Here is a 69,604-nt window from a genome sequence, read left to right as displayed (position 1 = left end):
GGGGGGGGCATGGCCTTGATGGAGGACCTCCTCTCACTCATGCTGGCCCCCATCCATCAGTGGGGCCAGCAAAGAGGGGGGCAGTCCATTGCATGTGCCTTGAGCAACATGTCTAGTAGTCCCGTCCAGCTCAAGGTCTGGAGCATAAATCAGGGAGGAAAACTGGACCTGTGGGAGCAAGCATGAGCTGTCCCCTTTGCTAAGCAGGGTCCACCCTGGGTTGCCTTTGAATGGGAGACTCCAGGTGTGAGCACCGGGAGAGATTCCCCTGAGGGGACGCGGCCCCTTTGGGAAGAGCATCTGCGTGCTTGTTTGCAGAAGGTCCCAAGTTCCCTCCTTGGCAGCATCTCCAAGAGAGGGCTGAGAGAGATTCCTGCCTGCCTGCAGCCTTGGAGGAGAAGCCGCTGCCAGTCTGTGAAGACAATCCTGTAGAGCTAGGCAGAGCAAGGGCCTGACACGGCAGAAGGCAGCTTCCGCTGTTCCTGTGACTGTCTGTGTCAGAAAACTAAGATGGTTTGCTGAAGCCCAGAGGTGGGCACACAGACAGAAAGCCTAGTCGGGAGCTGAAGCAGCAGCCCCCGTGAGACCTTTGGCTCTGGAGGGAAGATCCATGCTGACGGTGACCCGGGCAGGGGTGAACCGCTCCTGTGGTCCAGGCTCTGCGATGTTGGGCTTCCAGGCTGGGAGTGACGGCCGGTTTGGGTGGCGCACTCGGACCCCCCTTGAGAATCTCGCGCAGCTGTTTATCATGCTTGCAGGCTTTCCCAGAGCCTGAGTTCTTACACTGCTGCCTCGAGCACTTGGTCTTTGACCGGCATTGCGTTGATGGCTCCGTTCGGCCATTTTACCAGCAATGTGCTTGATGACCTCGATATTGGGATGGCAGCTGCCGAGCTGATCCTGGATGACCTCCTTGCCCCAGATAGCCAGAAGATCCAAGGTCTCTTCAACGCTCCAGGCCTGGCCCCGGAAAGGCTTTTGAATCTTCCTGGGCATTTCCAGCACTACGAGGGGATCGAAATGTGGTCAGGTGCAAGAGCAATGCTGTGGGGAAAGCCAAAGAGAAGAAATATTGTGAAAGCAGAGGGTGCTTGAGGAGCCAAAGGTTCTCCTACGAACATAGCAACAACCCTGCTGGATCAGGCGCAAGGCCAATTTAGCCCAGCCTCCTCCTACCAGGGGCCTCTGAGAAGCCCACAGGCAAGAGAAGAGAAGCCCACAGGCCATGCCTTCTCTCCTGCCATGTTGCTCCCCTGCAAGGAGTATTCAGAGGCACCTTGCCTGCCTCTGAGGCTGGAGGTGGCCCACAGCCACCAGACTAGTAGCCCTTGATAGAGCTGTCCTCTGTGAATTGGTCTAAGCCACTCTTAAAGCCACCCAAGCTAGTGGTCCTCACCACATCCAGTGGCACAGAATTCCACAGGTTGATTCTGCAGTGCGTGAAAAGGTCCTTCCTAAATTTCCCCACCTTCCATTTCATGGCATGATCCCTGGTTCTAGTGTTGTGAGAGAGGGAGAACAGTCTCTCTATCCACTCTCTTCACATCTTACGGTAAATGACTCACCTGCTAATATTGCCAGACCCGCCCAGCTTTTTCTAAGACTCTCCGCTTCTGGGATTTCATGCACATTGCCTGGAATTACCGCAATGTCACTTCTCCGCCCTTTTTAGCAGTCTTGAAAACATTGACCCAGAGGCGGAGGGGTGGGGGTATTAATCACGTTTTCCTTGGAATCCCCCTCAGCAGAGAGATTGCTCTGATCTCACTTTGGGAGCACACCGCTCCTGCAAGGTAGGCTGCCACCCACTGAAGGCTGTTGCTGGTGTCCATCTTAGACTGTGAGCCCTTTGGGGACAGGGACCCATTTTAATCATGTATTTATATTGATGCAAACCACTTGGGGGACTTTTCTTGAGAAGCGGGGTATCAATATTTGTCGTATTCCTATTTCCTGACGCTGTACAGCTACAGTCCGCAGAACCCAGGTGATTCTAAGAATTGCAACTTTGCAGTGACCTTGGAAAGCCTCTCCCAAATAGTTCCACAAGGACCCTTTCCAAAACCAGACTGAAGATACTGCTGAATATACGGAATTTATCAAGAACAGAAAGCGTTGCACACAGAAGAAGAAACTGGGGGACAATCAGGGGGAAGGGGGAGCAAAGCAGGTCTTGACTAATTTTCTCTGGATCTAGGAGCCAGCCCAAAGATTTAGGAGCCAGCCCAAATGACCAGACTTAGTGATGGACATTGCGGAGGGGAGAGGAGCTTGGCTTCCCTTTCTGCCCTTTGCAAGCACCGGAACAGAAACAGGGCCTCCTGGGACAAATCACGGTTTTATTGAATGAGTCTCTCTCTGGATATCCTAAACGAGGCACCACGGTTAAATTTCTAGGCGCCCTGGATGCCTGGCGCCTGGGATTTGTCAAACCTTGCTCTAGAATTATTCCAGTCGGACTGAAGTCACTTCTAATTATAGGAAATGTGTTAAGAAGACTAAGAGCTGCACATTTAAATGCTTTTGTTGTTTTAATTTTGGCCTCGGCCCCCACAGGCCAAGTCACGGTTGGTTTCAGCCCACTGGGGCATTTGAGTTATGCACCCCTGGATTAAGACACTCCTACAAGTTTCCATGGCTGAGATGGACCCATTTGTAAAGAAAGACACGTTTCCCCCCACAAAATGCAGGACCTTCACCGTCCCTCCACAAGAGAGCTCTTCTTTCCCCACCATCTGCCTCTTCCAACCTCCTCTGCCATATTCTCCTGCCAATAATTCCAAAATTGGTGGTTTCTCCTTCCTCCCACCCCCCACCCCCCCCCCGCCACATCCCCAGGAATTTCCCAGGTCTTTAGATCAAGCCAAGCCACAAGAAATAAAGCCAAGACAGATGTTTCCAGCAACTGCTGTCACACTGCAGAGTGATGATCTTTAATAGAAGTATAATTATTAATAGCTACTGCATCATCTGCATGAGACCCCTGTATGCTCACCTACTGCATTCTTGCCTTCCACCTTCATTTTACAACGAGAAAACTCCATAGGATTTTTGCTTTTGCTCATTTGTGTGTGTGTGTGGCAAGCAGCACAGCCTGGAGGCAGCCCCCAGCCGCTCAACCCTGGGCCAGCAGGGATCGGCCTGAGTTTGCCCACCTCTCTCTGTCCAGCGCGCACAGTCCAAGAATGAGTTGGCAAAAGAGCTACTGGCTTTGCAGCGACATTTCCGGCTTCCACGGGATCGTGGCCACGGGCAACGCCCTCCATGCACAGGCAGGGATGGATCAGGCCGGGTAAAACGGATTCCCCCAACTGGACTTGCTCCGTACTCTGCACGATCTGGCCAGTGGCCAGCGTTCGATTGGGAGCCGGGAGTGTTTCGGGCGTAGCGCGCTCCTGCCTTATTCCTCTAGATCCCAGGCAAACATGAGAGTGAAAGTTCCACACGGAGGCGGCGATTGGCTGTTCTCGTTCACCACGTGACCAGGCCTCCGGAGCTGCGATTGGCTGAGAGCTGAGAGAGGGCGGAAGCCAAGGTGGTGGTGCGCGGAGCTTCTTTGAGCCAAGAGGTAAGTTTGTGTGGGAAAGGGTGGAGAGAAAGCGAGGAAAACAAGCGTGCATTTAAAAAAGAGGAGATACCCAGTGTTGATGCATGGGGGAAGGGTCAAGGAATTATTATTATTATTGTTAAATGTAAATGCATTAAAAATAATGCAAAGCAAAAAAACTGCATAGGAAGCTGCTCTCTACCGAGTCAGACCCTTGGTCCATCTAGCTCAGTGTTGTCCTCACAGACTGGCAGCAGCTTCTCCAAGGTTACAGTCGCTCTTAGCCCTGCCTGGGGGTGCCAAGTGAGCTCAAACCCCAGGGTCCACGAATGGGCCCCTTTGCTAAGCAGGGTCCACCCTGGTTTGTATTTGAATGGGAGACCACATGTGTGAGCACTGTCAGATGTTCCCCTTAGGAGATGGGGAATCCGCTCTGGGGAGAGCACCTGCCTGCCTGCCTGCCTGCCTGCTTGCATGCATGAAGGTTCCATCTGCAAGACAGGCTGAGAGACATTCCTGCCTGCAATCTTGGAGAAGCCGCTGCCAGTCTGGGTAGGCAATCCTGAGATAGATGGACCAAGGGTCTGACTCCGTATGTGGCAGCTTCCATGTCTCCAGCCAAGGGGGTTTCATTTTCAGAAGGTAGGTACACACTTCTCATGTCCCCTGTGTGTGATGTTCAGAGTACCAGCGTGGTGTAATGGTGAGAGTGCTGGACTAGGACCGGGGAGACCTGAGTTCAAATCCCCATTGTTCAAATCCCCATTCAGCCATGAGACTAGCTGGGTGACTCTAGGCCAGTCACTTCTCTCTCAGCCTAAGCTACTTCACAGGGTTGTGGGGAGGAGAAACTGAACTATGTACTCTGGGCTCCTTGGAGGAAGAGCAGAACAGAAGTGTTAAATAAAATGAATGCTGTTTCTTTCAGGCAACCAGGCCTTTCATTTCATTGTTGCACGGTGTGCATTTTGCACTCTCGTATTACAGGTACAGAAACGTCATTACAATATTGTTTTCCCAAATGGGGTCTCTTGATTCCCTCCTGCCATGATGGGTGTTTCCCTTCTACAGTGGAAGATACACTCAGAAAAAGTTTCCCCTGTTTGGCTTGGGTGTGGTCTGTTCACTTTCGGTTTCACTTTCTACCCCTCCCCTTCCTCCTGCTTTTATATCCAGACTCCTCCTCCTCCTCTCCCAGATCTACTCCATCCACCCCAATTCTCTCTGTATTCATTGATCCAGCACTGGTTTGTGTGTGCTGCATGCACACCACCTGCAGAGTAGGACTGATCCAGTCTCTTATCTCTCATTCCCATATACAGCTGCTAACATGTTCATCAAATATAACAAGCAGTTATGATTAATATTCCTGATCATCTCTTTGACCTAGGTGCTTTTTTTAATGATTAAAAAAGAATTAAAATCCAATTTAATTGATTAAAAACCTGGTTTTGAAGGGTTTAAAACAAACAAACAAACAAAAAACCCATCAGATTTTATCAACCCTGGGAACCCCTGGTTTTATGAATGCTGTGTTGTTTTGCATCTTTTAACATTTTTTTCCCCACTGCAAAAATTGGGGAAACTGATGTAGCGCTCTCTCTCTCTCCCTCCCTCCCGCCCCCAGAGGTTCTCCACACAGCAGGCTTTACCACAAGTTTTCTGCAAGGCCTTGCTGAAAACTCAAAGTTACCTCCAACACCCGACACAAAAAGCGAATCCCCCGCACCAGATATAAATCAGGTTACACCCTAGCGTGAGAATCAACGTCGGGGTAAAACTGGCCGATATATGAACACCCCCCCTCCGTCCCAGAGATGCGAGATAGAAGGCAAGCCCCATGTGGAAAACTTCCGGGTATTGGCCACGGCCATGTCCAGCATGGATTCTCTCTCTCGAGTCACCCCATTTTCAAGTCAAGCTGGAAAGAAGGAAAGAAGGTTTGGCTGCATTGCCATGGGGCGAACAACGGCTGGTGTGTGTGTGCGAGACCCGCCTGTGGGATCGGCCATGATGAGCGAAGTCTAGTCTGGCCTGGTATTGCCCCGACTGCGGTTGGGACTCTGACCAGGACGTGATCAGGTCATCTTCTCTCCGAGCCAGTTGGTGCAGGGGGCCCTCTCTGCTCCGGGGATGGGGAGCGCCTGGATTGCCCACTGGCCGCGGAGGGCTGGTTGCCGCTGACCCCTTGGGGGTTGAGGCTGGACTGCTGCTAGTTTGGGGTAAAATGACTGCCAGGGCCGAAGGGCTCACCATACAGGCACCTGTCCAGGAATCTTTTGCCGTTTGTTTGGACATTTATCTGGGGAGGGGTGGGCGTCCTGTGCGGTGGGGCAGGGGAGTGAGAAAGGGAAAGGGAGGGGAAGGGGAAGGAGAAAATGGAGTTGTTGCTGAATAGACTTTTAGGAATAGAAGAAGCTGCCCTATACCGAGTCAGACCCTGGGTCCATCTAGCTCAGGATTGTCTACCCAGACTGGCAGCGGCTTCTCTAAGATGGCCGGCAGGAGTCTCTCCCAGCCAGGGAGGGAACTTGGCACTTTCCTGCATACAAGCAGGAAGGGGCTCTTCCCAGAGTTCTGGCCCCATTCCCGAAGGGGAATCTCTTTCAGTGCTCACATGTAGTCTCCCATCCAAGTGTCAACCAAGGCAGACCCTGCTTAGCAAAGGGGACCACTCATGCTGGCTCCCACAAGACCAGCTCTCCTCCCCGTCATTAAATCTCCATCAGATTTCCTTGTCTGTGTGAGGGAAGTAGTTATGAAACACCACCTGATTGAAGCTAAGCAGGACTCTCTGTGCTCAGGGCCTGGATGGGATACTAATGCCTGCCACCTTTCGGGATGGAGCATTTGTTTTGCACGCAGAAGGTCCCAGGCGCAATCCCTGCGAAAGACCCCTGCTTGCAACCTTGGAGAAGCTGCTGCCAGCCAAGGCAGACAATCCTGAGCGCGATGGACCCAGGATCTGTCTGAGGCCGCCTCCTAATTCCAGAGCTGCAAAGGAGCTTTGAGCTCACCGAGACGTGCATTGTGTAAAAACCGGGATGGCCTTCCTTTGTGATTAGTAACCACGATCTCTCTTTCCTTTCCTTTCTTTCTTTTAACAGGTGAGGGTTTTCTGCAAACGTTGACGCGTGAAACCATACAACGACTCGGTAACCTAGAATGCTGAGCAGTCTTAGCGGTTTGCATGATTCCTCCTCGACGTCCCGTACCACTAACCCACCAGTGCTTAAAAAGCCTAGCCTCACTGTGGGCGCCCAAAGGTGTGTGCTATGCCTTATGTCTAGAAAAGCAGCTCAGAAGTGTCTCCTTTTGCTCTGGGGGAGTTACAAGGCACATTTATTTATGTATGTATTCGATTTCTAGACCGCCCTTCCAAAAATGGCTCAGGGCGCTTTGCACAGAGAAATAACAAATAAAGAAGATGGCTCCCTGTCCCCAAAGGGCTCACAATCTAAAAAGAAACATAAGACAGACACCAGCAACAGTCACTGGAGGGATGCTGTGCTGGGGGCGGGTAGGGCCAGTTGCTCTCCCCCTGCTAAATAAAAGAATCACCACATTAAAAGGTGCCTCTTCACCAAGTTAGCAGGGGTCTGCAAAGGAAATTCCTTTATGTACTTGCAAAGGGATATTTGCAAAGGAAATTCCTATTTTCCCAGGCTTTTAATTGAAATTTAAATCTTAATGTGTTTTTGATTGATTGATTGATTAAGTGCCGTCAAGTCGGTGTCGATTCTGAGCAACCACATAGAGAGAGTCTCTCCAGGATGATCAACTTGGCTTTTAAGGTCTCCTGGTGCTGCATTCATGGCTGTCCTCATCGAGTCCACCCACCTTGCTGCTGGTCGTCTTCTTCTTCTCTTAGATAAATAATATGTTTTAATAGATAAAATAGATAGCTAAGAATGTATTTTTCTCTATTGTGATTTTTATCTGCTTTGTGAATTTTAAGTGATATACTTTGTGTCCTGTTTTCATTTGTACACTACCTAGAGAATTCTATATTAGGCGGTATCGGAATTCAATCAATAGAGGGAAGATGCCTCCGAATCCCAGTTGCAGGGCAGCAGCCGCAGGAGGGAGGGCCTGCCCCTTCCAGCTCTTGCCTGTGGGCTTCCTCGAGGCCTCTGGTGGGCCACTGTGTGAATCAGGATGCTGGACTAGATGGGCCTCCTCCTTGGGCCTGATCCGGCAGCAGGGCTCTTCGGATGTCCATAAACTGCTTGCAGAGCTCCATGGAAGTGCTTGCACTGGGCCCAGGACAGGCTCCGGAGATCCCTCCACGCAATCACAGCATGCACCTGCAGTCGAACCCTCTGCAGACACATTGCTCCTTCAGCTGCGTCAGACTTCTTCGTTGGGAGGTCTGGGGGCCAGTGGCTGTCCCCATCAGCCCAAAGAGCGCTCCCCCTGGCGAATTGCCTGTTGGGCCTGTGTGATGCTTGGGTCAAAGCTAGGTTCTCTGTCAGAGGGAATCCCAGATGATGCTGACTACAGCTCCCAGAATCCCTAGCTGCAGTGGGCTTTGGCTGAGGATGCTGGGAGTTGTGGTCAACAGCGTCTGGGATTTTCCGTTAGAGGGGACCCTGCCTGACCCCATGCAGTGTTACGCTTTGCCCAGCGCCTGGGCTCCTTTAAGGGGAACGGAGCCCTCTTAAGCCCCTGCAACCTCTTGGGAGTGCTGGGAAAGGCCCCTGCCAACTGAGCCAAGAGGCACCTTTTAAGAGTGGCGATTCTCTTACATTTCGCAGGGGGAGAGCAACTGGCCCTCTACGACCCCAGCACAGCATCCCTCCAGTGGCTGTTGCTGGGGTCTGTCTTATATTCGCTTTTTAGATTGTGAGCCCTTTCGGGACAGGGGACCCTCTTGATTTATTTATACCTATGTAAACCGCTTTGGGAACTTGGTATATAAATATTCATCGTTGTATATAAATCTCTGTCGTCATCTTTCCCAGCGCTTTTCCCCTTAAGAGAGGGCTCCTTCTCTTAAACGGCCCTCCCAGCACCAAGAAAAAGCACCCCCGTCTGCTGGGACCAGTGGGAAATGGCTCCCCCGTTATTTTTCGTTGGAAAACGACGGAGATCGCGGAGGGATATTTTGAGAGCTTGGGAAATAGCTCACCAAGTTCTCTTTCCCTATTGCCTGCAAGGTGCAGGGGGGGGGGCAGGGGGAGAAACAGTCCCCACCTTTTTGAATGAATTGGGACATTTAGAAGATGGGAAAGGAAGTTTCCTTGAGACTGACCTGAGATTGACCTGAAATTGGCACCCTTTGGGCACAGAGGGAGGAGAGGTTTTCCAGCTAAGGAATGAAGTTCTTAAGTGCTGGTGATGGGGACCAAACAAACGTATGTCGAAATATTCGGAGCACAAGGATCGCGCTCTTGATCAAGCCGTTTTTAATACATTCTATACTTGGCAGTCCCTTGTTCCAGTGATGATGCGTTCATAGAACCCAAACAGCCGGGCAACGGGGGGGCGTTCGTACATCGCGCCCCTTTATTTTTTCTAAAAAAACGGAAGGCTGCAGAGATGTCGTGTCACTCCAAGAGAGCTTTGGCCTTTGGAAACACTCCCTCCAACCCCTCTGGGATTTGTCGGGGGTCATTTGGCGAGGGTGTGGTAGGGAAACCAACAGGGATGGTTGTGGCCGGCCCTCCAGGCCAGACGTCTCCAGTCTCCAGACGTTGGACTACAACTCCCATCATCCCTTTGGGCCACTGTGGCTGGGGATGACGGGAGTCCCAAACCAGCGGGATTCCGATGCCAGTTGTGCAGCCCCAACCTATGGGTCTCTCACTCGGCTGACCTCCCTCTGCTCCCAGCTGCTGGGGATAATCAGCCGCGTGAGCTAACGGGAGAATTCTTAGTGGTCGGCGCTTGGCTCCCTTTCGTGCAGGGAGTATGATGCCCATCCAGGGTCTCAGAGGTCAGGTATTCTGGCAACTGACTGCCACAAAGCACAACACTGTGTCTCTGTGGAGCAGAAGTTCCCCAATGTGGGGCTGGACTACAAGCCCCATCACGCCCCACTGCAGCCGCGGCGGCAGGGGGTGATGGGAGTCGTAGTCCCACAAGCCATGGGGACCCAAGCCGTGTGGCGCCAGTGAGTTTCCAGGCGTGTCCAGTTTGACCAGGTGCTGGAGTTCTGTGGCGTGGCCCGTGACGGGGCACCGCTGGCGACGCTTCACGTAGCCGTAGGCGCAGGGGTAGCAGAAGCCGAAGCCGGAGGCGGAGAGGGCGGTGTCCTTGGTGCGGATCTTGCGGCAGAGCCGGGGCAGGAGCGGGGAGCCAGCCCCGTGGCCCAGGCGGGTGGGGGGAGGCGGGGCGGGCAGGGCCGGCAGGGCCTGGATGCTCTCCTGGTTCTCCGCGGAGTACCGCCATTGCAGGAACTGGAGGAAGAAGACGCCCCCGGAGAGGCCGGTGGAGAGGGAGGAAGCCAGGCCGCCCAGGACCCGCTTGGCCGCTGACCACGCCCGTCCCGTCACGCTGCAGGAGGGAGGGAGAGACCGAGCCCAGCGCTGCGGTTGTGCTCACAACGACCCTGAGAGGTAGGCTAGGCCGAGAGAGAAGCCACTGGTTCAGAGTCGCTGAGTGAGTTTCTTGGCTGAGCCCCCCGGGGGGTTTGATTCCGGGTCACCCTGGTCCTGGCCCAATACCCCCTAACACTTTTTTAAAATTTTGGTGTAAACTGCCCCGAGCCATTTTTGGAAGGGGAGGAAATAAATCAAATAAATAACAGGGGTTCCCAGATGTTGACGACTACAACTCCCATAATCCCCAAGCCAAAGCCATAGACCCTGGGAGTTGTAGTCCACAACATCAGGGAATCCCCGTGAGAGGGAACACTGCTAACCACTAGTCCACACTGGCGCTCACATTTTCTCTGCTTTACTCATTTTGTGAGCTGACCCGGGGAAGTATTACAACGAAGGGGTGGGGTAGAAACATTTTAAATAAACAACGCAAAACGGGGTACATGTCTAATCCAAGGCACCCTGTCACCCTGGAATGTCTAAAAACAGATTTGCACCTCCCTGCCAAAACTATAGGGAGCAGAGATGGCCTGGTAGTAGCAAGTATGAATGGGCCCCTTTGCTAAGTAGGGTCCACCCTGGTTTACATTTGGATGGGAGACTACATGAGTGAGCGCGGGATGGAGCCGCTCTGGGAAGAGCATCTGCAGGTTCCAAGTTCCCTCCCTGGCAGCCTCTCCAAGATCAGACTGAAAGAGGCCAAAGCTGTGCAGACCTAGGAGAGTGCAAGGACAGTACACCAGTTAAGCAAGTTTAAGCGTCTCAGAGACACAGGAGGAAACGCCTCTCCCGCGATACAGACCTGAATGTCGCCCGACGACGAGAATAACGTTTTTTTTACTTCCGAATTGCCGGATCGCTCCGATGCAGATTTACACAGATCTGAGAACAGAAGCTCATTCATTTACGGTGCAATCTAAGCTGTGTGCCCTTGGAAGCAAGTTTCTGTCGGTTCAAAGAGCCACTTCGGTGCCAACGCAGAAGGCTGGAAGCCATGGCACATACACTTCAGATTGGGCAAGAGGCCCATCAAGACGCCTGCCCACACAAGGCAAGAGAAGCCACGTATGCTGCAAACCCGGATGCACATGTGCAACCAGCTCTCTTTCGGCTTATAAACTATGCCATGTGTGGTCACCAGGAGAGAATTCACCACTCGCCATAGGCGAGTCGCCATTGACAAACCGGTCTCTACTGATTTCAGTCGCATTTGATCAGATTAGATGCAAAAGAGGTGGGGTCAATCTAAAAACACACAGATCAGACACACCACCCACCAGTAAAACGGTACACAAGCCCAGCGAATGAACATGAATGAGAAAACACAATTAATCCAACAATCTACAAAGCAGGATTATTACACAGCGCCACAAAGGTCTGCACAGCGGTTTGGCCTGAAACTTTAGAATACGGATTCTCGAGCTGGGTCCCCCCGACGATGCTGAGGCGACTGTTGTAGCCGAGAGTTGGGAATTCAACAGCATCGAGGGACCCCCGCTCTAAGGAAAGAGAAATAATACAGTAAAAATGTAATGCAATAAAAGAAGAAGAAGAAAACCATCATTAACCATCTTTCTCTTTATTTCTGCAGACCCAGTGAGGATTCTGGGGCATTGAAGACCCCCCCCCGCCGTCTGCCGGAAAGGGACCCGATCAGAAGCCAGAAGGGGCCCAGCCCAGCCAAAAAGCTCCTTTTGAATGGCCAGCAGCTCAAGCTGGCTTTAACCTGAAACAGCACCCATGTTTTCAGTCTTGCAGCCGGCTGGTCCAGAAGTCTGCAAATTGCGTCTCCTGTCCAGCCTGCCCAGGTGCCCAGTGGGCCGACTGCGTTTCAAAAGCAAAGACCTTTGGAGCAGCAAGAAACGGGCTAATGTTAAAAATCCCCACAGTGTTGGGGGGGGGGGAGAGGCAGCAGTTCCTTCCTGGCAGCCTGGAGATTTTCTGCTGATTGCTTCGTCCTAACGAGAACTGGCTCCGGTATCACTTTCTGCAGCCCCAGGCCAGGAGCGGAGGTCTCACTCCCGAAGTTTCCAGGCGCTAAGAAGCAAGGAAGACCCTGTATTTCGTGTGAGCAATGGCTGAAGAGGCCGGGTCGCTTTAGCCCGGAGAAGAAAGGACGGAAAGGGGAGGCGAGAACAGTCTTCAAGCATCTGAAGGGCCGCCAAGGAGAAGGGCCATGCGCAGGACCCTTCCCTCGCTGTTGGGAGTCCCCCGCAAGGTAGACTGCCTTTAAACGAGCAGGTTCCATCGCCATGAACAGCTGTCGCCCAACCTAAGACGTGTTTTCGGTTGCTCCTGAGGCACGGAACCGATGAGTCGAAATGGCCAGGAAGTAGGTTTAGGATAGACATTTGGAAGCATTTCCAAACTGAAAAAGCCGTTGGCCTGTGGAACAGTCTGCCTCATGCAGTGGGGGCGGGGGGGGGCTGGAGGTTTTCAAACAGAGGCTGGATGGCCACCTGTTAGAGAGGCTGTAGCGGATTCCTGCCCTCAAAAGACGTTCAAGGTCCCTTGTTATTGTTATTATTATTGTTACATTTATATCCCGCTCTTCCTCCAAGGAGCCCAGAGCGGTGTCCTACATCCTTGAGTTTCTCTTTCACAACAATCCTGTGAAGTAGGTTAGGCTGAGAGAGAAGTGAGGAGTCACCCTTCCAATTCTCACACTCTGTGATGAGCATACAGAAGGTGGAATTCTCTGTGGAATTCTCTGCCACAAGATGGGGTGACAGTCAACAACCTGGATGGCTTTAAGAGGGGAGGAGAGGTCTATCAAGGGCTACTAGTCGGAGGGCAATAGGCCACCTCCAGCCTCCAAGGCAGGATGCCTCTGGATCCCAGTTGCAAGGGAGTCACAGCAGCAGGAGGGAGGGCCGGCCCCTTTCAACTCCTGCATCTGGTGGGCCACTGTGTGAAACAGGAGGCTGGACTAGATGGGCTTCCTTGGGGGGCCTGATCCAGCAGGGCTGCTCTTATGTCCTTTTGTCCTGGGTTCAAGGACCGCTCCAGGCGGGGTGGAGAAAGCCCCCTGCGTGAAATCCTGGCGCGCCACTGCCAATCAGTGTTGACAACGCTAAGCGAGGTGGACCAAGGGTCTGACTCAGTAGAAGGCAGCAGAAGGTTTGGACCAAATATACATCTATTCTTGCCTGGCATCTTCCCCTGGCTTCCCACTCCTGGTGGGAGGAGAGCTGGTCCTGTGGCAGCCAGCATGGCCTACCCCCTTTGCTAAGCAGGGTCTGCCCTGGTTGGCCTTGGGATGGGAGACTCCATGTGTGAGCCCTGCAAGATATTCCCCCTGGAGGGATGGGGAATCTGCTGTGGGAAGAGCCCCTGCCCGGTGGCACGCAGAAGGCTCCAAATTCCCATCATCCAGGTGAAGGAACCCAGCAGGGAACCCCTTGGGGTCAACCGTTTCGGGAACATTTGCGTTGAGAAGCAGGACGTTCATCTTTTAGCGATCGCCACTGAAGCCCCCCCCCCGCCCCCGAATTTTGCCAAGAACCCCGGAGTCCATGCCCAGCACGCTCAACTCCAAAGAAGGCCCAGCTCACAGGAACACCGGAAGCTGCCTCCTGCCGTGTCCGACCATTGGAGCCTCAAGCTCAATACTGCCAACCCTGACCGGCAGCAGCGCGCCAAGGTTTCAGGCGGGCGCCTGCTGCTTAACTCCCTGAATCCCAAATCGCTGGGCTTCCACTCACTTTGACCCACCCCAGCGGCCAGACACTCCTCGGTCACAGAGGCCACCTCCCTCCCGAAGGACCCAGGACGGTGGACCAACTTCCACAGTCCCCAAAGCAATCCCCAGGAGATCTCCGGACCGTCTATTTCCCCAGCTCCTCCTAAGAGAACAAGATCACCTGCATGCAGCCAGAGGTTAGCCCCGATGTGGCTGGACTACAACTCCCATCACCCCCACCCCCACCAGGCCACCACAGCAGGGATGATGGGCGTTGTAGTCTGACCGCGTCTGGGGACCCCTAGCACACCAAAGCCCCACTTGGCAGCCCACAGGCAGAGACACACCAGGTGACGCATTGGGCAGCGCTGACCATCGGGGTCAGCCTCGAGGTTCCCCCCCAGCACAGTCCTCTTCTTTCCCGCGAAAGGCAGCCTTGAGCGCAGTCTGTGGGGTCATCACGATTCAGCTCCCAGAGAGGAGCAGCAGGGTCAGGATTTTCACCTGCTGCCTTTTCCCCTTTTACTTTGGCGTTCGCATTTCCCCTTAAACCGGACTCAGAGAGGTTGACACACAACACCCGTTTTTAAAGACATCACAACTCCCCCCCCCCATTTTTATTTTTATTTTTAAGCTCACGAGGAGTCCCCACGGCCCGCTCCAGAACCCAGGAGTTCTGGCTCAACCTCTGGGTGCCGAGATCAGCAGAGACCCCAAACCCAGGCGGTACTCGCCCCTCCTCCCGCTCGAAGGGAACCCAGGAGTCCGGCGCTTACGCCCACTTTTGCCCTCACGGGAAGAACCCGGGAATCCTGGCTCCACACACACACACCCCCCCGAAAGGGAGGATGGCTCCAACCCCCCCCCCCCCCCCCGGCCACTGTCACTCCCCATAGGAACCGAGCAGGTCAGAGGCGCTCCTACCCCCAGACTGACACCCCCTACGGCCCCCCCCCAACGCTTCAAGAGCCAGCGCCTGCGCAGAAGGCAGCCAGGCCGGCAGAATGGCTCTGTGTTTGCTTTGGGCGCTGAGTGGGGTCGCTTTGCAGAGCGGGTTGTTTGGGCGAAATCGGGCCCTGCTGCTTGCAGAGTAGACCCCGCGTTTTGCATGCGCCATCCTGCCGCAGGGAGGCGCTCAATGCGCTACTTTTTGTATTTACACAGTGAACCATCCAAGGACATTTTAAAAGCAATTCTGACTCTCTTCCTTCCTGATTACCGACCGATAACAAATGTTGCATGCACAGTCCTGCCCTTTAAATTAGCCGAAGGCATGACTTTTTACGCTAGCATGTGCAAGGTGACATTTTGGGGAAATGTGGGTAATTTTTGGAATAGATTCTGTCATTTCTTCAAATTAGATAATTTGAAGAATGTTTCCCTTGATTACCTACAGATAACACATTTTGTAAGCACCTTAACAGGACATTCTGTTACGTGTATTTAATTAGCTGAGCTTTCCTAGAAGTGAAAGAACACACGAAATGACTTGGGCCTCACCGACTAGTTCTTCAATATTTATATTTTGTTTTTCTGTTTTGGAAGAAAGCAACCCAAGCTGGGCTCACAACACAAAACAAATACAGAAGAAAAACAGAAGAAACCAGGCCATTGTCAAAACAATATACCAAAAAAGAGCAGGGTTTTTGTTTTGTTTTGTTTTGAGCCAGGGGCAGTGATGGGCAAACTTGAAATAACTTCAATAAAGTAATAATGAATATAAATAAATGGCAGACTGCGCTCCTAGCAACAGCATCAGGGCCTGGGTGATAGGGAACCACAGCAATTTGCCAGGAACTGGCCCTCAGACCCAGTCCCCTGTCTCCGCTGGAGGCCAGGCCAGGCAATGGATACAAACAACCCCTGGAACTCACTGCCACAGGAAACAGCTGGCCAGCATGACCACATACAGGAGGGCAAGGAGTGTGTGTGCTTGTGTCTATTTGTTTTTGACAATTTCTACCCGGCGTTCGAATTCAGGTTTTAAAAACCCATTCAAATCGACACCTTCTGCAAAATTTGGGAAGGGCGAAACATTGTCAGCCGCAGTGGCCAATAGCCGGGGATGACGGGAGCCGTAGTCTGACCACAGCTGGGGGACCAAAGTTCCAGCTTCAGGCCCAGGCAGCGTCTCCAGGTAGGGCTGGCTGTGCTGGTCCAAGACCATAAGAACGATTGATTGACAGCTGGGAATTAAGACCCCTGCCTGAAATCTTGTCGATCTGCTGCCTGTCAGAGTAGATCATACCAAGCTCGGTTGTCTGACTCAGTATAAGGTGGCCGCCGCCTCTGTCCCACGTGACACGTTTTATACATTTCACAGCAGCCTGACACAACTGCTAAATTCTCGGACGGGCATTTGTGATGCCTGTGTGCCTAACCCCACAGCTCCTGCAATGGAACTCTTTTGCCCTGCGAAAAGGAGAGAGGCAGAGGGAGAGGGAAAGGTTGCCGTCTCCATGTCTGTCATCGCCAGTGAAACTCCCCTTTGCAACCTGGGAGGAGCTCAGCTCACCACCTGCTCATCAGCAGCTACTTGAGATCTGGGGTGTTGTAAACATCACCGGACACAGCCAGGAGTGTGGCTTGCCTCAAGCACAGCATGGAGGGAGTAATTCCACCCCCCAACCCCTCCAACCCCGTGGATCATCCCCAGCGTCTTGTGTTCAGGGGTATACTGCTGCTGAAGGTGGAGGTTCCATTTTAGCAGTCTAGATATTGTAGTGGTCTCGATGACGACAGCCACGAATGCACCACGGAGAGACCTTCAAGGCCAAGTTGAAGGCAGATCATCCTGGAGAGAATCTCTCTACGTGGTCACTAGATTGATGGCACTTAATCAGTGAGTCAGTCAATCAATCAATCAGATATTGGTGCTAACTCCCCTGCTAAATTGGCAAAGAGGCACCTTTTTAATGTGGTGATTCTCTTTCTTTAGCAGGGGGAGAGTAACTGGCCCTCTCCACCCCCAGCACAACACCTCTCCAGTGACTGTGGCTGGTGTCTCTCTTATGCTTCTTTTTAGATTGGGAGCCCTTCGGGGACAGGGATCCATCTTATTTATTTATTATTTCTCTGCGTAAACCGCTTTGGAAACTTTTGTTGAAAAAGCGGCATATACATATTTGTTGATTGATTGAAATTTTTAAATTTTAACGGGTGTTTTTATTGGGATTTTGATCTGTTTTTAAATTCATTTTAAATGTTTTGTTTTATATTTTAATCTGTACACCGCCCAGAGATTTCTACACTAGGCAGTACAAAAATGCAATTTTAAATTTTTTTTAAAAAAAATTAAACATTTCTTGTCCGGTGGTATACTGCTTCTGAATATGGAGGCTCCGCTTTAGCCACCATGGAACCACGAGTCGCGCCCCACAGACCAAAGTGGAGCATCCTGCCTCTCTCACGGTGGCCAAGCAGAAGGCGCCCACAAACAGAGGACATAGCCCTGCTCAGTTGTTGCTTCAGAAACTTTGAGCTGGGTATTAGAGCATACAGGAAGCTGCTGCCTGCTGAGTCAGACCATGGGCCCATCTAGCTCAGGGTTGACAACACTGACTGGCAGCGGCTCTCCAAGCTTTCCACCTGGAGATCCTGCCAGGATTGGAACCTGGGACCTTCTGCCTGCAAAGCAGATGCCCTGCCACTGAACTAAAGCCCCATCCCTTTTCTAGCAAAGGGCCTTGTTTCAGACCATGGGCTCATCCACCTCAGGGTCCCCTACACTGACCAGCGTCCTGACTCAGGATATGGCAGCTTCCTATCGAAAGCAGACCACTCTTCTGAGGATGGGGACGTAGCTCCGCAGAAGAGCATCTCCTTTGCACGCAGAAGGTCCCAGGTTCAATTCCTGGCAGCAACTCCAGGCAGAACCGGGAGAGACTCCTGCCTGAGGACTCAGAGAGCTGCTGCCGGTCAGTGCTGGCAACCCAGAGTTAGAGGGACCGATGCTCTGACTCGGGAAGGCAGCAGCTCCCCACATCCCTCCTGGCCGCATTCTGGAACGTCGCCTGCGGTGACGGCAAGGACCGAAGAGCGCCACTCGCCTGCTCGGGGAGAGGATCACCCCCCAGTTCTTCCCAGAAATCTCAACGGATCTTGTGGAGCAATCCAGAGGCGCGCAGGTGATGGAGCCCACCGCAGAAGCCGTGCCAGATGTGCGCCTGCCTGGTCTCTGGGGCCACGTCCCCCTCCCCTCCCCACGGCCAGCCAGGAGGTTCTCCCTCGGGGGGGGGGGTGTGACAATCCGGCCCTTGAAGGCTAACTCTGCCTTTGGGTTTCTTCGGGAGTCCGCCCCATGGCCAGTGGCAGCGGTGGAAAGGGGCGGAGAGATGCTGCAGAAGTCCGGTCTCGGAGATGTGGGGGGAAGAGAGAGAGAGAGAGAGAGAGAGAGAGAGAGAGAGAGAGAGAGAGCGCATGCAGGCGCGTAACAAGGATCGGGCAAGGGGAGACAGTTGTCTGGGGGCCCCACTGCCTGGAGGGGCCCCCCAGGGGCACCTCATGTGACTCCCCATTGCCCCCTGCCCAGCCCCAAGGCCCCTCAGCCACTCGCCCTGTTCGCCGTCTCTCCTGCTTGTTCTCCTGGCCGGCAATCGAGGGAGCAGACACGCTGCCAAGAGCTCCTTTTCTCCCGCCTCTCAGCTGATCGGCGGGTGGGCGGGGCTTCCAGGGAGGTCTGGTGTAGGCCTCTGTGAAGCCTGAACTCGAGTAGGGCCCAAGCCAGCCAGGAAGGAGGAGGCAGCCAGAGTGGCCACCACTGCTCTCTGCAGCAGAAGACCCCCTGCTGCCAGGTCGAGTGTGAACTCCTTTTTGTGGTTACCTTCCCCACCCCCCCACCCGGATATATAGGGATCTGCTTGCCATAGGGCTTTGATATGGGGGGTGGGAGGGACTGAGAAGTCTCTGAATATTTATTTTTAAACAGCTTGGAAAATTTGCTGGCTTTAAAAAACTATCTAAAAAGTCCTATAAGTGGCTTGTTTCATGGCAGAAAATTACAAAAACTTCTGGAAGAAACAGTATTATATTTATTTTATTCATTCATTTATAAATGCACTTATGTTCAAGTTGTTTTGCAACCCAGAAGGTCTGAGTGAGAACTGTGAAGCATGCCTTCTGCTTTTATTTTATTTTATTTTTCTTGTGTGTGAACTGCTCCCCAATAACTTGCAGGGACTTCAGGGTCAATCTGGCCAACATGTGAATGCAGCACCTCCCTTCCAGAGGAGATGTGTCTTAAAGGGCTTTAAAAGCCTCCTGTGAAAAACCACCTGGAATCAAACTTGACTGAATTTGTTCAGAATTCTGAGAAAACAAACAGAGGCTCACCCTGCATGGTTGAAAGTCTCCTTGGCTAATCTGCAGCGAGGGGCCCATTTTAATCATTCATCTTTCTAGTGTGTTCTAGGCATTAAAAGTAAAACAAATGTATAGTACTCAATGTATATCACTATATATTGTGAGGTGTGCGTGTGTGTATTCAGTGAAATGTATTTCCAGGCAGCAGACTTATTTTGGAATATCAGACTTAAATCCTTGGGGGCCTGGGGTGTGCGGAGGCCCTGGACTTTGAGTGGGGGGGCCCCATTTTAAAATCTTGTCTCTGGGCCCACTCCAACCTTGCTACGCCCCTGAGCGCATGGCACGCCTGTTGCTCCGAAAGCACCACCTGGACAAAGTCTGCCAGCCTGCGCTTGTGTCTGCTCCAAGGACAGCTGGCCACGGGCCAAAGAAGGGAAAGCCCACCACCGGCCGCATCACACACCTCCGTTCTTGAAAAAGGGAAAGGGGGGAAAGAAGAAGAAGAAAAGGTTTCAGGAGGTGGAAATGCGGCCTGGATGCTTCTTGGGTGATGTGACGGAGAGAGATCAAACACCGGGCTGCCTGCACGGGGCACATCATAACCCAATCACTGCATGTACTGGATAGATCAGAGTTCACAAACAACATGGGGAGCTGCCGGATACCGGGACGCGTCTAGCAACACCGTCTCTGCACGGGCCGGCAGCCGCCCTCCCGAGTTTCAAGCAGGGCTCGTTCCCAGCACTAACTGGGAAAGAACCAAGATTGGACTAGGGACCTCCCGCCTGCAAAGCAGACGCTCTGCCACTGAGCTGTGGTCCCATCCTCTAGGGAGTTGCTGCCTACGGAGTCGGGCTCTTGGCCCATCTAACTTAGCATGGTCTACACTGACTGGCAGCAGCTCTCCAGAGTTTCAGAGGGCGACGATGGAGCTGTGACCCCTCCCTGAGAGCCATGAGCAAGGACAGGGGGGTGGGTGGGTGGGTGACCACCCAGGCACTTGCCAGTCGGTGCCTTCCATAATGGAAAGGGGCAGGAATGGGATGGGGGGGGGTCTTGCCCAGGGACAGAAAAAGGGGCGTCTGGACGGAAGACAGTGAGGAGACCTCCACACCGGCCGCTCTGCTGTTCTAAAAACATTGCGTCTGTCTTCCCCCTCGATGGAAGACGGGGGGCTCTGCAGGATAGGGCCCAGCCTCCAGCCTCCGCAGGGGCCTTTGGGGAGCCCTGAAGCCCCCCCATCCGCTCCGATCCTGATGGAAGTCTACAGCCAACAAGGCCCCATGGAGTTCAAGACGCTCCATGAACGGGAAAACCCTCTAGATCCCACAACGGGGCCTTCGCTAAGTGGCGAAGCTCCTGCTTTGGACGCAGAGGGTGGTGCCTGGCGGCATCCCCAGGTAGGGCTGGCCAAGGCCCCCCGGAGAGTTGCTGCCGGCCCGGGATGGACGGTGCTGAGCGGGAGGAAGCAGCAGTCGGACTCAGCCGGCTCCCGACGCTCCGGATGCCTTCAGGTCTTCCACGGGCGTTGCGAGAGGTGGTGGGACGTGGTTCAGGGCCACGTCGCTCCTTCCCCTGGCCCGACAGTCCTCAGCCACAGGCACGCCCATTGGCAGGGGAGAGGAGGCCTGGCGGTCCCGGATCTGAGATCAACACACACACACACACACACACACACACACACACACACGCACAGAGTTTGGGGCGTGACTGTTGCTTTATGTCCTGGATTCATTTGATTTGCAGCCCGCCCCTGCAGAAATGGCGCCAAGCTGGTCGATGGCTCAGGACGGCGACATGGCAGCCAAGGACTTGCCCACACAGGGCTCAGGTCGCCCTCCATGGCTTCTCCAGAAGCTCCACCAGCCATGATTAGGAGTGATTAGCTCTTCCTAGGCACACGGGGTGGGCAGCGGGCCAGAAGGTCCTCTTGCCCAAACTCCCCAAACATGCCGGGATCGAGCCACTGAGCCAATGTCACCGGTGACCCGGATGGGGCGGTAGCTCAGTGGCAGAGCATCGGCTCTGCCTGCAGAGGGTCCCCGGTCCCCTCCCTGGCAGCATCTCCAGGTAGGGCTGGGAGAGAAACTCCTGCCTGGAACCTGGGAGAGCCGCTGCCAATCAGAGCAGGCAATCCTGAGCTAGTGGGACCAAGGGTCTGACTCAGTAGACAGCAGCTGTTCCTATGTTCAACCGTTTCGGACTGTGAGCCCTTCAGGGATAAGAATCCACCTTCTTTATTATTCCTCTGTGTAAAGCATTTCTCTGTGCTCTACTCGCATGATCACTACCATCCCGCATAACTCCCGGTCGTAGGAATATGGGGCCCACGGCCGGCGTCGGAACTGGGACTCTTGCTGAGAAGCAGCAACAGGATTTCGTGGGACGACCTGCGGGACAGAGGGGGAGGGAGCGGCCTCACGGCTCACGCTGCTTGCTCAGTAGATTCAGGGACGGACATAACTCTCATCGGGCCAGGGGAGCCAGTTGTCTGGGGGCCCACTGCCTTGGGGGTGCCCCCAGAGGCAAGTCACAGGACTGACCCCCCCCCAGCCGCGCAGCTGCCGAAATCTGGCTTCTTTTTGCAGGGCATGCCTGGACTGTGCAACCTGCTCTCCTCTACCCCTTCAAAAGGAAGGAGAGTGTTCATTCCTCCGGTCAGAGACATACTTGTGAAGGAGGGAGAGGGCACCCAGTGGCGATCGTCAGTGTCCCCCCAAAGGGGTTATGGATATGGATGGTGCCGGTTGGCTAGTGCCCATAATGTCACCGAACCAGCTCTTAGCGGCACCAGACCGCTAATATGATGTCTTTCAGCCCTTTCCGATATCGCTGCTGTCCAATATAGTGTAGGCAAATTCAATTGTAGGAAAATTAAATTATATATGTAATTGATATGCATTTATGCAGAGTAGGAAAATTAAATTATATATGGACCCACTTTAGTGTGGTGGTTAGAATGCTGAACTAGGCCCAGAGAGACCCGGGTTCAAATCCCCCTTCAGCCATGAAACTCACTGGGTGACTCTGGGCCGCTCACGTCTCACTCAGCCTGACCGATCTCACAGGATTGTTGTGAGGATAAACATCACCATGTGCACCTCTCGGGGCTCCTTGGTTGCTTCTATTTGCCCGGATCGTTGCCCAAGGAAACGGACCTGGCAACCACCTGGAGAACCACACCGGCCGAATCGAGGAACCCAGAATCGGGGCGGATAATATCCGGATAGAATCCTTCAGAGGCTGATTTTCTTTCAGCAAACACTTTGGCACCTTACATGATCACTACCTTCCCGCATAACTCCCGGTTGCAGGAATATGTTTTCACCGCCGACGCTGGAACTGGATCTCTTGCTAAGTAGAAGCAGCAGGATTTCGTGGGACGACCTGCGGGAGAGAGGGGGATGGAGTGACCGCACGCTTCACGTTGCTTGCTCAGTAGATCCCTCTCTCCCCTTGAACTCGGGGCTTGTTCCCAGATTCCCCCACGCCCCACAAGGGCACCAGAAGCCAGTTCACAGCCTCCCCTCTCCCCAGTCTGTGAACACCTGCCCAACATTTTCTAATAGAACCAGAGACACAGAGCAGTGTTTCCCCATTTCAATACGAATTAGACAATATGAAGATGGCAATCTCCAAATCCGGGTGCCTAATTTGCATATTATGTAGGTTGGCTTGCAAATAATTTCCATATGCAAATTAGCAGCTGCACTTTCCAACTGACTTGTATTTGCGCTGGATATTTACCAACAATAGTTGGGGAAGATATCTTTGCCTGACTATTTCCCTTGACACATTAACAGCAGCAATCAAACATAAAAATAAAAATGCACAGCTTTTTAATGAAGGCTGCAATTCCGTACACACTTATTTGAGAGAAGATCTGATTGAAACCAATGTTGCTTACTTCTAAGTAGGCGTGCATTGAACGTAAAGCCAAGCAAGTCCTTAAATGTTACAATACACAGCCTGGTAGGCAGGTAGTGATTCGCATCAAAAGCAAGCTATACTCGCAACTGCCCGACTGAGATCTCCTGCTGAAAACAAACAAGGCAACATTCCTCGGTGGGTTATTGAACTTGTGAAAGGGAAACCTTCCCAGCTAGGATCCTGTGCTTTCTCTCTCTTAATCCAAGTCCAGTGGTGCAGCAGAAGAGGGACTGCACGTTTTGCTCCATAACTCCACTTCTACAAGGGCTAGAGGTAAGGTGTTTTGGTTTGTTTTGTTTTTTAAATGAAAGCTGGAATCTGGATGGGCTAAGCAGTCCCGGTGAGATGCTTAAAATCCAGGCGATACCCGGAATTCCAGGGGGGATGGCAACCCTAGGAGTAACGGAGAGGTAAGTGGACTCACTTCTGGGAGAAGGCTCAGACCAGGCGGAGAAGACAGCGGCTAGGAGCAGAAAAGCAGTCGCCGGGTTCTTCATCCTCTTCGTCTCTGGTGGAAGTCGGATAGCAGAAACGTCTTTTAGGTGAGTCCAGGGGGGATGTGCCCCAGACCCATTCCTCAGCGCCATGAATGCTGGCCTTCTCTCTCTCTCTCTCTCTCTCTCCTCCTCCTCCTCCTCCTCACCCAACAGCTGTGAAGTTTCTCCATCTCCCTTTTTGCTTCCTACACTGCATCTGGCAAGGAGGGAGGGAGGAGGAACAAACCGGCCAGCTTGGTTTTCTCCAACTATATGTAAACGCTGCACCCCTCCCGCCCCCGCATGATATATTTTAGACTTTAACAAACAGAGACTCGGATGAACCAACGGCAGCATGCTCTTTTGAACGGAGACGAGGAGAGCTGGTCTTCTGGCAGTGAGCATGGCTTGTCCCCTCGGTTGAGCAGGGTCCACCCTGGTTTGCATTTGAATGGGAGACTACATGTGTCAGCACTGGAAGAGATTCCCCTTAAGGCAGGCCTGCTCAGCGTAGGCCCTCCTGCAGATATTGGCCGACAACTCCCATAATTCCTGGCTGTTGGTCACTGTGGTTGGGGATTATGGGAATTGTCGTGCAAAAAGAGCTGGGGGGCCTACAGTGAGCAGGCCTGCCTTAAGGGATGGAGCCGCCGCTCTGGGAAGCGCATCTGAGGTTCCCAGTCCCCTCCCCGGCAGCATCTCCAAGACAGGGCTGAGAGGAGAGACTCCTGCCTGCAACCTTGGAGAAGCCGCTGCCAGTCTGTGAAGACAATACTGTGCTAGATAGACCAAGGGTCTGACTCCGTAGATGGCAGCTTCGCTTCACGGCTCTCCTAGCCCCTTCAGCGTTCTTTCAAACACCCACAGATTCAAAGAGGAACAAGGTTTGGGTGGGACACAGGCCCCTGAAAAAAGCAGGCAAACAGCCACCCAGTCCTCCGATGCGGGCCGACGCGACACGGAAAACATCGTTGGGGGTTGTTTCCGATATGACTCATGTTGCCTCGGAAACCATGCAATGCCAAATGCTGCCCAAAGGGCTGTACAGAATCCGATACGGTTATTGTTCCGATTCAGTGCACAGCCCTGCCACGTCCCAGCAAGCTGGACTCTGTTTCCGCTGCATCAGACCACGTACGATACGGTTGTATCCCACCCGGGTTCTCATCCTGTGGATGACTTGAGCTCTCTCCAGCCACTGCTATTCCACACAGAAGACATCTCTGCGTCGGGCTCCTTTTCCTGTGCTGATCTCACAGCCAGAAGGGTGTTTGCTCTTTAGGTTGAAGGCATGCGAGCGAAACACAGCTGTGGACAGCATCAATTGGCCAGCGCCTGTGCCTTCACTCAGCTAGCCCAGGATGGCTAATTCCCACCATGTTACCACCCCTAGTCCCCGGAAGGAATCGGGCAAGAGTTTTTTGTGGGGTTTTTAAACATGTCTCCATTTTATTTGATCATTTATTGTGATGTGAAGAACAAAGGCAGAACCAGAGTGTACATCTGATAACTTGCACCTTTGTATAATAAATTGCAGGCGGGTGACCTCCCTGGAGCACGAGGAAAGGAAAAGGCAGATGGGCAGCCCTGACTCCCAACTTTTGAGAACTTTCTCCTCTCCTCCACATGCCGATAGGTGAGAACACGATCCTTCCTCTTCTCTTCTGATGGCTGAGGAAGATGAAGCCGGACATGATCATGCTTTGGGGAGCTGACGCATGTAATCCTGGACCCAGTCATCGCTGGGATCGACGCAGGTCATTCGATTCTGGATTGTCGTAAACCTGCCAAGGAGAAATGTGTGTCGAGAGCCCATTCAGACGCCCGAGACGAGGCGCGTCTCTGCGTTGTCGCCACCCCAGGTCAGAGCGGGTGACCCTGAATGGCCTCCGCCCCCTCACACGAGCATCTGGGGTTAGTGTTGTTGCTTTTTTGTGGGTGCCGGTGGGAGATCTCCCGCTCTGTCTCCCACAGTTGTCAGTGGTAACTGTGGACTCTGCTCCCAGATGATGCAGACGGCTGGCGTCTTCAGGTCTGAAGTCGGGAGCTGGGCCCTCGCACAATCCAAAGAGCTATCCCAGCATGCATTGTGTCGCCAGTAGATTGGGGACCCCCGTCCCCGATCCAGCTGACCCCTGATTGGCCCAGGAGAGGGGGCATGCAGTGTGTGGACTTCCCCGAGGCATCTGGTGGGACACTGTGGGAAACAGGATGCTGGACGAGATGGGCCTCCTTGGGCTCTCCATTCCCCCCGAAAGGAAAACAACCTGGCAGCAACCCAGTGAATTAACGCTGGGCGGATGGATGGATACGGCAGTCAGGCCCATACCAACGGACTCCTTTAGGGCCTGGTTCTCTTTAAGGACAGTCGTCAGGGGCGTATCTAGGGGTGGGGCAGGCAGGGCACGTGCCCCGGGCGCCACTTGAAGGGGGGCGCCATTTTGTAAAATTTATAAAAATTAAAATGGCTGCCAAAAACAAAATGGCCACCGTGCATGCTCAAATGGCCTCTGTGAGGCCCTAGGTCATGCCAGGCCTTGCAGAGGCCATTTGAGCATGCGCGGTGGCCATTTTGTTTTCAGTGGCCTTTAAAAAAAAGATTATTTTTAAAATTGGCCACTGCACATGCTGAAATGGTACCTGTGAGGCCCTAGAGGCCAGCGGGGTGAGGGGGAACCTTTGGGAAAAAAACCACACAGACTTTAGGAAGCCCCCCAAAGGAGCTACAGGTTTAAAAAATTTTAAAAAATTAATATAATATAAGACACTGTACACATATTCAGATTGGCACTATGTACAGAGAATCAGGGCTTGTGAATACTGAGCTGACGCTTAAGAGCTAGGATTGTATTCATTTGCTCTTACTTTGCTTCTTGTGATAAGTGAGTTAAATGTGATGTCTTGCTAATATGGCTATTAATGGTGAGTTTGTCTTTGAATCAGTGTGAAATCCTTAATATTAAGGCCCACTGGGAGTTTCTTGCTCTCTTTCTCTCATTTTAACTGTCTTTCTGAAAGACTAGAATATATTCCAAGCAGTGACACAGTTGACTCTGCATATCCTTTAATTATTTTCAGAGTATCTGGGAAAAGTCAAATTCTCCATTGATTTTTAAAACTTATGTAATGGTGATGCTGCAATGCACAGTAGAGAATTAGACAGGCACTTCTGTTTAGTTTTCCAAGAACAACTCCACATAGTATTTGGGTATTTCATGAGCCCCAGCATACTGAAATTTGTAGTTTTCCAGCATTTTTTGATCTGGCTAAGTCCACTGCTAAATAGTTTTTGAAATATTAAAAGATTAACGAGCCTGACTTGTATTTTTCAGCTGATATTATGGTAAAGTTATCTGAAAGATGGGTGTCAGATGCTTGGACAGGAGGCGCAATTTCAGTGCTTGCCCTAGGCGCTATTTTCCCTAGATACGCCTCTGACAGTCGTCTTCCATACTTACACAACCCCTTTCAGGCCACAGCCCTCCTCCGTGGAAAACTGATAGTTTTTCACTCTCGCCAGAGCAATTTGCTTTTTCATGTAACGCTTGCAGCAAATCAATCTCACCCTGGTACCTGCAAGAGAGAGGGGAGCGGAGTGACGTTCTGGCTTGCAGCCCCTGCTGGGCGGATTCCTCTCCCACTGGACTGATGGGGGAAACCAAGACATTCGGCCGTAGCTCAGTGGAAGAGCATCTGCTTGCATGCAGAAGGTACCGGGTTCAAATCCTGCCAGCATCTCAGGTAGGGTTGGGAGAGACTCCTGCCTGAAATTCGGGAGAGCAACTGCCAGCCAGTGCCGACAATACTGAGCTAGATGGACCAAGCGTCTGACTCAGTATAAGGCCGGTTCCAATACTCTCCAAGGTTTCAGGCAGGAGTCTTTCTCAGCCCTATCTAGAGATGCTGCCAGGGAGGGAACTTGGAACCTTCTGCGTGCAAACCAGAGGCTCTTCCACTGAATTATGGCCACCATCCCATGGCACTGATAAGCTAGTTAAGGATAGTACCAAGTGGCTAGTCTCCATGGCATCTCCAAGTCAGGTCTGGGTCAGTCCTTTAACATGTGCAAGAGAAGAACGAAAGCATCCACTCTCTCCTCAAGAACAAACCACAGCTCATCACTACATACAAATGAAGGGAACTACGGTTTGTTCAGCAACTAACTTGAACAAACCAGAATATTAGAGATGTGCGAATCGATTCAAATTCTTATCTGGCCGATTTGAATGATTCGAACTCGAATTGAATCGCCCCTAAAAAGGGCGATTCGATTTGAATTTAAATGGAATCAACCAGAATCTAATTCGAATCCATTCAAATCGATTCAACGACAGTTTGGAGACATTTTGGCACCTTTAAAAAACCATTCAGGGACACTCAAAGAAAAAGAGTGCCAAAATAGCTTGAATTGGTTCACATCTGAATCAGAATCAAATTTGAATCGAATCGGCCTGTTTTGGGTCCATTCGATTTGAATTTGAATCAAATTGGCCAGCTTCAATTCAAATTTGAATCAAATCTGAAAATCCGATTTGTGCATATTCGTACAGGATATCAGTCCAGCATCAAATTGTGGTTTGATATCCCAGTTTGTTTCAAGTACAGGGTGTTTCAAGTACCCAACCCACACCCCAGTTGCTTGAAGACCAGCCTGTTTGGGTCAGAGATAGTCATGTGACTTTTCCCTTGAGCATCTGTGAAAACCTTAAGATCAAAATTAGAGTTTCCTCTCTCAGTGTAGATCCATGAAGAGAAGGAGAGAAAATAAAGGACTCCCCGCTTACCAGGAACAACCTCAGCTGAGGTTAAGAGGACGGTGGCCATGAGCAGGACAACCTGTATGGCAACCACCGAGGTCTTCATCTTTGCCGTCTGTGGTGGAGAGGGGGAAGCGTAGAGGCCTCTTTTCAAGTGAGCCCAAGGGCCCCGGGCCCCGAACCAATTCTTTAGTGCCACGGCTGCTGCCGGCTGAGTTTCCACCTCTTCCTCCTCCTCCTCCTCCTCCTCGAAGACCACGGCTTCTCCATCTTCCTTTTGTGACGGGACCGAGGGAGGGAGAGAAAAGGAGGGAACAGATCAGCTTGGCTACTCTTCCCCGCTGGACGCCTTGTGCGAAGTGGTCAACTGAGGTCCAGAATCAGGCACGGGTGTCCTTTCCGCCTTTGCCCGGGAGGACAATGGGATCCCCTCCCTTCTCTGTCAAGCAGAAGATGGGAAGGAAGTTTGGAGCAGAGATTTCTCAGAAGGAAATACAGCATTTAGTTTCTGAGGATTGTGGGGGGAAACATCCTGTCATCTGGAGTCACAGCACCAAAGGCTTTTGGGAGTGCACCAGATGAGGAAGTAGAAAACTGATTCTAGAGTTGGCTTCTGGACCTCCCAGAGAGGAGCAGGAGGTATCTCTGCCTAAGTGGGAGCGGCTGTGAGTCCATCCGCTTCCTTTCAGCTGGGTGGTGGGCTCTTTGAATTGGCTGCAGGTTTAAAACCCTGCCTGATGGACTCTCCTGTCTGCTCCCTCGATTGCTCAAGCACGCCGTAGGCAAAACGCTACCCTCCTCACTTTCTCCAAGCCCCAGGAACACGGCGTGATGGAAAGGGAACATCACGGTCTGTTCCCCACCGTTGGTCTTTGCTGTGGGGGGAAACATGCAAAGCCGAGATATTGCAGATATGATGGAAACTAGAGATAGGGCGCCTTCTACTCGGCACACAACTATGTGGGATTAGGAAGATGCCGGCTAGTCGCTGGAGGGATTTCCTAAGGGATGGTAGACTAGAAGAGCTCCAAGATCCAGCCCAACTCGAGGGTTCCAAGGCGAAGGGTAAGCCATGAACCAGCCACCTAGCAGAGAGCTGGGCCAAATGGAAACTCCTGCAGTCTCTTTCTGCCATCTCAATCCACTCTCCAAGATTCCACTAACGAAAAGATGGACATCTTTTTCCACACTTGGTTACCAGGATTCATGCCGAGGGTTGCTGTCTGAGTTCTCCACCCACCACATTTGCACCAAGCTGGAAGATGACTGGCCCAAATGTTCATCTGAGCCAGCTTTGCACAGCACTAATTGGCTAGCACCCGTGCCACCACCAAACTACAGAGGGACCAAATGGTGAGTACTCACCCAGGATGGAACCCAGCCAGCTCCGGTTAGTAACAAGTGACTAGAGCCCAATTACACCAATAATCAAGTTGAGGATAGTACCAAATGGCTAGTACCTCTGACATCTTCAAATCCGCTCTGGGCCGCACCAATTGGTTACCACTCTCGATGTCCCCAGGATACCACCCTACCACTAATCCCCAAAGAAGTCGGCCAACTGTTTTCAAAATGCTTATGCTTTATTTGTTTTTATGATGAGAAGAATAAATGAGCAATCAAAGTGTACATGTGGTTATTCAAAACAATAAATAATAATAATAGTTCAAGGCAGCCATCCCCTTTGAAGCTATCCATGACGATGGATACAGCCTAGCGTTCAGCCTTGTATAACTTCCTCCTCTCCTCCACAAGCCGGTAGCTCCCGATTGGTCATTTCTCTTCCCTTCTGGGGGTAGAGGAGGCGGAAACAGGACCTGCTTAGTTTTCTAAGAAGGAACGGATTCTCTCCCGGACCCATTTCAGCCTGGGATCAGCACAGGGCCGCTGATCATGGCTGGTAATCAATCTGCAAAGGAGAAATGTGCTTTTAGTGCCCAGTCAGAAGCCCCGGAAAAGGCAATTCGCTACAAGGTCATCACACCTGCTCAGGGCTGGTGCTCTCCTGAACAACCTCACTCGCTTGCTCTCAAGCACCTCATCGAACCTGGTCACCAGCTGGGTTGAAACCGCCGGTTCTTCCATCCTCAGCCCCATTGGACTCCCCTACGGAACCTCCGATACGTCGGGGCTTTGAAATGTGTATGGCCTTGCACCGATTCCAGAAACCCATAGGCCTTCCAGGGGAGGAGCTAGAATCTGGAAAAGACCAGGGGGCTGTTCTCGGGACCCTAAACGGGGTCAGAGGAGGGCCCAGCCAGGATAGGAGCTTTGCCTGGTCTCGGTCGGTGGATGTGTGTTTGCAAAGATCGAGGAGGGGAGAGTGATCGTGTGTTAGACGGTTGCTGAGCAGGACGGCTTTTCATCCACTCTTGATAAAATGTGGGGGAGAGAATATGGGTCGACCAGGCCTGTCTCCCCAGCTCCTGCCTCCTGCATGATCACTTTCTGCTTCTCCTACAGCCTTGATATACGTGGCTGCAGTGGGGAAATGCCTTGATTATCAAGCCAGAGGCTGCCGGTTCGAATCCTCGCTGGCATGGGAAACGCCTCTATCGGGCAGCAGCGATATCGGAAGAAGCTGAAAGGCATCATCTCATCCTGCGTGGGAGGAGGCCATGGTCAACCCTTCCTGTATTCTACCAAAGACAACCACAGGATGGCTCTGTGGGAACCACGACTCGATGGCACACTTTACCTTTACAAAATTTTTACAGTTCGTATGGCTCTGGTGTTAAGCCGGGCACCTTAACTTGCCGTTTCCACATTTTTTAGAGCCCGGTTGAAAACTGAAAGCCCCCTAACTCCTCTCTTAAAGCGGTGGTGTTGGAATCGGGTCTGTGTTGGAGGAACTAGGGCAGTCTTGCTTTACAGCTTAGGTTTCCTTAGCATTGCACTAAGTGCACACACTGGGGGCTGGCTGGGGGAGATTATTTGCACAGACTATTAATGACGGGGGAAATGAACCTGGTGGCAGCCCAGAAAACCACACCGCCACGTAGGTCAAATCAATGAAGCCAGAAGCAGGGGAAACATCCTGACAGAACGACGTTGAGCTTCATTAAAGGAGACCCAGTCTTGCGATAAGAAACAGGAATTGCCCTCTTTCCTAAGCAGGGTCTACCCTGGTTTACATTTGGATGGGTGACTATTAGGGGATGGGGCGGTCGCTCAGTAGAAGGGCATCTGCTTTTTGCACGTCAGTGATCCAAGGTTCAATCCCTGGCAGTCTCTCCAGGAAGGGCTGGGAAAGATTCCTCTCTGAGATCTGGGAGAGCTGCTGCCAGTCAGTGTAGACAAGACTGAGCTAGACAGACTGATGGTCTGACTCGGTAGGCAGCAGCTTCCTATGCTCCTGTTCTAACTGGATTTTTAAATGCTTTTAATACTTACACCACAGCTAGCGTGGGACAATGTATTCAAAGGATTTCAGGTACCACATTGGAAGGTGCCTCCTTATGTAGTTGTCACAGCAGCTGTTCGATATGATAGGAGCAACTGTAGGGAGCAGGTCCCTTGAACGCTGGCGGACCCTGCCCTGGGGGTGGATCCCGTCTTGGAACTGACTGAAACAAAGACGTGAGGTAGGAAACCGACTTGGCAATCACAATACCCCCCCACAGACACCACAGAACGGGGCCATCTTTTCTAGCACTTAATTTGCATGGATTTTCCCAGGAGCCAGACCCCATTTTCTGGCCTCACAACTCCTTCCCTGTGTCTTGTATTAAGCGGAGAGATGGCCTTGTGGTAGCGAGTGCGAATTGTCCCCTTTGCCCAGCAGGATCTGCCCTGGTTGCCTGTGGATGGGAGACTAGAAGTGTGAGCACTGGAAGATCTTCCCCTCTTGCGGGATGGAGCCGCTCTGGGAAGAGCTTCGAGGTTCCAAGGAATCCTTTCCAGTGCTCACCCTTCTAGTCCACCTTTCAAATGCAACCAGGGTGGACCCTGCTTAGCTTACGGGGACAAGTCCTGCTGGAGACCAGCAGACCAGCTTTCTTCCATCAGGGTTGCCACGTCTGTCCGATGCGTTTCTGCCTTCCCTAGGGAGCAAAGGAGAGCAAGAGAGAGAAAATACAGGAGGACTCACAGCCACGGCGAGATTGCATCTGGGGTAGGAAGGCAGCGGCCATGAGCAGGAGCACCAGGCTGACCACCAGGGAGGTCCTGATCCTTGGAGCCTCTGGCAGAGATGAGGAAGCCGAGGGGATTCCGCGAAGGACGCGGTTCTGAACCAATTCCAGAGAGCCACGCAGACTCTTCCTTCTCCTCCTCCTCTGCACCCAGCAGCAGCAGCAGCAGCAGCAGTGGCGAAGTCTGGACCATGAGCCCGGAGCAGGAGCACCAGGCTGACCACCAGGGAGGTCCTGATCCTTGGAGCCTCTGGCAGAGATGAGGAAGCCGAGGGGATTCCGCGAAGGACGCGGTTCCGAACCAATTCCGGAGAGCCACGCAGACTCTTCCTTCTGCTCCTCCTCTGCACCCAGCAGCAGCAGCAGCAGCAGCAGCAGCAGTGGCGAAGTCTGGACCATGAGCCAGGAGCAGGAGCACCAGGCTGACCACCAGGGAGGTCCTCATCCTTGGAGCCTCTGGCAGAGATGAGGAAGCCGAGGGGATTCCGCGAAGGACGCGGTTCCGAACCAATTCCGGAGAGCCACGCAGACCCTTCCTTCTGCTCCTCCTCTGCACCCAGCAGCAGCAGCAGCAGCAGCAGTGGCAAAGTCTGGACCATGAGGCAGGAGCAGGAGCACCAGGCTGACCACCAGGGAGGTCCTCATCCTTGGAGCCTCTGGCAGAGATGAGGAAGCCGAGGGGATTCCGCGAAGGACGCGGTTCCGAACCAATTCCGGAGAGCCAGGCAGACTCTTCCTTCTGCTCCTCCTCTGCACCCAGCAGCAGCAGCAGTGGCGAAGTCTGGACCATGAGGCAGGAGCAGGAGCACCAGGCTGACCACCAGGGAGGTCCTGATCCTTCCAGCCTCTGGCAGAGATGAGGAAGCCGAGGGGATTCCGCGAAGGACGCGGTTCCGAACCAATTCCGGAGAGCCACGCAGACCCTTCCTTCTGCTCCTCCTCTGCACCCAGCAGCAGCAGCAGCAGCAGCAGCAGCAGTGGCGAAGTCTGGACCATGAGGCAGGAGCAGGAGCACCAGGCTGACCACCAGGGAGGTCCTCATCCTTGGAGCCTCTGGCAGAGATGAGGAAGCCGAGGGGATTCCGCGAAGGACGCGGTTCCGAACCAATACCGGAGAGCCACGCAGACTCTTCCTTCTGCTCCTCCTCTGCATCCAGCAGCAGCAGCAGCAGCAGCAGTGGCGAAGTCTGGACCATGAGGCAGGAGCAGGAGCACCAGGCTGACCACCAGGGAGGTCCTCATCCTTGGAGCCTCTTGCAGAGATGAGGAAGCCGAGGGGATTCCGCGAAGGACGCGGTTCCGAACCAATTCCGGAGAGCCACGCAGACTCTTCCTTCTGCTCCTCCTCTGCATCCAGCAGCAGCAGCAGCAGCAGCAGTGGCGAAGTCTGGACCATGAGGCAGGAGCAGGAGCACCAGGCTGACCACCAGGGAGGTCCTCATCCTTGGAGCCTCTGGCAGAGATGAGGAAGCCGAGGGGATTCCGCGAAGGACGCGGTTCCGAACCAATTCCGGAGAGCCACGCAGACCCTTCCTTCTGCTCCTCCTCTGCACCCAGCAGCAGCAGCAGCAGCAGCAGCAGTGGCGAAGTCTGGACCATGAGGCAGGAGCAGGAGCACCAGGCTGACCACCAGGGAGGTCCTGATCCTTGGAGCCTCTGGCAGAGATGAGGAAGCCGAGGGGATTCCGCGAAGGACGCGGTTCCGAACCAATTCCGGAGAGCCACGCAGACCCTTCCTTCTGCTCCTCCTCTGCACCCAGCAGCAGCAGCAGCAGCAGCAGCAGTGGCGAAGTCTGGACCATGAGGCAGGAGCAGGAGCACCAGGCTGACCACCAGGGAGGTCCTGATCCTTCCAGCCTCTGGCAGAGATGAGGAAGCCGAGGGGATTCCGCGAAGGACGCGGTTCCGAACCAATTCCGGAGAGCCACGCAGACCCTTCCTTCTGCTCCTCCTCTGCACCCAGCAGCAGCAGCAGCAGCAGCAGTGGCGAAGTCTGGACCATGAGGCAGGAGCAGGAGCACCAGGCTGACCACCAGGGAGGTCCTCATCCTTGGAGCCTCTGGCAGAGATGAGGAAGCCGAGGGGATTCCGCGAAGGACGCGGTTCCGAACCAATTCCGGAGAGCCACGCAGACCCTTCCTTCTGCTCCTCCTCTGCACCCAGCAGCAGCAGCAGCAGCAGCAGTGGCGAAGTCTGGACCATGAGGCAGGAGCAGGAGCACCAGGCTGACCACCAGGGAGGTCCTCATCCTTGGAGCCTCTTGCAGAGATGAGGAAGCCGAGGGGATTCAGCGAAGGACGCGGTTCCGAACCAATCCCGGAGAGCCAGGCAGACCCTTCCTTCTGCTCCTCCTTCTCTGCACCCAGCAGCAGCAGCAGCGGCGGCAGCAAAGTTTAGGCATTGTACTTTCTGGCCCGCTTCCTGCGATGGTTCGGAAATGAAGGAGGGAGGGAGGGAGGAGGAGCAGACTGGCCAGCTGGTTGCCAAGTGGTCGGCTGAGGGCCAGATGTGGGCAAGGAAGGATGTCTTTGACACGCCAGCCAGTCCCTTGTTGGCATGCGGTGGCTGCTGCCCTCCCACTGCCAGCCCCCAAACCCCCCAGCTGAAGCCGGTGGAAAGATCTGGAATCTGCCAAGGAGCAAGTGAGGAGGAGGTGTGGGGCAAAGGGGAATTGCTTTCCCCCAGGGAGGAGGAGGAGGACCCGTCTCGGCCTGGCCCGCCCTCGGTCCAAGGAAGCAGCCCCTTGGCAGGAGAGATACTGCCTGCCCAGAGTCCACTCCGGAGTCTGGCTGAGGCCAGGATGGGGGGGTGTCTCTGCTCTGCCCCCCAAAGCTCTCTCTCTGCTTGGGGACTGCCCTGCTAGGGAGGGAGGGAGGTAAAGTGGAGGAGGCCGTCTTCGTGGACACTGCCCGAAGCAATGCCAAGGTCTGCCGGGCGGCAGCACGGTGGGTTCCGTGAGGCAGGGGCATGGTCCTAGCCCCACACGTTGGGGGCAACGGCCACGCTTGCATTGCTCCCCCTGCCCTCCCAGTCGGCGTGCTGGGCCCTCTTCTGAGGAGACGGAAGGGCCTTTGTCGCCGGGGCTGGCTGCTTGCATGGCCGCGGGGTCCGGAGACTGGGAAGTCCAACCATTCCTTTCCCACAGGGGGGCGCTGTACTCGTGCGCAGCGTTCCAGAGCGCGCCCAGACGTCCCGCGCCGGGCTCTGGTGCACTGGATATCTTCGCCGTCCTCCCCCTCTTCCTGCTTGGGGCGTTGGTCCCAAGAGGCAAAGGCCGTGAGCCGGATGGTGGGGGTTTCTGGGGTCACAAGGCGGAGCAGAGAATCCCAGCTGCGGTTGACTACAACTCCCAGCATCCCCAGCCAAAGGCCATTGCAGCTGGGGATGCTGGGAGTTGTAGGCGGCAGCCTCTGGGAAGCCCTCTGACAGGGAATGCTACGGGGGGGGGCAGCCTTGTGGTTTATTAATTTATTCGATTTCTCTACCACCCTTCCGAAAATGGCTCAGGGCAGTTTGCACAGAGAAATAACAAACAAGCAAGATGGCTCCCTGTCCCCAAAGGGCTCACAGTCTAACAAGGAACATAAGAGAGACACCAGCCACAGTCACTGGAGGGATGTTGTGCTGGGGGTGGAGTGGGTCGGTTACTCTCCCCCTGCTCCAATCCAGAGAATCACCGCCTTAGAAGGTGCCTCTTTGCCGAGTGATCGCAGAAAGGTCGGCCATCAGGCTGACAGAGTTGGCCTCTTGGGGCAAAGGCCGTAAGCAGGAGGAGGGGGAGGAGGGGATGCTTTCGGGGGCACCCCTGCCGGGGGGGGGAGTTCCGGGCACGCTCTGGGAGGCTGGGCCCGAGTACAGCGCCCCCTCCTGGATCTCCTTGTCTTTTCCGGGAGGGTCCCGTCTTTCATCGATCTGCTTCGAATGGCGTTCCTTCCCCGGGAACACATTGGACTTTGCGCATTCTCCAAGGGGTTTCTCAGAGAGTCGCGTCCTGCAGCGGGCTGACCATCAATGCGTCTGGGCCCGGCAGATTGCCGGCCCACAGCCCAGACCGGTCAGCTCCTGGGAGCTCAGTTTGTGCCTTAGGAGAAGCCTGTTGGCAAGGAAGAGGGCGGCCCTTCCGTGAGGCGGAGGGAGGCAGACACCTCAAGCGGCAGGGCTTGGGGGTGGCCCCTCGGCAAAGGGCTCTCCGCCTCAGGAAGCCGCCCGCCACTGCTCGGGTCCACCCAGCCGCGCGGCTCTCGCTCTGCCTCTTTGAAACGCAGGGAGCTGGGAAGGGAATCATAGGAAGTGTGGAAACACCACCACCACCACCACCACCGTCCCTGTGGTTCTGTTCCAGCCCCCTTTCTGTCCTGAAGGCAGGGAGAGCGGGGAAAGCGTGGCAGCGGCCGGATGGGGCTGAGTGGTGGCTCCCATCCCTGCCCCCCTTCCCAGAGAGGGGGAGAAGAAGGGCCCGCAGCTCTCCTCTGGCAGCTGCAGGCCCCTTGCAAAGTCTGCCGTGGGGAGGGGTGTGGGGTGACCAGCGAGAAAAAGGGGGGAGAAGAGCGACGGAGCAGTGAGAAGCGGGATGTCGGGGTTGTGGGCTGCTGGGGGAAGAGCGAGGAGAAGAAAGGGAACCGTTCTCGGAGAGGGAGAGGGAAGGGAGGAGACGCCCTGTCCACCAAGTGGCTCACAATCGAAGGGGGAAGACAGAGACCACAAACCTTTCGAGACCTCTTCAGTGCCCAAATAAAAGAAAGCAGAAAGCAGACGTCAAAAACAGCAAACCTTTCGAAGTTTCCTATGTTTGCCTCAAAACCTTTGCTCTCTTAAACTTTATTTCGGCCAGCGTAAGATTAAAACCAATGTGGAAGAGGAAACACTCACACTTCTACTACAAACCATAAAACCAAATAGATTTTTCAAAGTCCTCCTGAACACAGATTGAGGTCCTGAAAGTGGACCCGCCAGAACTACTAAAAATACATAACGAAGAATAAAAGGAGGCAGCCGTATTTCATACTAACGAGCTTATTGCATCCGGATCACAATGTAAACAGTTGCCTGCCCGACTCCTGAATCTGAGAGGGGTTGAACAATTCAGGAGCTCGGGAAAATGCTGTTAGATTTACTGATTCTTCAACATCTGCTTTAGGTTTTATTGTATTTGCGCTGCATGAAAGAGGTCTCGAAAAGCTTGTGTTCTTGGGGGGAATGCATATCTCATCGCTCTTATCTATCTGTCTAGCTATCCGATTTGTATACCGCCCCAAACTTTCGTCTCTGGGTGGTTTACAATAACATAAAACCAGTTAAAAACATATACAAAAACGTGAGAAACAATTTAACCATTTAAAAATAACCAGAAATTAAAAACCAAACATCTTAGGAAGCTGAGAAGACTCCAGCAGAGTTATACCATCTTCTAGAAAGACAAAAGTCGGCCACAGCAACAGGCCCTGTAACCTTTCCTGTGCTGGGGTGGACGAGGGCCAGTTGGTCTCCCCCGGCGGAAGAGGGAAAGAGCCACCTCTTGGAAAGGTGCCTCGGTGAGCCGCCTGCCCCTCTGAAAGCCTGGGGCTGGATTCGGGAGCCCCCAAGAAGGGTTTCAGTAGGGCACGCAAGGGGGAGAACAGGCGGCCCCGAAGACGCATGCTTCTTTGGGAGGAGCCCAGAAGGGTGGCAGGAAGGACCACAGAGCGTTTCCTTCCCCAAAGGCCGTGGGGAAAGGGGTGGGAGGGATGACACCCACTGATAGACTGCTCCTGCAGAGAGAGGTTCTGAGGATGTGGCCAGAAGCACAGATCGTCCTCCCACACACACATCCCCCACCAGGAGACCTCCGATCCCCGTCCCCCCCGAGCTTTGGGGAGAGAAGCGCTCGGGAAACGCCCCAAGGAGGCATGCGTGCGCAACGGGCATTTCCTCAGGCAGAAGCTCAGCTCCCGACGACTCTCTGAGAAACACGAATGGGCAAAGTGCAATGTTTCTGTTGTTCCAGGGGAATGAAGAAAGGGCAATTCGGAGCAGAGGAATGGAAGACGGCCCGAGGGAAGGGTTGGACGGGGAAGTCTCCAGCCGCCATGCGAGCCGCGGGAAGCCCTTCCGTCTCCACCGTAGACCGTCCCTAGCAGGGCAACCGGGGAGCAGAGAGACGGAGAGAGCAACAGAGAAGGGGGCGAAAACAGGACTATCTGTGGCGGGGGGGGGAGGAGCTGGTTCCTGGGAGGGCGGGCGAGCCGGACCCGATCCAAGCTGTTACTGGACCCGATCCTCCCTGGAGACATGGTGGGAATCCCCCTTGGTTTCCCTTGGCAGATGGCTTCAGCGGGGGGATTGGGAGGCTGGCAGGATGCAGTTGTGGCTCAGGCCAGATCCTCAGCTAGAAGAGAGGGAAAGAGAAGAGAGTGTTAATTATTTCACTGCATTTGATTAAGGAAGGTCAAGGTATAATAGACAAGCATATAACACATTTCCCCCTAACATTAAGGACTCCTTGGCAGGATTTGGTTTTCTGTGCACAAGAAAGGCATACCTCCTGATGACCTACAGAGACCAAGTTTTGCACTGAAATGAGCAGAATGTCCTGCTTTTGACAATGGGATGTCCTCAGGGCAAATTCACATCACTTTTCTGCAGTTTTTCTGGCTGCAGTTCTGGTGCTCAGACTAGCCAATTACCCACAGACACCAAATCTGCTGCTATTCCGCATATTTCTAGGCCACGCATCAACAAGGTCCTCCAGTGGGGCACCTAAACAAATCACTCTGATCAACCCAATCGAAGGAGAAACGCTAGGTAGAACCCGGCAATGGTGGGCTGCTGTGCTGGGGGTGAACTGGGCCCGTTCCACTGCTCGGTGGCCTTACCCTGAGTCTGGCCTGGCTCGTTTGAGATCTGGGAGAGAGATGGCGGGCTGCAGGCTGCTGGTGGCGGAGAGCCTCCGCTTGGAGAGCTGGCGGGAGATCAGGGTGGGGCAGAAGCAAGAGAAGACAGCCGTGAGTTGACACTGATCGGAGAGGAGAGCTGGTCTGGTGGCAGCAAGCAGGACTTGTCCCCTTAGCTAAGCAGGGTCCGCCCTGGTTGCATGCGAATGGGAGACCAGAAGTGTGAGCACTGGAAGATCTTCCCCTTCTTAGGGGATGATGGAGTCGCTCTGGGAAGAGCAGAAGGTCCCAAGTTCCTTCCCTGGCAGCATCTCCAACGAGATAGGGCTGGGAGAGAGGCTCCTGCCTGCAACCTTGGAGAAGCTGCTGCCAGTCTGTGAAGACAAGACTGAGCTAGATGGACCAAGGGTCTGACTCAGTCTATGACTCAGTCTATGACTCAGCTTCCAATGTGCCTATGATCGCCGTTCCCCCCATCATTCCCCAGGCCAGCTGTGACCCACCATCTCCCACCAAGCCAAGGAACGGAGGCACAGGGGAACTGGTGAGGCCCTGGGCTGTCCTGCTCTTCCGTGAGCCCCTCTGCTTTCCTGCCTCCGTTCTCGAAGGAGACGGAGTGCAAATGGCAGCCGCCGCCACCCCCAACGCCTGGGAGGCTGTTCGCTTGGCAGGGGCTTCTGACTGAAGAGGGGTGTCTGGCCGGTCACTGTGAGCCACGTATTTCCCTGACTCGAGGTTTGTTTGGCGTGTGAACCTGGCCTTTTCGTATTTATTTCGTTCATTTCTGAAAATGTGCTTATATGCCGCCTCCTCCAAGTTCTCTAGGCGGTGAACAACAACAATACCAATAACTATTAATGAAAATGATAATAATAAAAGGGCAAATGCCTGGCGGAACAGGTGGGCCTTCAGAAGGGCCTTCAAAGCAGCCAGGGAGGGGGCTAATATTATAAAATAAGAATAATAAATCCGAGGCCTTACCCTCTCCAACAGCCTGGCCCGCTTGCTGCCCTGAGGAGGCACGGCTGGATTCAACTTGCTGGTGGTGGAGAGTCTCCTCTTGGGCAGCTGGTGGCTCATCTGGGTGGGGCGGAAGCGAGGGAAAACAGCCGTGAGTTGAGACTGATCGTGGACCCAATGCTAATTCCAGCCAGCTTCAACTGACCCAATGCTAATTTAGTGGCTTATTGTTAAGGGGTTTTTTAAATGATTTTTTTTTTTTGAAGTTTTCTCATGAAACACATACAGTTGCATGCAAAACTAGTATAATCCTTACATATAGATGGCTGCCATTAAATACTTCCTGCTGATGACCTACAGAGACCAAGTTTTGCATGCACCATCCTGACACTGAAATGAGCTGAGTGGATACTTTGTTTTTTGACACTGGGACGTCCTCTGGGGAAATTTTACATCACTTCCCTGCAGTTTTTTGGATGATAAGTCTGATGATCAGACTACCCAATTTTCTACAGAGACGAAATCTGCTACTGTTAGGAATATTTTTATGCCAATTATCAACCATGTCCTCAAAGGGCTTGGCATAAACTAATCATTCTAATCCACAAACAAGATGGTTCCCTGTCCTGAAATGGCTCCTAACCTAAAGGGAAACTCTCGGGAGAAGCCACTAACGGCCACTGGTGGGTTGCTGTGCTGGCGGTGAGTTGGGCCGGTTCCCTCCGAAGAAGAGTCCTCTTCCGAGTGAGCTGGGAGTTAGCGAGTGACCTGGGAGAGCGCCTCCTTCTGCAGGATCCCCACTGGACGTGGAGGCCATCGAGAGAGGTCCTTCTCCGGATGCTGCCAGCTCACCAGCTTGGGAGACGGCCTTCTCTGTGGTGGCTCCTGGGCTGGGCTCTGGAATGCACGCCCTAGAGCCATTCATGATTTAACAGCTTTACCCGCCGTTAAAGGAGCCCTGAAGACACATCTTTTTAGCCTGGCTTTTAGAAAGCTGTAGATGTTTTCTATGGTTTTACAGGGTTGTTTTGATGGGTTTTTTAATCTTGCCTGTTTTGTCTTTAATTCTGTGGAACAACTAGAGCCTTCGGAATCCAGTGCTATATAACTAATAAAATAATAATAAATCCGAGGCCTTACCATCTCCAAAACCCTGGCCCGCTTGCTGCCCTGAGGAGGCACGGCGGGATTCATTTGGCTGGTGGCAGACAGCGTCCTCTTGGGCAGCTGGTGGCTCATCTGGGTGGGACAGAAGCGAGGGAAAGCAGCCGTGAGTTGAGACTGAGCCTTCAGAATCCAGTGCTATAGAACTAAATAATAATAATAATAATAGTAATAATAATAATAATAAATCTGTGGCCTTACCCTTGCCAAGGGGGTGCCTCCCGTGGGTGGCATGGCCACTGTCCTGCTGCCGGCAGGGGAGATGGCGAGCTTGGAGAGCTGATGGCAGAGCTGGGTGGGACAGAAGCAAGGGAAAACAGCCGTGAGGGGAGACTGATCGTGGACCCAATGCGAATTCCAGTCAGCTTCAACTGAAACAATGCTAATTGAGTGCTCTATTGTTAAGGGTTCTTAAAAATTTATTGGTTTGCTTATGATACTTGTTCGATTATGATACTTATGATATTTGTTCAAAATGATACTTTCTTGAAGTTCTTTTCCATGAAACTTATTCAGTCGCATGCAAAACTGATATAATCCTTACATATAGATGGCTGCCATTAAATACTTCCTCCTGATCACACCTACAGAGACCAAGTTTTGCATGCACCATCCTGCCACTGAAATGAGCTGGATGTACTGCTCTCTCTTTTTTGGACACTGGGATGTCCTCAGGGGAAATTAAAATACTTTTCCTGCAGTTTTTTTTTAAAATAATAATTCTGATAATCAGAATACCCAATTATCGACAGATAGCTGAACTGCTACTATCACGCATATTTCTATGCCACGTCTCAACAAAGTCCTCAAAGTGCTTGGCATAGACAAATCACTCTAATAAACAAATAAGATGGTTCCCTCTCCCAAAAGGGCTCTCAATCTAAGAGAGATGATCGATAGGAACCAGCAAGAGCCACTGGTGGGATGTTGTGCTTGGGCTGAACCTGCTAAGAAGACTGATCTGTGGTCTTACCTCGTCCAAATCCCCTGCGGGTGGCCGAATTGGTGCGGGAGGCCGAATTGGTGCGGATGGCCGAATTGGTGCGGATGGCCGAATTGGTGCAGATGGCTGTGCAGAAATCATATCATCATCATGTTTATTTACGGTCAAAGACCAAAATTTAAAACGTACATAATAGCACACATGATATAGTAATAATATAGACATAATATAATCATACCTGAAATGACCTGTTGTTGTGAGATGTGGGTTGGACAGAAGCAAGGGAAGACAGGCTTAAGATGAGGCTTCATGGAACCAAGGCAACATCCAACGAAGCCCCAAAGCCTCTTCTAGGCAGAGGCATTCGGGACTTGGAGGACCGGCCTCCCGGGATGCAGAGGGAGCTGACCGTGGACCTGACTCTGAACTGAGTTTGGGCGACTCCCCCTCCCCAAACTACCTTCAGAAAAGCTCCTATATAACTAATAAAATAATAATAATAATAAATCTGTGGTCTGACCTTTCCCGAGGGTTTGTCCCGCTTGCCTGCGGGCTTCTTGGTGCGCTCAACAGAGGCTATCACCTTGGCGCGCAGGCGGCGGATCTGGGTGGGACAGAAGCAAGGGAAAACAGCCGTGAGTTGATAGTGATGGTGGACCCGATGCGAATTCCAGTCAGCTTCAACTGAAACAATGCTAATTGAGTGCTCTATTGTTAAGGGTTCCTAAAAATGACACTTTATGGAAGGTTTTTTTAAAATGAAACTTATTCAATTGCATGCCAAACTGATATATATATAAATGGCTGCCATTAAATACTTCCTCCTGATGACCTAAAAATTGCAGCCGCTGGTTCCCTCTCCCCAAAGGGCTCATCTTCTAAAGGGAAAGGCTAGGTAGAAACCAGCAAGGGCCACTCACTGGTGGGATGCTGTGCTGGGGCCAGTTCCCTGCTAAGAAGACTGATCTGTGGTCTTACCTCGTCCAAATCCCCTGTGTGTGGTCGCTGAACAGGTGGCCTCCTGGAACTCTGTCCCGAATCCACCTGTTTCTGTGAGATGTGGTGGGTGGGACAGAAGCAAGGGAAGACAGGCTTAAGATGAGGCTTCATGGCACCAAGGCAACATCCAACGAAGCCCCGAAGCCTCTTCTAGGCAGAGGCATTCGGGACTTGGAGGACCGGCCTCCCGGGATGCAGAGGGAGCTGACCGTGGACCTGACTCTGAACTGAGTTTGGGCGACTCCCCCTCCCCAAACTACCTTCAGAAAAGCTCCTCATGGGGTGGTTTCTTGCTTTTGTGTTTTCTTTCTCCTATGCCTACATCTTCAACTGACCCAATGCTAGTTTAATGCTTTTTTAAGGGTTTTTTTTTTTTTAATGATACTTTTTTTGAAGTTTTCTCAAGAAACACATACAGTTGCATGCAAAACTAATATAATCCTTACATACAGTATAGGTGGCTGCCATTGAATACTTCCTCCTGATCACACCTACAGAGACCAAGTTTCGCATGCACCAACCTGCCACTGAACTGAATGTACTCCTTTCTTTGACACAGGGATATCCTCAGGGAACATTTGCCTCATTTTCCTGCAGTTTTTTGGATAATGATTCTGATTATCAGACTTGCCAATTTTCTACAGATACCCTTGGCTGCTTGGGCCTGAGGCCGAAAGGTGTGGGGAAAAGTCTCGGCAATCTCCTCTTTGGCCTGCTGTGCTGAGCTTGCTGCTGCTCCTGCTCCTCCCAGCACTCCCACCTGATGGCTGCACGCTGAAAGGGTGAAAGCCGGATCTGTCACTGGTGGGCCAAGTCGGCTTTTGCTCGAGGTGGCTCCCCATTCCAGAAACAAAAGGTGATCTGGACCGCAGCGCAGTGGCCAAATCTGCTACTATTAGGATTATTTCTATGCCACTTATCAACCATGTCCTCAAAGGGCTTGGCATAAACTAATCATTCTAATCCACAAACAAGATGGTTCCCTGTCCCGAAATGCCTCCTAATCTAAAGGGAAACTCTCAGGAGAAGCCAGCAACAGGCCCTGGCGGGTTGCTGTGCTGGCGGTGAGTTGGGCCAGTTCCCTCCAAAGAAGAGTCCTCTTCCGAGTGAGCTGGGAGTTAGCGAGTGACCTGGGAGAGCGCCTCCTTCTGCATGATCCCCACTGGACATGGAGGCCACTGAGAGAGGTCCTTCTCCGGATGCTGCCAGCTCACCAGCTCGGGCCTTCTCTGTGGTGGCTCCTGGGCTGGGCTCTGGAATGCACTCCCTATAGCCATTCATTCATGATTCAACATCATTGATTGATTGATTGATTGATTGATTGATTAAGTGCCGTCAAGTTGGTGTTGACTCTTAGTAAGCACATAGATAGATTCTCTCCAGGGTGGTGACCTGTCTTCCACTTGGCCTTGAAGGTCTCTCAGTGGTTCATTCATGGCTGTCGTCATCAAGTCCATCCAACTTGCTGCTGGTCATCCTCTTCTTCTCTTGCCTTCAACTTTTCCCAGCATTATGGACTTCTCAAGGGTGCTGGGTCTTTGCATCATGTGTCTGAAATATGAGAGTTTGAGCCTGGTCATTTGTGCCTCGAGTGGAAATTCTGGATTGACTTGTTCTAGGATCCATTGGTTTGTTTTCCTGGCTGTCCAGGGTCTCCTCAAAAGTCTTCTCCAGCACCCAAGTTCAAAAGCGTCAATACTTTTTCTATCTTGCTTCTTCAAAGTCCAGCTTTCGCATCCATAGAGCGTCACGGGGAAAACCACAGTCCGAATGATTCTCATCTTTGTAGGTGTAGACATGTCACGGCATCTCAATATCCTTTCCGAGGCCTTCATTGCTACCCTACCAAGGGCTAGTCTGAGGAGTATTTCTTGACTGCTGGCTCCTTGACTGTTGACGGTCGATCCTAAAAGGCAGACACTATCCACCACTTCAGTGTCTTCATTCTCAATTCTGAGGCTGGTTGCTGTCCCTGTTGTCATTAGTTTAGTCTTCTTGACATTTAGTCGTAGTCCCGTTTTCCCACTGGGCTCCTTGACCTTCATTATTAGAGCTTGCAGATCCTCCGCCTTCTCAGCTCTCAGAGGGGTGTCATCAGCGTAGCTCAGGTTCTTGATGTTTCTTCCCCCAGCTTTCAAACCACGCTCATCTTCTCCCAATCCAGCTTCTCTCAGTATATGTTCAGCATATAAGTTGAATAAAGAGGGGGAAAGTAGACAGCCTTGCCTTACTCCTTTACCAGTCTGGAACCAACATCATTACCCGCCTTTAAAGGAGCCCTGAAGACACATCTTTCTAGCCTGGCTTTCAGAAAGCTGTGGATGTTTTCAGTTGTTTTACATGGTTGTTTTTCTGGGGTTTTTATCTTGCCTCTTTTTGTCTTCAGTTTTGTGGATCAGCTAGAGCCTTTGGAATCCAGTGCTATATAACTAACTAACTAACTAACTAAATAAGTAATCAATCAATCTGGGGCCTTACACTCATCGGCTTGCTGGCCGGAAGAGGAATGGCAGGCTTTGTGCGGCTGGCAAGCTGGTGACGGATCTGGGTGGGACAGAAGCAGGGAAAACAGCCGTGAGTGGAGAGTGAGAGTGGACCCCATGCTCAGTCCAGACCCCTTCAACTGAAACAATGCTAACGGAGTGCTTTATTGTTCAGTATCGTTACGTTTTTTAAAATGAAACTTATTCAATTGCATGCAAAACTGATATCCTCTTTATGTATAGTTGGCCGCCATGAAATACTCCCTCCTGATGACCTAAAAACTCCCTCCCCGCTTTCTTCCACCTGAGCCAGATCTTCGATCCAGCCATCGGGGTCCCAAAGGGATTGAGTTGGCTTTCTGACTGACAGGGCATCCATCTAGGACTCCACCCAGAATGGAGGTCCTTCATAAATGCCTTTCATATTGATGGGAAACTATGAATTGGCTCCAAGTCACTTGACTCTCAGCACACACACGGATGCCGAACTATATTCCGCTGTGTTGGGCCTCTCTGCACTCGGCTATATTGAGAAAAGGATTCTCTCACTGCAGAGAATTTCCAACACTGGAAGCCTCCATCCTGCTGCCAAACAGGCAACCGCCTCCCCACACCTCCGTGGCCTACCTTACGTCTTTCCATATCTTCGTCAAATTTCGCCTGCTCCTCGTAATACTGTCATTTAAAAGAAAAGGGAGTGGATGAATCTGCATTGGGGAGGCACTTTCCCCCCCCAACCCGTCTCACACGGGGCCAGGCGCTCCCCACCTTTGGAGACCGGTGCCCCGCTCCTTCAGCTGAGGCACCCCCTGAGATGTGGGGCATGCCGCGAGACCCCTCTGACTGGACACACCAGTGGGAGGGCCGCCGTTAGGAGAAAGGCCGACCCCCTCCCGGGGCTTGCGTCTGGGCAGCGTGACTCCAGAGTCTCCCCTCTAAGTCATGGGTCGGGCTGCCCCTCTTAATTCGGGGGGGGGGCGCTGTCGGTCAGGCTGTGGGGAGGGCAGGGCTCCCTCTGCCACCCACTTGGAAGTCTTGGGTTTAGAAGCAGTCTCGCCGTTGGCGGAGTAGTACCTCTTTTGTAACCCGGGGCAGGTCCATCTGTTTTGGCCGCAGCCCAAATGGGGTGGGGACCAGGCTCGGCAATCTCCTTTTGGGCAAAGGCTGGTGTGGCCGCTGCTCCCGATCCTCCCCGTGGTGCTCCCAGCACTCCCACCTGATGGCTGCACGCTGAAAGGGGGAAAGCCGGATCTGTCACTGGCGGGCCAAGTCGGCTTTTGCTCGGGGGGGCTCCCCCGACCTGGACCCACCTGGGTGGTTTGGGTCTCAGACCAGCCTCCCACGTGCGAAGGGCAGCTGCCCCCTGGGAACTCTCTGCGTTCCCCCAGGGCGTCCCCCTGGCATGACCACCCCTCCGCCTTGGCCAGCGCCACAGGCCCACCTCTCACCCACCAGCTCACACCACCAGCCGGGCCCCCTTTTCTGGGGCCAAGACGCTTACGCTTTCCCCTGGGACTCCTGCGGACGGCTGCTGGCTGCTGCCCGTGCAGTGAGCCCTTCAGGAGGAATCCCGGCTGCCCCTCGCAGAACTAGAGAGCCAGCAAACCACTCCCGCTCCCAAGGAATGAGAGAGGGCCTGCGACCACCTGCAGGTTTGCCTGGCATTCGCCGAAGCAGCACCGCCCTCGAATGCATCCTAGACCAGCGTCCCTGCCTTGGACCCCCAGTTCCAAGCTCCCCCCAGTGACGAGGGTTCTTTGGGCAAGCCACTCGATGGCCAGAGACAGCCCCAGTCGGCAACATCCTCTACTGTAGTCAGAGGCGCTCTTCGCCCTGGACGTCTGGGGAAGAAGCACGCACCCCCCCCCCAAATCTCTTTAGTCTGTCCTGGGTGGTCCAGGCTCCAAAATTCCCAATCTAGATGGAAAGAGAAACTCCTCGTACCAGAGGTCTCACGGGCGGCTTCTCTTCCTTCCTTCCCTTCTTGAGAAGTCCCGGGAACATTGGAGGCTGCCGTGGACCATGGAAGAGAAAACAAGGGGCCTCGGTGGCATAAAGCCCACACCCCGTCTGCCCACAAGGGATCCATCGGCCCTTCGGCAGTGCTCCCGAGAGAGCCAGGACCATTCACAGCCGAGGGCGTGGAGGAGGACAGCTCTGGCCCAAGACTTTGGGGATGGACCTTTCCCACCCCTTGTAAACTGGGCCCCCTTGACGGCAGGAAGAATGCAACCTCCTTGGGGCAGAGACCTGCCTTGGGCAGACTGACCCCCCACCGCCAGCAGACTTACACTTCTCATGGGAAGCTGGTGGTGGAGGCCCCTCAGTGGCTGGGAGTTCTGCTCACGGCCCTGCAAGAAAAAGGTTCGAGAGCAAGCCAGTCACGGGCCTGCCTGCGACCTCGGAGGAGCTGCTGTTCTCCAGTCTGGGAAGACAACCCTGAGCGGAAGAAGGCAGCTTCCCATGGGCCGAGGTTCCTCAGAGCAGTGGTGGGGTGGAGATCTAGGCACGAGGCTGGCAGGAAGCCCAGCCTCCATTTGGCCCCCCGGGAGGGAGCAGAGAGAAGGACGGAGGTTCCCCGCCTTGGAAAGTGAGGCTCAGTCCCTGGGATCTCTCATGGAAAGAACCCGGGGAATAAATATTGGCCAACGCCCTGCCTGGGAATTCCGGGACTGGCTCTCCCCCGGAGAATGTAAGCTCCTTGGGGCAGGGGTACATCTTAGGGAGACTTACACGGACAATCTGCTGGCTCACTTCCTGTGGCCTCCAGTTCCTGTGCCGCTGGGCCCACTGATGGATCTGCAACGAAAGACTCAGCATCAGGAGCTTTCCCAGACGGCAGGTTCACCGCAGGTCTGCTGCGAGGCTTTACTGCTTGTTCAAGTTTGCCCAAACTAACCGATGGGAAGAGTGGATTTTTTTTTTAAACCCCAGATATAAATTGGGCTAAGCACCAGTGTGCAATGAAAAACCCGAATCGTTCATCGTGTTCCCGGATAGCTGGCAGGGGCTTCATTCTGGGTGACTTGTGAACGCACACCTGTCCTTCCCAAGTAAAATGAGCGCCTGGGAACACCCCAGGTCAGTGACGGGAGGCTCAGCTCTGCATTGCCTGGGAATGGCCACTATTTCTGGGAAGAAGGGGGAAACAGGTTGGCCCACATCTTTCCAAGAGGCCTCCCACTGGGGCATCCTGGCACAAGTAGCTTTGCTCCCCTTCCTCTCTATTTCACCTCGCCACAGCCCACCCATTTAGGCTGTGTCTCCCCAGCCAAAACAGGCAGATCTAAACCATCTCTTGCATCCCTAGCCCCCACAGGCAGTTCCTTCGTCTTATTTAGATTCAGCTTCAGTTTATTATCCCTCATCCAGCCCATTTCCGCCTGCAAGCAGTCATTTAGGGAAGTTATGCCATTTCCTGATGAGGTCAATATGGAGAAACCGATCTGGAAGTCATCAGCATACTGATAACACCCTGCTGCATTAACCGGATCTCCTGATGAGCTCTCCCAGCCGTTTCATGTGGGGCAGCTCCGCCCCAAACTCTGCCTAGCCCTCAATCCGGCACTGAAGACCGAGTGCTATTTCCTGCTAACTGGGCAAAGACACTGTTGGAGATGAACTTCCAGTGCATCGACCTTTTGCACCAACTGTCCTCATGACCACGAGGGGCATTGGGAGTAGAGACAGTGAGTCAGAGTCTCCCTATCTGTCCCTACTCTATGACCCCTGAACTGACTCTGCAGCACTTCCTGGGCTGAGTCACAATCCTTCCTTTCCTCCTAGAGAGCAGATGGAGACATCTCTGTCTCTCTCCTTACCTATCCACTATGTAGTCCTTTAGATTAGAGATAGGTCTTTCCTGTCTAAGTGTATTTAACCAATAAATGTCCAGTGTTTAGTCACACAAGGATCTCCATGTGTTTTCTCTAAATAGCTGCAATAGCCAAACCATCCTCTACTCTGTAACTGGAGTGTGTGCTCATTCCTTAGTGCTCTGCTGTTTTACCCATTGTGGGTCAAAATCAACAACCTCTAACAGACACACCTTTTAAAACTGGTGATTCTCTTTATTTAGCGGGCGGAGAGCAGCTGGCCCTCTCCAGCCCCAGCACAGCATCCCTCCAGTGGATGTTACTAAAAAGTTTCTTTTTAGATTTAGATCCCTTTGGGGACAGGGAACCACCTGAAGAAGAGTGATGGCTTGCTGGGGGGCGGTCTTGGTTCTTTCAGGCCAGATATGTTGGGGGGGGGCAGTTAAGCACCTCCCTCCTGCCTCCCGGCACCTTCCTCGCACCCGGTCCAACCCACCACGGCATGTGCTTGAACCCCAGGCCAAGTTTGATTTGGGGCCCCCGCCAGCCGAGAAGTGCAGAGCCCCGGATTTCACTTGAGGCCTGCTGGCTACTCATTCACGAGGCCACATCAGCCAGTTCAGAGGCTTTTTAATTTATGCATAAATGATCAGGGGTACGTAGCGCGGTGGTGGCCAAATCTGCAGATGATTCCAAACTCTTCTGGGTGGTGAAATCCAAAATGGATTGTGAGATGCTCCAGAAGGATCTCTCCAGACTGGGGTTGGAGTGGGCGACAAAATGGCAAATGCGGTTCAGTGTTGGCAAGTGCAAAGTGATGCACATTGGGACGAAAAACCCCAACTTCAAGTATATGCTGATGGGATCTGAGCTGTCGGTGACGGACCAGGAGAGGGATCTTGGGGTGGTGGTGGACAGCTCCTTGAAAGTGTCGACTCAGTGTGCGACAGCTGTGAAAAAGGCCAATTCCATGCTAGGGATCATTAGGAAGGGGATTGAAAATAAAACGGCTAAGATTCTAATGCCCTTATACAAAACTATGGTGAGACCACACTTGGAGTACTGCGTACAATTCTGGTCACCACATCTAAAAAAGGACATTGTAGAACTGGGAAAGGTGCAGAAGAGGGCAACCCAGATGATCAGGGGCCTGGAGCACCTTCCTTATGAGGCAAGGCTACAACACCTGGGGCTATTTAGCTTAGAAAAAAGACGACTGCGGTGAGACATGATAGAGGTCTATAAAATCACGCATGGTGTGGAGAAAGTGGAGAGAGAGAGAAATTCTTCTCCCTCTCCCATCACACTAGAACCAGGGGTCATCCCATGAAATTGATTGCCGGGAAATCTAGGACCAACTAACGGAAGTACTTTTTCAAACAAGGCATAATCAGTATCAGTTTTTATTACAGCCATTGGCCAACCACAACACATCATCCACTTGTGGAATTCTCTGCCACTAGATGTGGTGACAGCCAACCACTTGGATGGCTTTAAGAGGGGTTTGGATAACTTCATGGAGGAGAGGTCTGTCAAGGGCTACTAGTTTTTAAAATCTCTGATGCTGTTCTTGTACCCTGACCCTAACCCTGAGTCTGTAGATTGGGGGTTATATTACATTGGCTCAACTGGTAATGAAGCCAACACCCAGCTGGTTTTTTTGTTTCTACAAGCCCCCCCCCCCCGCATTGTGAGGTCACAGCTGACCCAGGCGCCCCTCCCAGCAGGAGCCAGACCCCCCCAGAGGGCAGAGGGCCTGGGGAGCAGTTTTGTGCTTCTTGGGGAACGGGCAGTGACCAGTTGCAAGTCATTTAATGGTCCTAGAGAAAGAGATGCTGTTCTGGTAGCTCCAGGTCTTAACACTCACATCAGTTTTGGAGAATGAATACAACTGAAGGAAGCCCGTGTGGCTGGGGGAGTCAGTTATGTGACTTGCCTCTGGGGGGCCTCCAGGGCAGTGGGCCCCCAGACAGTGGGCCCTTTGCCCTATTATAGTTATGCCCCTGCTGGAGTTCCAACCAATCCCCATTTAACTCCGATTTCATGCCATCTCTGAACTCAGCCATAATGTATGAATCAGTTTTTTTTCTACATTGGTGATATAGTTCAACTTAAATAAAACAAAAACAAAACTTAAATAAAACAAGAAATACACACAATGTACAAGACGATTGTGTGGTATTCCTAGTGCCATCTGCTGACAATCTACAGCAATCCATGAATAAACTGATTTGTTTCCAAGTTCGAATAAAAGGAGTTTCAAAGGACACAGTTTATTCACAGAGTAGGGTAGACTGTCAGCATATCATGCTAAGAATAGTATGCTAAGAATGTCCTTGTATGTTTTGTGAATTTAGTGAAATAGTGAAACATGGAACTATATGACCTGAAGCATTTATTTACTATCACAGTTTTGCAGATGCAGATGTCTACAAGGCACACTGAGGAAATTCTACCCTGAAGCTCAATTTTAAGCAGGCGTTTAGGGAGTGAATGCCATTTCATGAGGAGGAGGAGGAGGAGGAGGACGATAATACTTTCATACAAATCTATGGTGCAACCACACTGGGAGTACGGTGTACAGTTCTGGTCACTATATCTCAAAAACTATATTTTAGAATTGGAAAAGCTGCGGGAGAGGGCAACCAAAAGGCTTAGGGGCCTAGAGCACCTTTCTTACAAGGCAAGGCAAGCCTAGAACAACCTCTGGGGCTTTTTAGTTTACAAAGGGCTGCGGGAGGCAACTAAGAGGAGACATGATAGAAGTCTATAAAATTAGGCATGGTATGGAGAGATAATATAATTCCTAAAGATCCTAGCACGGATGTCGGGACTCTCCCCCAATGCCGAGCGGCAATTGTTCTTGGCTTAATGCGTTTCACAACATCACACTACCAGTCAAGTGACCAAAAACATACATACAAGAAAAAATGATGAAAAGCAATATACAACATTTCAAAGATGAATACAATATTTATAATTGATTTGTTACAAAATGCATTCCCCTGGTGATTGCAAATGCTTATGTGAAAGAAAGTGTTGCAAAGTATGACTATTTCATTCCTTATCTTTTTAAGGAATAAGATTTACTTTTCTAAATATTTAAGTGGATCTGGGGGGGAAATCAAGACAAGTGTATAAAAATTTAGCTACAACTTTGGCAAAATCACAAAAGTCTACAATTTTATAACCAATTACAAAACACATTAGGGAAGCAGGATCTAGAAGTCAAAAGGGCATTTTTCTGGTACAAGAAACATAGACTTCACAGTAGCCTAAGAATGCAACATTATATAGTGCTAGCAAACGTTGGGGAAGGGGGAAAAAATGTTGCAGCGCACTTGCTTAACAGGAAGCTCTAGCAGTGGAAATATATATAACCAACAGACTGTAGCATTTTGTCTCTGTCAGGGTGCTTGTTGAAGGCAAGAGAATTCAATATCAAAGTTACAATTTCTAACTATAAGAGGTTACAAAGTTTCATTTCATTAAGATGAAGTTAAGCAATGAAAAACCCTCCCACCCTCCAACGCCCCAAATTATCCCAAATCATATATTCATCCTTTCCTCCCAGTTTTGTTGGCTCATGCCTCCCCCTTTTTATACCACCAAAAAAAAAAAAGAAAGAAAGAAAAGAAAAGAATAAAAATCACATTAGAGAGATACACCACCATTGTGAATCTAGTTATGAGTACATAAAAATGTTTTGGAGGCGTTTTCATCAGTGTTTCATGATCGTCAAAATGGTGCATCCACAAAGTTTCCCCCGACACATACATAGCAAGGACTAGACATAGCCAAGACGTCATCAGAAACTTTATACAAAATAGGCATCGCTTTTTCCTTATTCTTCAGGACCAAGAAATGTGAAAATATGAGAGAAGATGAGGAAATAAAATTGAATTGTTCATGAAGAAGTCGGTTGATTCCTAACAGTTTAAATAAAATCTTAAAACAAAGTTTTTGTAGCATTTCCATGTACAAGCAATCAGGTACAAGCAGGTACAAGCAATCTCTGATGCTGTTCTTGTTTGTGCACCACCCTGAGTCTGTTGATTGGGGGTTATATTACATTGGCTCAACTGGTAATGAAGCCAACACCCAGCTGGTTTTTTTCTTCTACAAGCCTCCCCCCCCCCGCATTGTGAGGTCACAGCTGACCCAGGGGCCCCTCCCAGCAGGAGCCAGACCCCCCAGAGGGCAGAGGGCCTGGGGAGCAGTTTTGTGCTTCTTGGGGAACGGGCAGTGACCCGTTGGGTGCAAGATTAATTCCTTAATATTTGTTTTAATGCTCTTCCCAAATATTGTTTTAAAATTTTTTAAATTGTTGTAGTGTTTTAAATGTTTTTTAAAAAACTAATGTTTCACTTTCTGTTTTTATTCTGTTGTAAACTGCCCAGAGACCGTAAGTTTGGGGAGGTATAAAAATATGTATGAAAACACCTGGAAACCCATCTTCTTGCCCAAGCTTTCTCTGCTTCCTACATGGGGGGGGGGTTCACTCTCTGGTTTATTTTTAAATTGTTAAATTGTTATAAGTTTTTGGTATATTTTTAGACTGGTTTTATGCTATTGTTAACCGCTCAGAGATGAAAGTTTTGGGGCAGTGTAAAATCAGATAGATAGATAGATAGATAGATAGATAGATAGATAGATAGATAGAGGGCTAAAGGCCACCTCCAGCCTCCAAGGCAGGATGCCTCCGAGTACCAGTTGCAGGGGAGCAACAGGAGGAGGGAGGGCAGCCCCTCAACTCCCACCTGTGGGCTTCCAGTGGCATCTGGTGGGCCACTGTGCGAAACAGGATGCTGGACTAGATGGGCCTCCTTGGGCCTGATCCAGCAGGGCTGTCCTCATCTCCAAGACAAGGGTTGGGAAAGACTCCTGCCTGCAACCTTGGAGAAGCTGCTGCTGCCCGTCTGGGTAGACAAGAGTACTGACCTAGATGGACTCAGTAGTATATGGCAGCTTCCTATGTTCCTAGGTGAGCCCTGTAAGATATTCCCCTTAGAGCTGCTCTGGGAAGAGCAGAAGCTTGCCTGCAGAAGTTTCCCAGTTCCCTCCCTGGCAGCATCTCCAGGATAGGGCTGGAAGAGATTCCTGCCTGCAGCCTCGGAGAAGCCGCTGCCAGTCTGTGCGGACAATACTGAGCGAGATGGACCCAGGGTCTGACTCAGTCTATGGCAGCTCCCCACATTCCCTACAGGAACATGCACCCGCCTCTCCATTGGGGCTCTTCTTCTCTTGCCTGGAAACGGTCTCTCAAGTCTCTTTTCTTACCCGAATTTGAGGGTGCCTTGGAGTTCCTGCTGGTCCCACAAGCCAAATCTGCAGCCACTGGATGGGCTGCAGCAGCCACCCAATTATGCGCCAAAAGATGCCCTGGAAGAGGAGGAAAGCGCATTCATGAGCAGGGGAGGCTCCAGTGCTGGCCACGAGCACCGGGAAGAGGGGATTCCTCGGCGGGGTGGGGGGGGGAGGCCACGAGCAGGTGACACTGACCTGCGGCCGAGATCGTGCGGGGAGGGGCGGCACCCTTGCTGGCCTCGTGATGGCCACGGGGTGGGGGGGTGGGGGGGGCGGCAAAGCCCCAGAGAGTTCTTAATAGAGAAGAGATGGATCTATAAGCAGGCGACACTTACCTGCGGCGCAGATCTTGGCGGGGGGGGGATGTACCCTGCCTGGCCTCATGATGGCCACGAAAGGGGTGTGTGTGTGAAGCCCCAGAGAGCTGCCTGAAGGTAAAAATAAATATTAAATATATCTGTTATATATATATATATATATATATATATATATATATATATATATATATATATATAAATGTTAAGCTGGTCTAAGGACCGTAATAAATTTACTTACTTGCTATATATATATATCTATATGAATTACTAAATAAATGAATAGATAAATAGATAGATAGATAAATAAATAAATAAATAAATAAATAACGTGAATGGATTATTCCTCCTCCTCCTCTTCCTCCTCCTCTTTACCACCACACAAACTCCACAGAAACTCCTACACCCCACAAAGTCCAAACTCCTGCGGTTGTTTTATTTAAAGCCCCCCCCCTTGTGAGGTCACAGCTGACACACAGGAGCCCCCCCCCCCCAGCAGGGGCCAGACACCCCCCCACCCAAAAAAGGGCAGAGGGCCTGGGGAGCAGTTTTGTGTGTCTCAGGGAGTGTGCAGTGACCAGTTGCTTGCAAGATCAATGCATTAATATTGGTTTAATGCTCTTCCAAAATATTGTTTTAAACATTTCAAGTTGTTGTCATGTTTTAAACATTTTGGTTTTTTTTAAACTAATGTTTCACTTTCTGTTTTTATCCTGTTGTAAAGTGAACCGCCCAGAGACGTAAGTTTGGGGCAGTATAAAAATATGTTAAATAGAGAAAGAAACAAATGAGTCGAAGGGAGTGACTGAGTCTGGAGGGGAAACCTCTAACAGGCCTGCTCAACTTAGTCCCCCCTCCCCACCAGCTGTTTTTGGACTACAACTCCCATAATCCCCAGCCACACAGGGGTGATGGGACTCCTAGGCCCACATCTGCAGGAGGGCCGAAGTTGAGCAGCCCTGACCCATAAGGGTGGAGGTTGAACTGCAGCCCTCAGGTCAAGGGGGCAGGCGCAGTGGGGCTCTTCGCCCTGGGCTTTGGGGCCCCCAAGTCCTCTCCAGTCTGTCCGGGGTGGTGTAGTCACCGCTGGCCCACCCTGCGCCAGGAGGCCGGGTGTGATTGTGACCCATGCCGGAGCCCGAGGGGGCAATGGGGAAAGAGATGTGTGGGTCTCTCTCTCTCTCTCTCTCTCTCTCTCTCTCTCTCTCTCTCAATCTCTCTCATACACACCCCCAGTGGAATATCTTCAGTGAGGCTCTTTTGGGAGGAGCGGTATGGAAATCAGATCAATACAGATTAAAGAGTCACGTCACATAGGGGATGCACCTCTCTCCCAGCACCTCCCTCGCACCCGGTGCAGCCCACTAAGGCATGTGCTTGTACCCCAGGCCAAGTTTGATTTGGGGCCCCCACCAGCTGAGGGGTGCAGAGCCCTGGATTTCACTTGAGGCCTGCCGGCTACTCATTCCCGAGGCCACGTCAGCCAGTGCAGAGGGGCCTTGAATGGCGAGCCCGAACTGCTTTGGGGTTCCAGTGGCAGAGAGTTCCCAAGTCGATGCTGGGGGCAAAAGCCTAGTGCTTTCGCAATGGAAAGAGAATGTGAATGTGGAAACCCAGCCTGAGGCCATTTCTTTCTGGAAAGGTGATTCATCTTCCAGGGAGGGAGCGCAGCTGATGGGACGAGCTGTTTCTTGGGGCCGAGGGACCATGAGCCAAAAAGGTTGTGTCTTTTTGGGCGCAGGATATTCAGGCCCTTTGGGGAGCAGAGGCAGGGAGGGTTGCACCTTCCCTTCTTCCACCACTGAGCTGTCCTTCAGGGATGCAATACCAGAGGAAGAGAATCAATGATTGGCAGGGCTCTACTTTATCCCGCCCCCCTCAGGAACTGGCGCCCTAGGCGACCGCCTCCCTCTGCCTAGTGGATGGGCCGGCCCTGTTTCGGACACATGGGTTGTGCGAATCCATCCCTACCGTTACAAAGGGCCGTGGCTTTTGTCCATGATGAGATGCAGAGAAAGAAGAGGCCGTGAGGAGGCAGTCGAGCAAATCTCGCCTTGGGCCTGAGCTGGAGATAAGAAGACTTGACAGCAGCAACCAGGAGAAGAACCACTGAAGCCTCCAGGGCCACGTCTGTCCTCGAAGTCCAGGGCAGAGAGAACGAGGCGGTCGGCTGAGGTCCAGCAGCAAGCATGAATCGCCCCATTTGCTAAGCAGGGTCCTCCCTGGTTTGCATTTGGAGGGGAGATACATGTCTGAGCACTGTAAGATATCTAAAGTTAAGGTCAACGTTCCTCTCCAGTGGTGGGGCTTATTCAGGGCTGAGACCATAAACTATGTCAAGCTTTCTGGGACACCCTTAGCGTTACAACACACACACACACCCAATTTAAATTGAAAAAATGACTCTTTGTTTTTACTTGGCAAAATTGCAAAATGACTCCTTCCTCCAAGGATCCCAGAGTGGACTACAGGCTTCTGTTTCTCCCCACAACAGCCCTGTGAGGTTGCTCAGGCTGGGAGAGAAGCGACCGGCCCAGAGGCACCCAGTGGGTTTCATGGCCAAATGGGAATTTGAACTCGGATCTCCCTGGTCCTAGTCCAACACTTGAATCACCACACCATACTGGCATTCCAGTCAGATTTCCACATTAACAGCAGCTTCCGAAGTGTTAGTTTCCCCCATTACATCTTGGGAACTCTCCCCCACTGGATCTCCAAACCAGCACTGGTGAGTCAAACACTGGTCATCTGTGCGAGCTGGTCTACTCCTTTGACCTTGAGAATGAGCAGCCTGCACGGCACAAGTTAGAGCCGGGGGTGGTCTGCACTTTGTGTGTGTGTGTCAAAACCAAACCTCCCCTAGGGCACCAACCCCCCTTCCCCCCGGGTCTTTTGCAAGTCCGGAACTGAATTTCACAATCTCCCGCCACCACGGCCTCCCTGGCCCTCTGCGATCCAGGGCCCCGTATCTGCTTCTCCAGATGTGCCTTCTGGGGAAATGAAACGTCATTTCCCCTTTGAAAAAAATCTCTGCCCTGCTCTCCGCCAGCAGCAGGCGGGAGGGAACAGCCCTGCTCCTTAGGACAGAGCGCAAAGGGCACCAGACGACAGACCAGGACGATGAAGACCTCTGTGGCCGCCGTGGCCCTCCTGCTCGTGGCTACTGCCTGCTTCTCCCAGGACGTCGGTGAGTCTCAGGGAGGACAGCTGGTCTCACAGCCGAGAGAATAGATGGTCCCCTTGGCTAGGCAGGGTCCACCCTGGTTTGCATTTGGATGGGAGACGACATAGGGGTGCTGTAAGAGATTCCCCTCAGGGGGTGAAGCGTAGCTGAGGGTCAGAGCATCTGCTCTGCATGCAGAAGGTCCCCGGTTCCCTCCCTGGCAGCATCTGCAGGCCGGGCTGGGACTGAGAGAGGCCTGCCAGGGACCTGGGAGAAGTTCCAGCAGCTTCCTGTGTCTTGCAGATGGCCCATCTCTGACACTGACCTGCTGCACCCACAACTCCCACTCCCCTCTCCCACTCCGGCTCTTGGCCTCCTACACGCGCACCAGTGACGACTGCCCCCTTCCGAGTGTCGTGTGAGTTTTCGGAAGGCCTGGCCATGGGAACCAGGGGCTCAGTCTTTCGGTGCAGACCGCCTGAAAGCTTGTGGAGGAAATCCTCTCTCTCTCTTTTTTTTTGGGGGGGACACATTTTGGGAGGGAGAGATAAGCCGGTGTATGTGTGTGTGTGTGTGTGTGTGTTGGGGGTTAGAGTGGACCTGGGGTGGAGTGCTTAGAGGACAGAGCATTCCCCATCTCAGGCTTTTGACTGGGCACCCTTTGCAGATTCACCACGAAAGGCGGTAAGAAGATCTGCACGGATCCCCGTGTGGCCTGGACTCAGGATCGCATCCATCACCTCGATGGAAACTGAATGGATCCCACACCCTCCTCTTCAGCCTCCACTCCCACCAGAGGAGGAGAGTAAAGACGCGGCTGCAACTCTCAGGGTCTGGGGGTGGGCGGGGGAGAGAGCAATGGAGTAATGCATCTTTCCCCTACAACTGCATATTCAAATCCTGTATTTGTCTGGCTTGATTAAAATATTTATCTCTTGTTTCAACCATATCTGCTGTCTCTCTCCAGTTTATCCTCAGTACATAGGAAGCTGCCCTATACTGAGTCAGACCATTGGTCCATCTAGCTCAGTGTTGTCTACCCAGACTGGCAGCGACTTCTCCAAGGTTGCAGGCAGGAGTCTCTCCTCTCAGCCCTGTCTTGGAAATGCTGCTGCCAGGGAGGGGACTGGGAACCTTCTGCATGTCTTCCTAGATTGGCCCCATCCCCTAAGGGGAATATCTTACAGTGCTCAGACATGTATCTCCCCTCCAAATGCAAACCAGGGAGGACCCTGCTTAGCAAATGGGGCGATTCATGCTTGCTGCTGGACCTCAGCCGACCGCCTCGTTCTCTCTGCCCTGGACTTCGAGGACGGACGTGGCCCTGGAGGCTTCAGTGGTTCTTCTCCTGGTTGCTGCTGTCAAGTCTTCTTATCTCCAGCTCAGGCCCAAGGCGAGATTTGCTCGACTGCCTCCTCACGGCCTCTTCTTTCTCTGCATCTCATCATGGACAAAAGCCACGGCCCTTTGTAACGGTAGGGATGGATTCGCACAACCCATGTGTCCGAAACAGGGCCGGCCCATCCACTAGGCAGAGGGAGGCGGTCGCCTAGGGCGCCAGTTCCTGAGGGGGGCGGGATAAAGTAGAGCCCTGCCAATCATTGATTCTCTTCCTCTGGTATTGCATCCCTGAAGGACAGCTCAGTGGTGGAAGAAGGGAAGGTGCAACCCTCCCTGCCTCTGCTCCCCAAAGGGCCTGAATATCCTGCGCCCAAAAAGACACAACCTTTTTGGCTCATGGTCCCTCGGCCCCAAGAAACAGCTCGTCCCATCAGCTGCGCTCCCTCCCTGGAAGATGAATCACCTTTCCAGAAAGAAATGGCCTCAGGCTGGGTTTCCACATTCACATTCTCTTTCCATTGCGAAAGCACTAGGCTTTTGCCCCCAGCATCGACTTGGGAACTCTCTGCCACTGGAACCCCAAAGCAGTTCGGGCTCGCCATTCAAGGCCCCTCTGCACTGGCTGACGTGGCCTCGGGAATGAGTAGCCGGCAGGCCTCAAGTGAAATCCGGGGCTCTGCACCCCTCAGCTGGTGGGGGCCCCAAATCAAACTTGGCCTGGGGTACAAGCACATGCCTTAGTGGGCTGCACCGGGTGCGAGGGAGGTGCTGGGAGAGAGGTGCATCCCCTATGTGACGTGACTCTTTAATCTGTATTGATCTGATTTCCATACCGCTCCTCCCAAAAGAGCCTCACTGAAGATATTCCACTGGGGGTGTGTATGAGAGAGATTGAGAGAGAGAGAGAGAGAGAGAGAGAGAGAGAGAGCCACACATCTCTTTCCCCATTGCCCCCTCGGGCTCCGGCATGGGTCACAATCACACCCGGCCTCCTGGCGCAGGGTGGGCCAGCGGTGACTACACCACCCCGGACAGACTGGAGAGGACTTGGGGGCCCCAAAGCCCAGGGCGAAGAGCCCCACTGCGCCTGCCCCCTTGACCTGAGGGCTGCAGTTCAACCTCCACCCTTATGGGTCAGGGCTGCTCAACTTCGGCCCTCCTGCAGATGTGGGCCTAGGAGTCCCATCACCCCTGTGTGGCTGGGGATTATGGGAGTTGTAGTCCAAAAACAGCTGGTGGGGAGGGGGGACTAAGTTGAGCAGGCCTGTTAGAGGTTTCCCCTCCAGACTCAGTCACTCCCTTCGACTCATTTGTTTCTTTCTCTATTTAACATATTTTTATACTGCCCCAAACTTACGTCTCTGGGCGGTTCACTTTACAACAGGATAAAAACAGAAAGTGAAACATTAGTTTAAAAAAAACCAAAATGTTTAAAACATGACAACAACTTGAAATGTTTAAAACAATATTTTGGAAGAGCATTAAACCAATATTAATGCATTGATCTTGCAAGCAACTGGTCACTGCACACTCCCTGAGACACACAAAACTGCTCCCCAGGCCCTCTGCCCTTTTTTGGGTGGGGGGGGGTGTCTGGCTCCTGCTGGGGGGGGGCTCCTGTGTGTCAGCTGTGACCTCACAAGGGGGGGGGCTTTAAATAAAACAACCGCAGGAGTTTGGACTTTGTGGGGTGTAGGAGTTTCTGTGGAGTTTGTGTGGTGGTAAAGAGGAGGAGGAAGAGGAGGAGGAGGAATAATCCATTCATGTTATTTATTTATTTATTTATCTATTTATTTATCTATTTATCTATTTATCTATTTATTTATTTAGTAATTCATCTAGATATATATATATAGCAAGTAAGTAAATTTATTACGGTCCTTAGACCAGCTTAACATATATATATATATATATGTGTGTGTGTGTGTGTGTGTATATATATATATATATATATATATATATATATATAACACAGATATATTTAATATTTATTTTTACCTTCAGGCAGCTCTCTGGGGCTTCACACACACACCCTTTCGTGGCCATCATGAGGCCAGGCAGGGTACATCCCCCCCCGCCAAGATCTGCGCCGCAGGTAAGTGTCGCCTGCTTATAGATCCATCTCTTCTCTATTAAGAACTCTCTGGGGCTTTGCCGCCCCCCCCCCCCCCCACCCCGTGGCCATCACGAGGCCAGCAAGGGTGCCGCCCCTCCCCGCACGATCTCGGCCGCAGGTCAGTGTCACCTGCTCGTGGCCTCCCCCCACCCCGCCGAGGAATCCCCTCTTCACGGTGCTCGTGGCCAGCACTGGAGCCTCCCCTGCTCATGAATGCGCTTTCCTCCTCTTCCAGGGCATCTTTTGGCGCATAATTGGGTGGCTGCTGCAGCCCATCCAGTGGCTGCAGATTTGGCTTGTGGGACCAGCAGGAACTCCAAGGCACCCTCAAATTCGGGTAAGAAAAGAGACTTGAGAGACCGTTTCCAGGCAAGAGAAGAAGAGCCCCAATGGAGAGGCGGGTGCATGTTCCTGTAGGGAATGTGGGGAGCTGCCATAGACTGAGTCAGACCCTGGGTCCATCTCGCTCAGTATTGTCCGCACAGACTGGCAGCGGCTTCTCCGAGGCTGCAGGCAGGAATCTCTTCCAGCCCTATCCTGGAGATGCTGCCAGGGAGGGAACTGGGAAACTTCTGCAGGCAAGCTTCTGCTCTTCCCAGAGCAGCTCTAAGGGGAATATCTTACAGGGCTCACCTAGGAACATAGGAAGCTGCCATATACTACTGAGTCCATCTAGGTCAGTACTCTTGTCTACCCAGACGGGCAGCAGCAGCTTCTCCAAGGTTGCAGGCAGGAGTCTTTCCCAACCCTTGTCTTGGAGATGAGGACAGCCCTGCTGGATCAGGCCCAAGGAGGCCCATCTAGTCCAGCATCCTGTTTCGCACAGTGGCCCACCAGATGCCACTGGAAGCCCACAGGCGGGAGTTGAGGGGCTGCCCTCCCTCCTCCTGTTTCTCCCCTGCCACTGGTACTCGGAGGCATCCTGCCTTGGAGGCTGGAGGTGGCCTTTAGCCCTCTATCTATCTATCTATCTATCTATCTATCTATCTATCTATCTGATTTTACACTGCCCCAAAACTTTCATCTCTGAGCGGTTAACAATAGCATAAAACCAGTCTAAAAATATACCAAAAACTTATAACAATTTAACAATTTAAAAATAAACCAGAGAGTGAACCCCCCCCAATGTAGGAAGCAGAGAAAGCTTGGGCAAGAAGATGGGTTTCCAGGTGTTTTCATACATATTTTTATACCTCCCCAAACTTACGGTCTCTGGGCAGTTTACAACAGAATAAAAACAGAAAGTGAAACATTAGTTTTTTAAAAAACATTTAAAACACTACAACAATTTAAAAATTTTTAAAACAATATTTGGGAAGAGCATTAAAACAAATATTAAGGAATTAATCTTGCACCCAACGGGTCACTGCCCGTTCCCCAAGAAGCACAAAACTGCTCCCCAGGCCCTCTGCCCTCTGGGGGGGTCTGGCTCCTGCTGGGAGGGGCCCCTGGGTCAGCTGTGACCTCACAATGCGGGGTGGGGGGAGGCTTGTAGAAGAAAAAAACCAGCTGGGTGTTGGCTTCATTACCAGTTGAGCCAATGTAATATAACCCCCAATCAACAGACTCAGGGTGGTGCACAAACAAGAACAGCATCAGAGATTGCTTGTACCTGCTTGTACCTGATTGCTTGTACATGGAAATGCTACAAAAACTTTGTTTTAAGATTTTATTTAAACTGTTAGGAATCAACCGACTTCTTCATGAACAATTCAATTTTATTTCCTCATCTTCTCTCATATTTTCACATTTCTTGGTCCTGAAGAATAAGGAAAAAGCGATGCCTATTTTGTATAAAGTTTCTGATGACGTCTTGGCTATGTCTAGTACTTGCTATGTATGTGTCGGGGAAAACTTTGTGGATGCACCATTTTGACGATCATGAAACACTGATGAAAACGCCTCCAAAACATTTTTCTGTACTCATAACTAGATTCACAATGGTGGTGTATCTCTCTAATGTGATTTTTATTCTTTTCTTTTCTTTCTTTCTTTTTTTTTTTTTTTGGTGGTATAAAAAGGGGGAGGCATGAGCCAACAAAACTGGGAGGAAAGGATGAATATATGATTTGGGATAATTTGGGGCGTTGGAGGGTGGGAGGGTTTTTCATTGCTTAACTTCATCTTAATGAAATGAAACTTTGTAACCTATTATAGTTAGAAATTGTAACTTTGATATTGAATTCTCTTGCCTTCAACAAGCACCCTGACAGAGACAAAATGCTACAGTCTGTTGGTTATATATATTTCCACTGCTAGAGCTTCCTGTTAAGCAAGTGCGCTGCAACATTTTTTCCCCCTTCCCCAACGTTTGCTAGCACTATATAATGTTGCATTCTTAGGCTACTGTGAAGTCTATGTTTCTTGTACCAGAAAATTGCCCTTTTGACTTCTAGATCCTGCTTCCCTAATGTGTTTTGTAATTGGTTATAAAATTGTAGACTTTTGTGATTTTGCCAAAGTTGTAGCTAAATTTTTATACACTTGTCTTGATTTCCCCCCCAGATCCACTTAAATATTTAGAAAAGTAAATCTTATTCCTTAAAAAGATAAGGAATAAAATAGTCATACTTTGCAACACTTTCTTTCACATAAGCATTTGCAATCACCAGGGGAATGCATTTTGTAACAAATCAATTATAAATATTGTATTCATCTTTGAAATGTTGTATATTGCTTTTCATCATTTTTTCTTGTATGTATGTTTTTGGTCACTTGACTGGTAGTGTGATGTTGTGAAAAGCATTAAGCCAAGAACAATTGCCGCTCGGCATTGGGGGAGAGTCCCGACGTCCGTGCTAGGATCTTTAGGAATTATATTATCTCTCCATACCATGCCTAATTTTATAGACTTCTATCATGTCTCCTCTTAGTTGCCTCCCGCAGCCCTTTGTAAACTAAAAAGCCCCAGAGGTTGTTCTAGGCTTGCCTTGCCTTGTAAGAAAGGTGCTCTAGGCCCCTAAGCCTTTTGGTTGCCCTCTCCCGCAGCTTTTCCAATTCTAAAATATAGTTTTTGAGATATAGTGACCAGAACTGTACACCGTACTCCCAGTGTGGTTGCACCATAGATTTGTATGAAAGTATTATCGTCCTCATCCTCCTCCTCCTCCTCATGAAATGGCATTCACTCCCTAAACGCCTGCTTAAAATTGAGCTTCAGGGTAGAATTTCCTCAGTGTGCCTTGTAGACATCTGCATCTGCAAAACTGTGATAGTAAATAAATGCTTCAGGTCATATAGTTCCATGTTTCACTATTTCACTAAATTCACAAAACATACAAGGACATTCTTAGCATACTATTCTTAGCATGATATGCTGACAGTCTACCATACTCTGTGAATAAACGGTGTCTTTTGAAACTCCTTTTATTCGAACTTGGAAACAAATCAGTTTATTCATGGATTGCTGTAGATTGTCGGCAGATGGCACTAGGAATACCACACAATCGTCTTGTACATTGTGTGTATTTCTTGTTTTATTTAAGTTTTGTTTTTGTTTTATTTAAGTTGAACTATATCACCAATGTAGAAAAAAAACTGATTCATACATTATGGCTGAGTTCAGAGATGGCATGAAATCGGAGTTAAATGGGGATTGGTTGGAACTCCAGCAGGGGCATAACTATAATAGGGCAAAGGGCCCACTGTCTGGGGCCCCACTGCCCTGGAGGCCCCCCAGAGGCAAGTCACATAACTGACTCCCCCAGCCACACGGGCTTCCTTCAGTTGTATTCATTCTCCAAAACTGATGTGAGTGTTAAGACCTGGAGCTACCAGAACAGCATCTCTTTCTCTAGGACCATTAAATGACTTGCAACTGGTCACTGCCCGTTCCCCAAGAAGCACAAAACTGCTCCCCAGGCCCTCTGCCCTCTGGGGGGGGTCTGGCTCCTGCTGGGAGGGGCACCTGGGTCAGCTGTGACCTCACAATGCGGGGGGGGGGGGGCTTGTAGAAACAAAAAAAAACCAGCTGGGTGTTGGCTTCATTACCAGTTGAGCCAATGTAATATAACCCCCAATCTACAGACTCAGGGTTAGGGTCAGGGTACAAGAACAGCATCAGAGATTTTAAAAACTAGTAGCCCTTGACAGACCTCTCCTCCATGAAGTTATCCAAACCCCTCTTAAAGCCATCCAAGTGGTTGGCTGTCACCACATCTAGTGGCAGAGAATTCCACAAGTGGATGATGTGTTGTGGTTGGCCAATGGCTGTAATAAAAACTGATACTGATTATGCCTTGTTTGAAAAAGTACTTCCGTTAGTTGGTCCTAGATTTCCCGGCAATCAATTTCATGGGATGACCCCTGGTTCTAGTGTGATGGGAGAGGGAGAAGAATTTCTCTCTCTCTCCACTTTCTCCACACCATGCGTGATTTTATAGACCTCTATCATGTCTCACCGCAGTCGTCTTTTTTCTAAGCTAAATAGCCCCAGGTGTTGTAGCCTTGCCTCATAAAGAAGGTGCTCCAGGCCCCTGATCATCTGGGTTGCCCTCTTCTGCACCTTTCCCAGTTCTACAATGTCCTTTTTTAGATGTGGTGACCAGAATTGTACGCAGTACTCCAAGTGTGGTCTCACCATAGTTTTGTATAAGGGCATTAGAATCTTAGCCGTTTTATTTTCAATCCCCTTCCTAATGATCCCTAGCATGGAATTGGCCTTTTTCACAGCTGTCGCACACTGAGTCGACACTTTCAAGGAGCTGTCCACCACCACCCCAAGATCCCTCTCCTGGTCCGTCACCGACAGCTCAGATCCCATCAGCGTAGACTTGAAGTTGGGGTTTTTCGTCCCAATGTGCATCACTTTGCACTTGCCAACACTGAACCGCATTTGCCATTTTGTCGCCCACTCCAACCCCAGTCTGGAGAGATCCTTCTGGAGCATCTCACAATCCATTTTGGATTTCACCACCCAGAAGAGTTGGGTATCATCTGCAGATTTGGCCACCACCGCGCTGCATACCCCTGATCATTTATGCATAAATTAAAAAGCCTCTGAACTGGCTGATGTGGCCTCGTGAATGAGTAGCCAGCAGGCCTCAAGTGAAATCCGGGGCTCTGCACTTCTCGGCTGGCGGGGGCCCCAAATCAAACTTGGCCTGGGGTTCAAGCACATGCCGTGGTGGGTTGGACCGGGTGCGAGGAAGGTGCCGGGAGGCAGGAGCGAGGTGCTTAACTGCCCCCCCCAACATATCTGGCCTGAAAGAACCAAGACCGCCCCCCAGCAAGCCATCACTCTTCTTCAGGTGGTTCCCTGTCCCCAAAGGGATCTAAATCTAAAAAGAAACTTTTTAGTAACATCCACTGGAGGGATGCTGTGCTGGGGCTGGAGAGGGCCAGCTGCTCTCCGCCCGCTAAATAAAGAGAATCACCAGTTTTAAAAGGTGTGTCTGTTAGAGGTTGTTGATTTTGACCCACAATGGGTAAAACAGCAGAGCACTAAGGAATGAGCACACACTCCAGTTACAGAGTAGGTAGCAGAGGGGGGTTCGGATATTGCAGCTATTTAGAGAAAACACATGGAGATCCTTGTGTGACTAAACACTGGACATTTATTGGTTAAATACACTTAGACAGGAAAGACCTATCTCTAATCTAAAGGACTACATAGTGGATAGGTAAGGAGAGAGACAGAGATGTCTCCATCTGCTCTCTAGGAGGAAAGGAAGGATTGTGACTCAGCCCAGGAAGTGCTGCAGAGTCAGTTCAGGGGTCATAGAGTAGGGACAGATAGGGAGACTCTGACTCACTGTCTCTACTCCCAATGCCCCTCGTGGTCATGAGGACAGTTGGTGCAAAAGGTCGATGCACTGGAAGTTCATCTCCAACAGTGTCTTTGCCCAGTTAGCAGGAAATAGCACTCGGTCTTCAGTGCCGGATTGAGGGCTAGGCAGAGTTTGGGGCGGAGCTGCCCCACATGAAACGGCTGGGAGAGCTCATCAGGAGATCCAGTTAATGCAGCAGGGTGTTATCAGTATGCTGATGACTTCCAGATCGGTTTCTCCATATTGACCTCATCAGGAAATGGCATAACTTCCCTAAATGACTGCTTGCAGGCGGAAATGGGCTGGATGAGGGATAATAAACTGAAGCTGAATCTAAATAAGACGAAGGAACTGCCTGTGGGGGCTAGGGATGCAAGAGATGGTTTAGATCTGCCTGTTTTGGCTGGGGAGACACAGCCTAAATGGGTGGGCTGTGGCGAGGTGAAATAGAGAGGAAGGGGAGCAAAGCTACTTGTGCCAGGATGCCCCAGTGGGAGGCCTCTTGGAAAGATGTGGGCCAACCTGTTTCCCCCTTCTTCCCAGAAATAGTGGCCATTCCCAGGCAATGCAGAGCTGAGCCTCCCGTCACTGACCTGGGGTGTTCCCAGGCGCTCATTTTACTTGGGAAGGACAGGTGTGCGTTCACAAGTCACCCAGAATGAAGCCCCTGCCAGCTATCCGGGAACACGATGAACGATTCGGGTTTTTCATTGCACACTGGTGCTTAGCCCAATTTATATCTGGGGTTTAAAAAAAAAATCCACTCTTCCCATCGGTTAGTTTGGGCAAACTTGAACAAGCAGTAAAGCCTCGCAGCAGACCTGCGGTGAACCTGCCGTCTGGGAAAGCTCCTGATGCTGAGTCTTTCGTTGCAGATCCATCAGTGGGCCCAGCGGCACAGGAACTGGAGGCCACAGGAAGTGAGCCAGCAGATTGTCCGTGTAAGTCTCCCTAAGATGTACCCCTGCCCCAAGGAGCTTACATTCTCCGGGGGAGAGCCAGTCCCGGAATTCCCAGGCAGGGCGTTGGCCAATATTTATTCCCCGGGTTCTTTCCATGAGAGATCCAAGGGACTGAGCCTCACTTTCCAAGGCGGGGAGCCTCAGTCCTTCTCTCTGCTCCCTCCCGGGGGGCCAAATGGAGGCTGGGCTTCCTGCCAGCCTCGTGCCTAGATCTCCACCCCACCACTGCTCTGAGGAACCTCGGCCCATGGGAAGCTGCCTTCTTCCGCTCAGGGTTGTCTTCCCAGACTGGAGAACAGCAGCTCCTCCGAGGTCGCAGGCAGGCCCGTGACTGGCTTGCTCTCGAACCTTTTTCTTGCAGGGCCGTGAGCAGAACTCCCAGCCACTGAGGGGCCTCCACCACCAGCTTCCCATGAGAAGTGTAAGTCTGCTGGCGGTGGGGGGGTCAGTCTGCCCAAGGCAGGTCTCTGCCCCAAGGAGGTTGCATTCTTCCTGCCGTCAAGGGGGCCCAGTTTACAAGGGGTGGGAAAGGTCCATCCCCAAAGTCTTGGGCCAGAGCTGTCCTCCTCCACGCCCTCGGCTGTGAACGGTCCTGGCTCTCTCGGGAGCACTGCCGAAGGGCCGATGGATCCCTTGCGGGCAGACGGGGTGTGGGCTTTATGCCACCGAGGCCCCTTGTTTTCTCTTCCATGGTCCACGGCAGCCTCCAATGTTCCCGGGACTTCTCAAGAAGGGAAGGAAGGTGGAGAAGCCGCCCGTGAGACCTCTGGTATGAGGAGTTTCTCTTTCCATCTAGATGGGGAATTTTGGAGCCTGGACCACCCAGGACAGACTAAAGAGATTTGAGGGGGGGAGGGTGCGTGCTTCTTCCCCAGACGTCCAGGGCGAAGAGCGCCTCTGACTACAGTAGAGGATGTTGCCGACTGGGGCTGTCTCTGGCCATCGAGTGGCTTGCCCAAAGAACCCTCGTCACTGGGGGGAGCTTGGAACTGGGGGTCCAAGGCAGGGACGCTGGTCTAGGATGCA

At 51.9% G+C, this 69,604-nt stretch overlaps 2 protein-coding genes, 1 long non-coding RNA gene and 1 other non-coding gene across 5 annotated transcripts; 3 read left to right on the top strand and 1 right to left on the bottom strand.

Moving 5' to 3' along the window:
• The first annotated feature begins 3,506 nt into the window (after positions 1-3,506).
• Positions 3,507-8,561, top strand: LOC128352252 (uncharacterized). 2 transcript variants are annotated; one of them, XR_008320286.1, is made up of 4 exons: positions 3,524-3,568; positions 4,476-4,534; positions 6,655-6,813; positions 7,267-8,561. It is a non-coding gene; the product is annotated as an uncharacterized LOC128352252 (long non-coding RNA). The 2 variants fall into 2 exon arrangements; XR_008320287.1 differs by lacking the exon at positions 4,476-4,534 and having other exon boundaries at positions 3,507-3,568.
• LOC128352687 (Z30 small nucleolar RNA) lies at positions 5,554-5,649 on the top strand. The gene has a single exon (XR_008320582.1). It is a non-coding gene; the product is annotated as a Z30 small nucleolar RNA (small nucleolar RNA).
• A 30,074-nt stretch (positions 8,562-38,635) lies between the features above and the next one.
• Positions 38,636-46,966, bottom strand: LOC128352074 (translation initiation factor IF-2-like). The gene is made up of 11 exons (XM_053312270.1): positions 46,867-46,966; positions 46,420-46,467; positions 45,788-45,853; positions 43,289-43,360; positions 42,831-42,914; positions 42,341-42,436; positions 41,569-41,658; positions 41,344-41,442; positions 40,225-40,323; positions 39,226-39,311; positions 38,636-38,738 (listed from the first exon to the last, which is right to left on the bottom strand). Exons 1-11 carry the CDS (start codon positions 46,891-46,893, stop codon positions 38,735-38,737), a joined length of 771 nt encoding a protein of 256 aa, XP_053168245.1. The 5' UTR covers positions 46,894-46,966; the 3' UTR covers positions 38,636-38,734.
• Positions 46,967-58,158: 11,192 nt separating this feature from the next.
• Positions 58,159-59,340, top strand: LOC128348822 (eotaxin-like). Its single transcript, XM_053304505.1, has 3 exons — positions 58,159-58,415; positions 58,695-58,809; positions 59,059-59,340. The coding sequence occupies exons 1-3, from the start codon at positions 58,349-58,351 to the stop codon at positions 59,144-59,146; spliced, it is 270 nt and encodes an 89-aa protein (XP_053160480.1). The 5' UTR covers positions 58,159-58,348; the 3' UTR covers positions 59,147-59,340.
• Positions 59,341-69,604: the final 10,264 nt, after the last annotated feature.

This window comes from Hemicordylus capensis, chromosome 3, assembly GCF_027244095.1.
Source record: "Hemicordylus capensis ecotype Gifberg chromosome 3, rHemCap1.1.pri, whole genome shotgun sequence".
In the NCBI taxonomy this organism is placed as follows: Eukaryota; Metazoa; Chordata; class Lepidosauria; order Squamata; family Cordylidae; genus Hemicordylus; species Hemicordylus capensis.
This window is presented reverse-complemented; position numbering and strand designations above follow the sequence as displayed.

What these genes read in the sequence shown, in the direction of transcription:
- LOC128352074 (XM_053312270.1), bottom strand. Translation starts at nt 46,893, where the DNA reads ATGGACCTGCCCCGGGTTACAAAAGAG. An exon ending in GAGGCACCCCCTTGGCAAGG is followed by an intron (nt 41,443 to 41,568) that starts GTAAGGCCACAG and finishes TGTCCCACCCAG; the next exon opens with ATGAGCCACCAGCTGCCCAA. An exon ending in GGGCCAGGGTTTTGGAGATG is followed by an intron (nt 40,324 to 41,343) that starts GTAAGGCCTCGG and finishes CGCCCCACCCAG; the next exon opens with ATGAGCCACCAGCTGCCCAA.
- LOC128348822 (XM_053304505.1), top strand. Translation starts at nt 58,349, where the DNA reads ATGAAGACCTCTGTGGCCGCCGTGGCCCTCCTGCTCGTGGCTACTGCC. An exon ending in CTGCTTCTCCCAGGACGTCG is followed by an intron (nt 58,416 to 58,694) that starts GTGAGTCTCAGG and finishes TGTGTCTTGCAG; the next exon opens with ATGGCCCATCTCTGACACTG. An exon ending in TGCCCCCTTCCGAGTGTCGT is followed by an intron (nt 58,810 to 59,058) that starts GTGAGTTTTCGG and finishes CACCCTTTGCAG; the next exon opens with ATTCACCACGAAAGGCGGTA.